General features: G+C 44.1%; 1 protein-coding gene and 1 pseudogene across 1 annotated transcript; one reads left to right on the forward strand and one right to left on the reverse strand.

The window, feature by feature from the left end:
* Positions 1 to 18,213: 18,213 nt before the first annotated feature.
* On the forward strand, positions 18,214 to 23,891 carry LOC145399545 (uncharacterized). The gene is made up of 4 exons (XM_080272144.1): positions 18,214 to 18,940; positions 20,831 to 21,228; positions 21,484 to 21,631; positions 23,782 to 23,891. Exons 1-4 carry the CDS (start codon positions 18,214 to 18,216, stop codon positions 23,889 to 23,891), a joined length of 1,383 nt encoding a protein of 460 aa, XP_080128270.1.
* An 11,755-nt stretch (positions 23,892 to 35,646) lies between these two features.
* Positions 35,647 to 35,763, reverse strand: LOC145399592 (5S ribosomal RNA; annotated as a pseudogene).
* Positions 35,764 to 55,000: the final 19,237 nt, after the last annotated feature.

Consider the following 55,000-nt stretch of genomic DNA (forward strand, 5'->3'; position numbering starts at 1 on the left):
TGGGAAGGAGAAGGCTGGGCTGTTAACAGGGAAGGGCAAGTTTATTAGGAGAGGGCCAAGGTTAGCGTAAGAGGACGGAAGGTTAGATACAAAGAAGGGCTGAGTCAGAGGCATCTAAGGGCTGAGTCAGGTGAGGGAGGAGGGCTGCCGTAAGGGTTAGATGAGACCTACTATAGCATGAAAGGGAAAAAGAGAGCAGAGTTAGTGCATGTGGAGGAGGGAACGGTGCGGTTATGATAACAAGAAGGAGAGAATGAGGTTAAAAGTAAGGGATGAGTTAGAAGGGTTATCAGCAAATGGAGGGAGGTGAGAAGGGGGTTAGAAGTAAGGAAGGAGTAGATGGCTAGGGGTAGGAGTAAGAGGGGAAGATGGTTAGGGTGAAAGAAGGGGCTTAGTAGAAAGGGCAGAAGAAATCTGGACACAGGGACGTGGCAGGAGCGTGCGATGTTAGGAACACAAGAAGCAGGAGGGTCAGAGCAGGTGAAAGGGTAAGTTAAGAGCATAGATTATGAGAAGGTTAGAAGTTGAGGGGAAGGGAATGTTGGAAGTAGACGAGAGAACGGAGGCGAAAACTAGAAAGGAGGAGAAGGTAAGAATAGAGGGGATGAGCTTTTGGGGAGACAGGGTCAGTTAAGAAGACAGGGAAACGTTTGTTACCAGCAGGAGAAGGGTGGATGTTAGATGTTGGCGTAAGAAGGATGTTAGAAGCAGGGTTTGGGAGAAGCTTATTTCACATACGAAGAGTGAAAGAAGGAAGAAGTGGCTTTCTAAATGTATATTTGGTTACAAGAAAAGAATGGCGTGTTTAAGTTATATTAGTGTACAGGGTACCAAAATTAGTAAGAGTATTATGGCAGAACATAATTTAAAAGTTCTTGGTTGTGCCAGTTAAAATAATATTCATGAAAGTGGTTCACCTACCGTACACACGCACATTTAGTATGTGAAGAACCATTCTCAAGTGTAGTGTTTGATCTATGGCATTTGATGGCACATAGAGAGAGAAAAAAAAATGTGTGCAGGTTTACTAAAACTCTCTCTCTCTCTCTCTCTCTCTCTATCATCATCATCATCATTATTATCACCATCCCTGTCATTATCATCAGCAGTAACATTGCTCTCTCTCTCTCTCTCTCTCTCTCTCTCTCTCTCTCTATCCTGACGTAATTGGCTAAAATTGGCGCTTTTCCATAGTTCTCGACTACAAGCTTTTATGAAAGGCTATCACTAGTATGTGTGGGTGTAGGTGACAAATGGTATGAAGCTTGTAAGTGTGGGTGTTTATGCCTGTGGGGTGGAGTGTAAGTGTGGGTGTTTATGCCTGTGGGGTGGAGTGTAAGTGTGGGTGTTTATGCCTGTGGGGTGGAGTGTAAGTGTGGGTGTTTATGCCTGTGGGGAGTGTAAGTGTCGGTGTTTATGTCTTTAGGGTGGAGTGTAAGTGTGGGTGTTTATGCCTGTGGGATGGAATGTAAGTGTGGGTGTTTATGCCTGTGGGATGGAATGTAAGTGTGGGTGTTTATGCCTGTGGGGTGGAGTGTAAGTGTGGGTGTTTATGCCTGTGGGGTGGAGTGTTAGTGTGGGTGTTTATGCCTGTGGGGTGGAGTGTAAGTGTGGGTGTTTATGCCTGTGGGGTGGAGTGTAAGTGTGGGTGTTTATGCCTGTGGGATGGAGTGTAAGTGTGGGTGTTTATGCCTGTGGGGTGGAGTGTTAGTGTGGGTGTTTATGCCTGTGGGATGGAGTGTAAGTGTGGGTGTTTATGCCTGTGGGGTGGAGTCAGGAGTCTGGGGCTTAAATGGTCGATGAATAAGAGTGTGGCATCACCTTTGCTTACCTTATCTTTTTATCACTGAGTTTTTTGCACTCTGAATCCTGTTCCATACTAGATGGGAGCAGAGGTCTGGATGATGTTGATGATGGCAGCAGAGATAGATAGACTAATAGATAAAGAGAGGGAGAGGGAGGAAGGATGGTGTTTTCGTGTGACAGTATGTGGTATCAGTAGGGAGAGAGAGAGAGAGAGAGAGAGAGAGAGAGAGAGAGAGAGAGAGAGAGAGAGAAGGGGGGTTTCGTGTGTCAATTTGTGGCCAGAGTACAGTGTATATGCTTAGAATACAACACAATCCCTGGCGGTGGTGTTGTGGGGAGTGGTGAGGTATGTGGTAATACTCACGTGTCATGCAGTACGCCATAGACCCACAGGAACAACCAGGAACACATGTCACCACCAGGGCCAGATCAGGGAACTCCAAGGAGAGGGCTGGGCACTTGCCTGGCTCCGTCTCTGTGATCTGGTCCCCGTTGGTCACACTGATCTTCATCTGTTCTCGCTCCAGCTGCAACAAGAATCAAATATCATGTATTAGTGGCATGTCGCACTTGACCCCTTTGGATATATCACATTTTCTTGCAACCTTCACCAGATATTATTTAGTATGGGAAAGCCTTTTCCACCTCGAGGGATTTGGTGCATCCTTCATTATACTCTTCAGTATAAGGTACATATATTGAGTTAAGTACAATGGTGTGAAGGCAGCAAGAAGAAAATGCAGGGCTACATCCTGGGACTGAAGGCATTAAACAACTGTGAGACATCACTGGATATTGTGGCAACATCTTATTATCTCACACTCCAATGTTTTCATGAGTAATGATCTGCTGAAATTTATGTCAGAATTATTACATTTGTATAAGTGTTAATTGTCACACACACACACACACACACACACACACACACACACACACACACACACACACACACACACACACTGTTCATGAATTTGATTCTTCTGTATTCTCCACTCTCTGGTTTCGGCCTTCTTGGCATTCTCTGACTAAATATATCTGCGTTGTTTACTTATCTCCTAATTCTAGTATGAAAAATTCGTTGACTATCTTACTTCTACTATGGAATATGGAACACATTCTATACATTTCTCCTTCCTCTGAAATCGTCATTCAAGGAGATTTCGATGTTCATCACCACCTTTGGCTCTCCTCTCCTTTCACTGATCCACCTGGTGAACAAGCCTACATCTTTTCTATTCATAATGACCTAGAGCAGCTTGTACAGCACCTTACCCGTATCCCTGACCGCCTTGGACAGAACGCCAAGATACTTGACCTCTTCCGTACACCTAATCTTTCTGCTTACACTCTTAATCACTCCTCTCCGTTGGTCTTCTCCAATCACAACCTTAATATCTTAACCTATCCTATCGCTCCAGTGTGGCCTGTGGACCCTCCAAAGAAATGTCGTTTGTGGCACTTTAGAGCTGAAGATTGGGAGGCCCTCAGGCAGTACTTCTTTGATTTTCCATGGAATGATTATTGCTTCCACGGCCGGAAGCCATTTGAGTGTGCCTTGCTCATATCGGATGTTATCTTCTCGGACATGGAAGCATACATTCTCTTCTCACATCCTTTGACTAATGCAAGAAAGCCTTGGTTTAATCATGCTTGTTCTAATGCTGTCCTCAACAAGAAGAGGGCCTATTAAACGTACCAGAGCCAACCCACCCCTGAATCACATCTTGTTTATATTTCTGTACGGAATCGTCCCAAGTCTGTTCTTCGCTCTGCTAAAAATAGTTTCATCCGTACTAAATGCTTTCAACTCTCTAACTCAAAATCTTCCCGCTCCTTCTGGCACCTTGCCAAAAACCTTTCTAACAACTTTACCTCATCATCCTTCCCTCCTCTTTTCTACCCTGATGGCTCTGCAGCTATTTCTTCTAATGATAAAGCAGATCTCTTCACACAGACTTTCTCCTCCAATTCCACCTTAGACGATTTCGGTGCTGTTCCTCCCTCATTTCCTCCCTCAGACTTCCTCATGGCTGACATTAAAATTTCTTCATCTGATGTATTTCTGCCATCACTGGCTTCAGTACTAACAAGGCATATGGGCCTGGTGGGGATCCTCGTGTTGTCCTCAAGAACTGTGCTTCAGTGCTTACACCCTGCCTAGGTAAAGTCTTTCGCCTTTGTCTGTCAACTTGTACTTTTCCTTCTTTGCTGGAAGTTTGCTCTCATTCACCGTGTCCCAAAGAAAGGTGACCAAACCCAGCCCTCTAACTATCGTCCAGTTGCTTTAACATCCTGTGTCTCAAAAGTTTTCGAGTAAATTCTTAACAGAAAAATTTTAAAGCATCTTTCCTATCACAACCTACTTTATGATCGTCACTATGGGTTCTGTCAGGGACGCTCCACTGACGATCTTCTCACCTACCTTTCAGACTCTTGGTCATTCTCCTTTCGGAACTTTGGCGAAATCTTTGCCATTGCACTTGACATCTCAAAGGCTTTCGATCGAGTCTGGCATAAATCTTAAATTTCCAAACTGTCCTCTTACGGTTTCTATCCTTCTATCTGTGCCTTCTTCTACAGTTTTCTTTCTGGTCGTTCTATAGCCGCTGGTGTACACGGCCATCGTTCTTCTCCTACATCTATCAAAAGTGGTGTTCCTCAGGGCTCTGTCCTATCACCAACTCTCTTCCTTCTATTCATCAATGACCTTCTACTGTAAGCTGTACATCTAACCCTATCCACTTGTACGCTGATGATTCCACCCTTCACCTTCCAATTCGGTTCCTGCAACGTCCATCTCAGCAGTTACTTCAACAAACAAGGGATGAGGCTATGGCACACCTAATGTCTGACTTGGTTCATATCTCTGACTGGGGTAAAAATAATCTTGTTGTTTTGAATGTACCAAAAACTTAGTTTTTACACCTATCAACCTGACACAGTCATCCACAGGAGTACCCACTAATGGTTAATAATATCCAGCTCAGTCCTGCATCATCCTTGAGCATGCTTGGGGTTTCATTCATTAGGGACTATTCTCAAAAAGATCATATTGCATCTCTTGTAAAATCTGCTTCCAAGAGATTGGATGTGCTAAGCCGACTCTGTACCATCTTTACCCCTGCACAGTTGTTGACTTTACACACGGGTTTTATTCACCCATGTTTAGAGTACAACTCTCATGTGTGGGGAGGCTCCCCACATGCAGCTCTTCTCAATAGGGTGGAGTCAAAGGCTTTTCATCTCATCAGCTCTCCTCCTCTTACTGGCTTTCTTTAACTTCTGTCTCTTCGCCTCACTGTTGCATCTTTATCTCTTTTCTATCTCTACTTCAATGGTCACTGCTCCTCTGAACTCTCTGCTTGCATCCCTCCACCTCTACGACGGGTGCGTAGCTCCAATCTAGCAACAAACTCTCATAGCTTTTCTGTCCAACTCTCTAATGCAAGAGTTAACTGTTACCCCCAGTCCTTGATTTATGCAACAGGTCAGCTCTGGAACTGTCTCCCTCTGTCTGTATTTCATACTTCCTATGATCTCTAGTCTTTCTAACGCAGTGTGTCCAGGCATCTTGAATTGAACGGATCTTGATTTTGGCTCCCTTTTGTATTGTTTTTGTTTTTTCTTGGAAGGAAAGGTTTGCGGGCTCCTCGCCTTTGGTTCTTTCTTGCATAAACACACACACACACACACACACACACACACACACACACACACACACACACACACACACACACACACACACACACACACACTAGAGTGCCTTCATTAGGAATGATGTGCTGGACTTTATGTCAGAATTATTACATCTAAACCAGTCTTAATTATTACACACACACACACACACACACACACACACAGACTCGAGTACCTTCAACAGTAATGATCTGCTGGACTTTACATCAGAACTATTACATTTAGACCAGTGTTAATTGTTACACACACACACACACACACACACACACACACACACACACACACACAGCCACCTGTGAACCCATAACACCCCAACTAACCTGAATTCTGATTCTGCGAGTCACCACCTGTGTAGTGTTGTCAGGCTTGGTAGGGTTCGTGGTGGTTGCAGGGTTGACGGTGGTTGCAGGGTTGACGGTGGTTGAAGGGTTGGTGCTGGTTGCAGGGTTGGTGGTAGTTGAAGGGTTGACGGTGGTTGCACGGTTGGTGGTGGTTGCAGGGATGGTGGTGGTTGTAGGGTTGGTGGAGGTTGCAGGGTTGGTGGTGGTTGCAGGGATGGTGGTGGTTGTAGGGTCGGTGGAGGTTGCAGGGTTAGTGGTGGTTGCAGGGATGATGGTAGTTGCGGGGATGGTGGTGGTTGCAGGGGTGGAGGGGACCGTGTTCATGGTGAGAGTCAGCGTTGAGTTTTCACCACTCTTATCATAACACCAGAACTCGGCTGTGTCCACCTCAGCAGACTCGTCAGCACTCAAGGCTACAGCAAGAAGAGCCTCGAGTGATCTATTTGATAAAGTTCTGACTTCGAACACTAGCCTGCAGGTGGCATTTGTTACTGACTGGTGAAGCTCAAACTCGGCTTCAAGCATCTCCTCCTTGTCTTTTTTCCTGAGTGCCAGTGGGTGAGTGTTGGGATGTGTTGGCACCATGACTTTGTGGCATTCTGAAAGGAAGATCAGGAAAAGTGATAATAACTTGTCAGGGGTAGTTTTCCTTGGCTAAAGAAAATATGTGGCGTTAGCCAAAATAACCGTTTAGATGCACCAGTAGCAGTGAAAGGCTGACTACGGACAGTTATTTTAGACATTGACTTTTACAGTGTCACTGAGATCAACAAAAATGGGTGATGTTATGCAGAATGAAATAGCTAAATCCACCCACCAAAGTGAAGATGTTTATAACGACTGATAATCCAATACATATCAATGTTAAAGGCGTCTCTTAATCTATCCCTTACCACATTTACACACCACTACCCTAACCCCTTCTCAACCTCCCTCTCACACGTCCCTTTCACCCCTTTCCCCTAAACCCCCTTTCGTACTCATCCCTCTCACCCCACCCTTTCAACCCAGGCCCAAGCCTTCCTGTCACCACCTGCCTTTCTCTCCCTCCCATCTCCATCCCTCCTCACCTCATCCTGTTTTCCCTTATTCCTCTCACTTTTCCCTCCCTCTCCATCTCCTTCTCACAGTTCATTCCAGAAGCCTCTGTGTACCCTCTTTTAAATCTCCTTCCTGTGTCTTCTCCCTTGCCTTCACTTTTCCTTCCCTTACCCTCCCTTCCACTGCCCCCCCCCCTCCCCGATTCCCATTCTCTCTTCCACTCCTCATTCCTTAATGCCCACTAACTCCTTCCTCCCTGTTATCCAGGGATGTAAGGACAACATTCCCTTCCCTTACCCTCCTCCTCCTCCCACCCTCACATCCTTCCCTTTCTTTCCACCTCCTCCCTCCTCACACCCTCCCTTCCCTCACCCTTCCTCTCCACCCTCCCATCCCTCAAACTCTTTTCACTCCACCCTTCCTACACCCTTTGTACACCCTTCCTCCACCCTGTCTCTCAGCCCCTATGCCTTTGTTTTGACTCACACGACTAATCTTTTTTTTAGGAGGGATGGCAGCTGTAGTGTTGTCTGGTTCAGAGCTGGGGTCTGCAGATGGCTTGGTGGAGGGGCTAGGCATTGGGACTGGGGAGGGACTGGCGGAAGGGCTAGGAAAGAGGTTAGGATTGGGCTTAGTAGAAGGGCTAGGCTTTGGGATTGGTGTAGGATTATGTGAGTGCTTTGGTAAGGAGTTTGGAGAGAGGTTAGAGACAGGATTGGGAGAGATGTTAGGAGAGTGATCAGAAGAGCTTGGAAAAGTGTTGTGAGTGCATCAGGAGAATGTTTAGGAGAAGGATTGAGAGGATGGGAGGAAAGATTAAGAAAAGGGTTAGAGGAAGCATGAGAAGAATGTTCAGCTGAGTCAGGAGAGAGGTTAGGGGAAGGGTTAAGAGAGGGGTCAGAAGGCGTAGCAATGTGGTAAGGGGAGGGGTCCGAGAGGTCATAAGGTATAGCAGTGTGATAAGGGGAGGGATCCGAGAGGTCAGAAGGTCCATTAGGTGTGCTGGGGCGGCCAGTGGTCTCAGAAACTTCATTAACATCTATACTTCATGGCAATGACAATAAGGCAGGGAGGTGTAGTTATAATAATAATAATAATGCAGTAACTTACGTATTGCTGCGATGCGGTGTAACTGCATGGTGTGGCACAGCAACATCAGGCACCACCACACCGCTACCAAACCACCATCACCAGACGTCATCACTGCAACATATGGATTCACCTCAGCAACAATGGCTCACTCACTCACTCATTCAACACATTCACTCAATAACTCATCACTCATTTACCGACTCACCACACTGACTGACTGACTCACAACTCATTCACTGACCCACCACTGTGACCGACTAACTCAGCACTCTTTCACTGCCTCGTGACATGCACTCGCCAACTTACCAGATTGACTGGGTAACTGACCACATTGACTGACCCTACACACTCACACACTGACTCACCCATCATTCACCACACTGATGCACCACACTCACTGACTGACCCACCACACTCACTCCCTGACTCACCCATCATTTACCACACTGATGTACCACACTTGCTGACTGACCCACCGCACTCACACACTGACTCACCCATCATTTACCACACTGATGTACCACACTCACTGACTGACCCACCACACACACACTGACTCACCTATCATTCACCACACTAATGTACCACACTCACTGACTGACCCACCACACTCACACACTGACTCACCCATCATTTACCACACTGATGTACCACACTCACTGACTGACCCACCACACACACACACTGACTCACCCATCATTCACCACACTGATGTACCACACTCACTCACTGACCCACCACACACACACACTGACTCACCCATCATTCACCACACTGATGTACCACACTCACTCACTGACCCACCACACTCACACTGACTCACCCATCATTCACCACACTGATGTACCACACTCACTGACTGACCCCAAACATCCTGTGTGTCACAACATTCAAAAACTCACCACACTACTTTACTGAGTCACCATGTCCATTCATTGACTTAGCATACTTACTGGCTCACCACTAAGTCACTGGCTGAACACGCTATTTTACTGAGTCTCCACACCCATTCAGTGGAGGCGTTGGGTTTTATCGCTACAGATTAAAGGCCCAAAATAGACCGACATCCTGCTTACCCAGATATCTGACTTATTGGCGGCTGGCTTGTGCTGTGGCCTAGCTAATGCACTGGCAGTACACTGAACTGGTAAACTAAACAAATGGTTAACCAATGTACTGGTAAACTCATGTACTAGTAAATTAATACTTTGGTGAACCACAACACCAGTGAAATGGTCATCTTGTGAACTGGACAACTAGTGAATGGTTTAACTTGGAACCTTAAGAATGAGTAAACTAATGACCTGGACAACAAATGAAATATTAAAGTGGGAGACTGGTAAAAGCATAAACTAATGAACTAGTGACATAGTAAACTAATGAACTCTTCTATCTACCTATTGCTAGACACCTTAATCCTGTAAGGGGTGGCCACAAACAAATCGTCTCCATGCCGCCCTGTCCCCTGCCATTTCACTGCCCTGCTCCCAGCTCACGGCCCCCTCTCTCATATACCTCTCCACTCCATCTCTCCATCTCATCCTTGGCCTCCCCCTCCCTCTCCCCCCTCAACCTCACTCACATACACACTCCTCGTCAGTCTCTCGTTCTCTATCCTCTCCACACGGCCAAAGCACCTCAGTGTGTTTCTCCTAAAGCTTCCTATCACATCCACATCCACACCACAAAGTTCCTCCACTTCCTCATTTGTCAGTCTGTCTCTCTATGTGACTCCACATGCTCCTTTCTAATAACTCATTTCCACAGTCCACTGCTCTCACGAACAAGAATGAACTCATACATTAGTAAAATAGTACACTAGTAAACTAGATAATTAATAAACTGGTAAACTACATAACTGATGAACTGGGGCAGAAGGAAAAGGTGTAACTAATTAACTGCTTTGTTAACGACGTAAGGAACACTGAAAATAATGAACTGGTCCACTAATGAAATGGTAAAGTAGGCAATGGATGTACTATACCCTTTTTATTCAAACGTGGCCTAAAACTGCCGTCCCTTCATCTTCATTATTGGTTATAGCAAGAGATTAACAGAACAATATGATGCTAGTCATGAAGAAGTGCTACGGAGAGGATGTAGAGCCATAATATTCTCTTCTTCTGCGTGGAATAAGCTGCAAAAAGAGGAGAATCTGTGCCAAGGTAAGATAAAGGGAGTATAGTGAAGCAGGAAAATAAAGTGTTAAATAAATAGAAGGACATGTTGTGGTAGGGTGTTAGGCAGGAGAGACGTTACTGGGTCAAGAGACAGTCTGAAAACGCAGGTTAATAAACTGGTATGTAGGATGATATCCAAGCAGGTTCACATACTCTGGGTAAGGCATACTCTTTGTTGTGTATCAAAACATGTATCGGATACGAGGGAAAAACTCACATTTTATAATCTCCCAACGATTATTTTTTGCTGAAAAAATAAAAAAAGTTTGTACCAAACATAAATTGCTGTTGGTCTGGTGGGAGATATTAAGAATATGGAAGATTTTATGAGAAAACTGAAAGGATGTCGTTGCCGTTGTTGTTCCTTTCTGTTGATCTATGTGGCCGAGCAGAACCATCGACCACAAGCAAGCAGCCGCCTTCCTGCGATAGACAGCGCCTCTCCAGGACAGAAACACGGTTCTTAACGCCAACGCTGATGCACTGGTCCACTCTTGCTCTCTGTGTTAAATCAACTTTATTTTTAACACCACAGTAAGGGCTAATTATTCCCATACATTCTGGGAAGGTGTTGGGAGCAGCACTCACCTAAGGCGTGAAATGTCCTGATCTACAAAAAGGTGTTGTCTAGATGACTGTATCACTGCGGTGATGGATGTCACACTCTGGTGTCTCTTCCTGCCTCTCCCTTCCCCCTCATGTTGTAACCCCCCACTCCCCACTCCCTCACCCTGCCCCATCCCTTCCTCCCTCACTAAGCCTCCTCCCTGCCCCCTCATCCTGCCGCATCCCTTCCTCCTTCACTAAGCCTCCTCCCTGCCCCCTCACCCTGCCGCATCCCTTCCTCCCTCACTAAGCCTCCTCCCTGCCCCCTCATCCTGCCGCATCCCTTCCTCCCTCACTAAGCCTCCTCCCTGCCTCCTCACCCTTCCCCATCCCTTCCTCCCTCACTAAGCCTCCTCCATGCCCCCTCACCCTGCCCCACCCCTTCCTCCCTCACTAAGCCTCCTCCCTGCCCCCTCACCCTGCCCCATCCCTTCCTCCCTCACTAAGCCTCCTCCCTGCCCCCTCATCCTGCCCCATCCCTTCCTCCCTCACTAAGCCTCCTCCCTGCCCCCTCACCCTGCCCCATCCCTTCCTCCCTCACTAAGCCTCCTCCCTCCCTCCCATACCCTACAGTACATCCTCCCTTCTTCCTCACCCTGATCCTATTCCTTCATAGTGTTGTCTGTCATCCACCCTCTTTCCAACCATCCTTCTCCTTTTCTCTACTGACTCCATTCCTTTTTCAGTCTGTTCTCTTCCTTCCACCCACACTCTCACATTGCCTTCTTCCATTTCACTTTCATCCAACCTTCCTCCGTCCCTTTGCTGCTCCCTCTCTCCCGTTCTTATCTTCCCCTTTCTTCCTCAGCCACTCACTGTTTCTTCCTCCTTCCCTTCTCTCTCCCCTGCCCCTTTCCTTCATTCTTGATTCCTTCCTTCTTTCCAGTCCCCTCCTCTGTCCTATATCCTCTCTCTCTCTCTCTCTCTCTCCCTAATCTCTACCCTTCTCCCCCCACTGCTGCTGCCCCTCCTCTCATCCCCCTCTCTCTTACCCACTGTGCACTCTCCTCCTCTGTTTCCTGTGTTTCGCCACAGATTACCATGATTTCATTTTATGTTTTTCTTGCACCCTCGCTTATGATGGCACGAGAGAGGGTAGTTTTGCGTAGTTTTGCTCGACGTGTGTGTGAGTGTGTGTGTGTGTATGTGTGTGTGTGTGTGTGTGTGTGTGTGTGTGTGTGTGTGTGTGTGTGTGTGTGTGTGTGTGTGTGTGTGTGTGTGTGTGTGTGTGTAATAGAGAGAGAGAGAGAGAGACAGAGACAGAGACAGAGACAGACAGACAGACAGACAGACAGACAGAGATTGCTTGATCTTGATGGAAGGGTTGAGGGTCATCCTAAGGGCTGCCATATTATTTTGCGAAACAACAGATGAATGTCATGGTCACAACACAACAGTTTTGATCTGATTTAAGCTAAAGTTAGAGGAAGGGTTGAGGGGGAGGTTCAGATGAAGCTATTCAGTTTTAAGAACAAGCATCAAAGGCTAAGGTCACAGGGCAAGGTGAGATGTTAGATCGTACAACTCAAACAGCTTTGATATCGATTTTGACCAAACTGGGTGGAAGTATTGAAATAATGAGATCTGATTTTGTGAAGACTAGGTCAATAGTGCAGGTGGCAGGGTAAGGTGAACTCCAGCCGTTTTGCTGCAGTTTGGACCAAGCCTGGTACACTGGTTGAGGCTCAGGCAACGACAAAGTCTTTCAGGACAGAACAATCGCTTGAACCTCTGGCTCACAGCACAAGGTCGCATCTTTGGCCTCACACTAACTTTACGCTGCAACACTCAGTAACTCATTTAATTTTTTACTCTAGTTCTAGTGGGACATGTGTTCATTTCTTTTTTCGGCGTTGCAAGGTATATGAGAGTAACTGGCATTTAATTTTCCTGTTAATCAGCTTCTCGTTTTTTGGAGAAATTTTGATATAATGTCTTTATTACGTTGATGATTTTGTTATTGTAATCCCGTTACTGTTAGTCCTACCACACTCGCACCCACTTATAAACTTCATTATGCACACAGTGTTCACCACTATGTATATTCAGTCCTTCTGTATAACCATACCATCATCGTATTGTTCTCTCTATTTCCGTACTCTGCATATTATGCATATCAGATTACTGTAGTTTTCACCCTAGCCATTAGCTGCACTACACATTTCTCTCCACAATATATCCCAATTCCACTGATCTTGGTATTTTTAATTTGTTCTCTTTCCATACCAAAATGTCACATGTATACTTACGCATGAGCAGCAAAGCTTTTACATCCAGCACACTGCTGTCTTTGTTTAGTATGAAGGTCTTCACACTATCCGGCAGTCTTTCCCTGGCCATAAGCAAGACAAACTTCTTCTTAATATAGATGAGGGTGCTGCTGTAATGGTTTAACGGTACTCTCGAGCAGACGGGAAATACTTAGGTTTAAGTCTATGACTACCTGTTTCAAGTAGTGTAAATGTCAACTTTTGCGTGTCCGAGATATTGAACAGTGTCATCCAAAACTGCTACAGTTAAATCATCCACTGCATTCACCTCATCATCACACAAAACTTATTCTCACTCTACATAACAACAACAGGGAATTTTACACCAACCATATCAGCTGCTGAGACTAACCTGGATAATTATTCTGGCTAACGCCGGAAGAGTGACAGTGGTTTAGAGGTAACTCACATCGCTACCGACCTGTGTGTGCACTGTTAACTTTATATGATGGAACCATGACAAACATAAATGTGTGAATGTTGGTAGTTTGTCCTTGCATGTGCAAGTATATGTTTGCAGACTTAGGATTATGTTAATAATATACTGTAGGCTGACCTATGAAACTCATAACAACTATGGTCTGGTGTTACTATAGACACCCTGTGGCGATGTGGCCTTGGCCAGCATGAGTAAGGGTGAATTACGGCTGCCTGCCTCCCTCCCTGATGATGTGGTAAAGATAAGTATGTCTGTGATATTACTGACTGTGACTGTGGTAATACTAAGTGGCATTGTTGTAAGAGTAACTGCAACTGTAATGACTGAACTGGGCTAGGTAGACTAAAATGTGGTGTCAAGTGTGGGTAAATCACTGTAGGATATACAGTACTCCTGACATGCAAGGTAAAACACAGTATACAGGATGCTGACAAGTGTGGTAGCACTTTAGCCAAGAGGTGAGCTGGCGACAACACTACAGTAGCCCATTGGCATACTCTGACTGGAGGCTCCTAACAAAAAAGTGAAGAGGTAAGTGCAAACAGGAGTGAGTTACGAGACTGGTGAGATAGTAGGAAAATAAGGAAACTGTGGTAAGACCGTTATACTGATTAGCAGCATTGTGGTAGAACTGTGGTATATGTATATTAGGCAATAGAAATGTAGCTGGTGTGTGGTATTTCTCCGTACTCAAGCGGGGTCTAACAATAAGTGATGTGCTTTAGCTGTGAATAATGACCAATAAATTTCTCTTTCTGACTTGGGAGATGGCGACAGGGATAAGGGGACGAAGGTGAGGATGAGGGAGAGGTGTAAAGGTAAGGATGAGGGAGGGGTAGAAGGGGCAGGAATAGGGAGAGAGTGAGGTTGAAGGTGAGGAAGAGGGAGGAGGTTGAATGTGATAAAAACAGGAGATGGAGAAAGAAGATATTGGTCAGGTACAGAAGAGAGAGCCGATAGAAGTGAGGGAGAGGGACGTGGTATTGTACAAGATAAAAGTTAATGGTGAGAAAGACGGATACAATTGTACACAGTAAAATTACGGCAAGTTAAATTTTACATGCTACTGTTCTTGATACAGAATACTGTACATAATCTTTCTATCTATCTATCTATTGCCAGACGCCTCAATCCCGTTTGGGGTGGCCACAAACAAATCGCCTCCAAGTCGCCCTGTCACCCGCCATTTCACTGCCCTGCTCCCAACTCACACCCCCCTCTCTCATATACCTCTCCACCCCATCCCTCCATCTCATCCTCGGCCTCCCCCTCCCTCTTCCCCCCTCCACCTCACTCACATACACTCTCTTCGTCAGTCTTTCACCCTCCATCCTCTCCACATGGCCAAACCACCTCGGTGTGTTCCTCATAACGCTTCCTATCACATCCACATCCACACCACAACGCTCCTTTATATCCTCATTCGTCAGCCTGTCTCTCTGCGTGACTCCACAGGCTCCTCTTAAATAACTCATTTCCACTGCTCTCACTCTTGACTTGTGTCCTTCCAACAATGTCCAAGCTTCACTTCCGTACGTTAGAGTTGGTATCACAATACTGTCATGTAGTAACCTTTTCACTTCCATGCTCACTTCCCTGTTTCTTATCACTGCTTTCAAAGAACCAGCAACCTTTCTTCCCTGCTGTACCCTTTCAAGCACTTCACCCTCCAAACCTCCATCCTTACTCATCACACTACCCAAGTACTTAAACGTACTCACATTTTCCAATTCCTCACCATCCAACCTCGCTGTACATTCACTAACTTCACCTCTCTCAAAGACCATCACTTTACTCTTCCCTACATTCACCTTTAGGTTCCGTTTCTTACACACTCTCTCAAACTCATCCACCAAGCCTTGCAGCTCCCCTTCGTCTTCACTCAACAACACAGTATCATCTGCAAACAACAGTACAGGGAGTTTCCAAACACTATCCTCTCTCACCAGGGCCACTCCAACATCCACTACCCTACTTGTACCTCTTTTATTACCCCATCCATGTACAGATTGAACAACCATTGAGACATGACACATCCCTGTACATAATAAGTATGTTTATTCTGAGAATAAAAAAGACTAATACATTAATCATGTTCCTTACGCACCCACTTCTGTCCGTCCTATATTTCAAAAATCGTAGCCGCCACTAAAATTGAGAAAAAATCTTTGGCGTTGGAGAAGTATCAGGGAAAAACTATTGTCAATAAAAAGGTAAATAGTTGTCATGTTTGGTAATGATGGTAGGAGACTATCACTATGAACATTTTGATATAGCATTGTACTGCGACTGATGTAGGTGTAATTGTCCTGTGGCAGTCATTGTACTTGTGCTCTGGCTACACCTGTATCTGCCTTGTGGCTCTACCTGTAGTAGTCTTGTGGAGGTTGCAGTTCGCTCTCTCTCTCTCTCTCTCTCTCTTAATAGGGTACGGTGGGGGGAGGTAGGTTAGCCCTGCCACTATGTGCACACTTGAAACTTCCAGCACACAATCTTACCTCTTTAGGTCGGACATTCAACTCCTTCGTGTTTTAATCGCTGACCGACTACTTCACAAATCACGCTTGAAGGAGTACTGGAGTGGTTCATCATCATTTCCACACAGTAAATCTCTTTTTGTGTCTTCCATTCCTCTTTCTTCCTCTCTTGTCATCCCTCAACTTCTATCTTTTCGTCATTCCCCACTCTGATCTACTATACTCCTTTCCCTTTCCATCACTCTCCTCATTCTGTCCGTATTCATGTTATTTGCCTTTCCTCTTTCCGTTACCTCTGTTCTCCTTGCTGTCCCAATCAATTTTTTTTTTCCTTCCTTCCTGCTGCATTTTATTTCTCCTTTCTCCTCTGTCCACTTCTTTTCTCCTTCTTCCTTGGTCTGTCTTTCTGATTCTTCTTCTCTCCATCTACTTTGTCCATCCTCTCCTATGCATCTCCTTTCCACTTCCTCTCTTTCCCATCTTTCTTTCTCCTCCATCTTTTCCTCGTAATCCTCTCCGTAGCTATTCCCCTCCATCGTTTCTCCATATGTTCTGTTGTCCTTTAACTATCACTTTTTCCCTTCTTCCCTCCCATCCTCATTTACCTCTCACTATCAGCTCTCCTTTCATTCTTCATCTCTTCGCTGATTCCTCTCATCTTAGTCCTCCCTGCACTCCTTCTCTTCATCTCTTCTCTCCTCCCTGCGCATTCCGCCTCCCCCCCATTCCTTTGCTTTTCTCCTTCCCTGCCTCTCGCCCCAAACCGCTATGCCACTTGCTGTGGTTTCTCAGTCATACGTGTGTCACTTTTACCCTCACTGTCACTCATATTATGTTGTTCTCCTGTAACTCGTTACCTGTGTCTGTCACTTCAGTTATCTTTACCCACATCCTCTCTCACATTCTCTCCATCCTCTCTACTTTTATCACAATATTTCTAATATCATACCCTGTGAGTTCATTGCTCTCTCTCTCTCTCTCTCTCTCTCTCTCTCTCTCTCTCTCTCTCTCTCTCTCTCTCTCTCTCTCTCTCTCTCTCTCTCTCTCTCGGTGCCTAACTTTGTGGGGTTTGCTTTAGTGGCTCATTGAGGTGTTATCCTGGCCATGTTGTTCATGTTAACCCTATCAGTGCGATGGTGTCACAAAATCTACCCATGGTATCCCCGTACAATTTCATACGGCTTTGAAATAACACTTCGAACTCAAGAGGTTCAATATAAGCTGCCTTAAAGCCTTGACTGCAAGTAGTTCTCTCTAGTTTGCATCAAATCTTATGGCGGTGACAAGAATAAACTAAAATGACGTCAGCCGGATACAAGGTGTGAATATCGTGCTTCAGTGTTGGCCTCATGCTGTATCATCATACTCTCTTACTTACTCTTTGTCTCCCTCTCTCCCATCTCTCTGCTTCTCTTCTTCTCTCACACCTTCCTATTCCTCTCCTTCCATCCCTTGCTTTGTCCGTTTCCTCCTCTTCTCCAACATTACTCATCTCCTCCCTCCCTCCCTCTTGTCACTTTTTGTCTTCTCTACATCCAGTAGCTTTTTTTCTTTCTCCAACACTTACTATTTCGATTTTTTTTCATTGATTTTGTATTAACTTTTCATTTCTGCTGTACTCTCCCCCACTGCGCCCCCTCCTTCATTTCTTCTCTTTCCATCCTCTATTTTTCCCTTTTCTTCACTTTCTTCTTTCATGTTCCTCCTCTTCCTCCCAGTTCCTTTTTCACTCTTCTGTTCATCATTCTTCTGCCTCCCTCTATTCCTACCCCCTGCCTCCCTCTATTCCTACCCCCTGCCTCCCTCTATTCCTACCCCCTGCCTCCCTCCATTCCTACCTTCTGCCTCCCTCCATTCATACCCTCTGTTGTCTTCCATTTCCACTCTCTGCCTCCCTTCATTCCTATCATTTTCCTCCCTTCATTCATTCCTACCCTCTGCCTTCCTGCAGTCCTACCTGTGGTATAAAACTGGGGTTTACTGGGAATGTTTCTTTTCACAAGGGTTGGACTCATTATAACTGTTTCTGAGTTCTTTGTTCGATTTGTTTGGGGTCTTATGCTTCGTGTTCCAAAGCTTATGTTTAAAGTCTTTTAGCATTTTAGGTTCAGATAGATCCTGGTTGTATCAGGGTAAACACCTACCTGTGTTCCTTGCTAAATAAAGCCTTATGAAAGAAGGTACTTTTTAAGTCGACCTTATGACAGTTTACTTAGCAAGAAAATTCTTTTATTCACTGCCGACACCGAGACCAAGTTACTGAAGATGGAGAAGTTGCTACGACCTGAACGTTTTAACGGAACTCCAGATACTACCCCTGCTCAGTGGAAACATTGGTTCTGTACCTTTACTGATTTTCTCGAGTCCGTGAGTGGTGACACTGCGCCAGACAAGCTCAAACTCCTCTTTAACTACATATCCCCTTCAGTCTATACTCATATTGTTGATTGCAAGACCTACACTGAAGCTTTTGAGGTACTGAAGGCTGTTTATGTGAAACCTACAAACGTCATCTTTGCTCTGCATCAGCTCTCTACACGGAAACAGCTACCCAGTGAATCCATTGACCAGTTTCTACAGTCGCTGAAGCTGCTATCCAAGGAATGTGAGTTTAAGGCTGTGACTGCTGATACTTATACCCAGAAAGCCATCCGTGATGCTTTTATCTCTGGTCTCACTTCACCTATGATTCGTCAGCGACTCTTGGAGAAAGAATCTCTAACTCTACATGAAGCTGTGCAGCTTGCTCTAAGTTTGGACTGGGCTCAGAGGAATGCCGAAGTATATGTTACTCCTCAACTCCATGAAAACTACTCAGCTACAATGGACGCCTCGACTTCTCTTAATGAAGTTAATTCGTCCTGTCCCAGCCTAGAAGCTGCTGCATATAAGGGGACAGCTGCTGCCTCCAAACCCTCATGTTTTTTCTGTGGTCGGTCCTGTCACCTTCGAGCTCGATGTCCTGCTCGGACCGTTGTAGGCTATAAATGTGGTAAGAGGGGTCATTTTGCCAGTGTGTGTAAATCTTGATGGGGCAGAGAGGACAGAGTGAAGCGTGAGTCTGTAGCTACCATTTTGGCTACTATACCTACTACTTCTACTCCACATAACGTATCTACTGCACCTACTCCACCCTGTAGCTCTGCAGCAACTATGGACCCGGTTATAGATGATGCTAGTTCCTCCAAACAACCATGTTATGCTAGTGAGTCCGTAGCTACCATTTTGGCTACTATACCTACTGTACTGCTTCTACTCCACCCGAAGGATCGACTGCACCTACTCCACCCTGTGCCTCTTCTGCTGCAACTACGGACCCGGTTAAAGAGGATGCCGCTTCCTTCAAGCAACCATGCTGTTCTACTGTTTCTGTAAGGGTTGATAATGTCAATATGTATGCTCTGATTGATAGTGGTAGTGATTCTAGTTTTATGCAAGCTGAGGTACCTGAACAACTGGGCCTGAATATTACCCCTTCTAGGGCAACCGTAAATATGGCATCTTCATCCCTATCCTCAGATACAGTGGGTCATTGTACTGTTAACCTTAATGTCCTTTGAAATGAGTATTCAAAATTTAAATTGTCTGTCCTTCCTCATCTGTGTGCTAATGTAATTCTAGGAAAAAACTTTATGAAGATGCATAAACCAGTTGAATTTGACCTTCATGGACCTAGACCTAAGATAACTGTTTATAGAGTTGCTTGTATGTCCTTGGATGCTCCTTCCCTGTTCCCTAACTTGACCTCTAATTGTAAGCCTGTCTCAACTCAATCTCGTAGGTTCTCAAAGTCTGATGAGGATTTCATTCGCAAGGAAGTTCAGTCCTTGCTTCGTGAAGGGATAACTGAGAAGAGCCAGTCTCCCTGGAAAGCTCAGGTTTAGTCCGTCTATTTTATGAAGAGCGTTTGGGCATTGTTCCTCTTGGGGAGTCTCCGTCCCACAATGTTGTCATACTTAGTACTGGGCAACTTAATCGGATTAGAAACAAGGCGCTAATGACAACTCTCCCAACACACCACTCTCTCCTCTCTCTCTCTCTCTCTCTCTCTCTCTCTCTCTCTCTCTCTCTGCATATAGAAATTGCATTGTTTATAGATTTATTTATATAAAAAGTATGTACACTTTTATGAATTTTTAGAATTTGAGGAAAAGCCTTCAGACTGACTGACTGTCTGTCTTGTTACGCTCTTATTCATTCCCTTTCTCCATGACCTTTCCCCCTACTCTCTGTTTCTGTCTGTCTGTCTGTCTGTCTGTCTCTCTAACATTATTTTTTATTAGGACTGTGATTTTCTCCTTAAAGTGTGATGTTTAATTGTGGTTTATAACAGCTTTTGATGGAACAATTATAGGTCCTCTGTTTGCCTTCTCTTCTAAAAAATACTTATTTATGTTGTAAATAAATTCTTTTTCTCTATTGTGGAGCACACAGGAGCGAGTAGCAGGAGTAAGAGCATCCATCTCAGGTGGCGGCCAGAGTGGAAATGACCTGGATTAACACGGTCACTCTACCCTTAAAAGAGTGGCAACGTTGGAAAGCAACGTTGCCAAGCGTTGTGGTATTTATAAAAAGTAATTGTTATTAAAAGAAAAAAAGAGGCATTCATAACACTATATAGCCTTATTAAAGAATTGAATATATATATACTGTAAATAAACTTCATTTAGAAGTAGTAAATATCTGACATGAGACAAAGAGGTGTACACGTTTGGCTGTAGGGCAGCCTAGGAAATTCCCAAGAGGGACAATGCCCAAACGCTCTTCATAAAATAGACGGACCATAGGGTTGATCGCCATAAGCGCTGCATGGTAGTTGACTATTCTAGGACTATAAATCGTTTTACACTCCTAAATGCTTTCCCAATTCCTCGCATTAAAGACCTGGTCCATAAAATGGCAAGGTATAGGGTGTTCAGCAAGCTTGATCTTAAAAGTGCTTATTACCAGGTTCCCCTCAGGGATAAGGAGAAAATGTACACTGCTTTTGAGGCTGATGGGCAATTATTTCAGTACACTAGGATCCCATTTGGTCTGACTAATGCGGTGACTGCTTTCCAGCGTGTGATTACTGATATGATTACTGATAATAACCTGGAAATCACTTATGCTTATTTTGATGATGTTAAAATCTGTGGATTTGGGCAAAAGGATCATGATCGTAATCTTGAGCGCTTCATGGAAGTTGCTACTAAGTATAATCTTACTTTGAATGAGGCCAAATGCCAGTACAACTTGACTCATATAAACTACCTAGGATACTGTATATCTAACGGAACTGTACGCCCTGACCCTGAACGTCTCTCTCCTCTGAGGAACTTGCCTGTTCCTTCAGATTCTGCCTCCCTCAAGCGTACTTTGGGTCTCTTCTCATATTATTCACTTTGGATTCCCAATTATTCTAGTCGTATTTTACCTCTCTTAAACTCAAAGTCTTTTCCCTCGGACTCCCATGGAACTCAGTGCTTCAACTCCTTGAAAGACAAGATTTGCAAAGCATCTCTGGATGCTTTTGATGAGACTTTGCCTTTACAGGTCGAGACTGATGCTTCTGCTACTTCTTTGGCTGCTACTCTTTCTCAGCAGGGTCGTCCGGTAGCATTCTTCTCGAGGACCTTGACTAGTTCTGAAAGGCTCCAGTCTGCCATGGAAAGAGAAGCTACTGCTATCACCGAAGCAGTACGTAAGTGGAAATTATTTTTCTAATTGGCAGGAGGTTCACTATTGTGACTGATCAGCAAGCAGTATCTTTCATGTTCAACTTTCGTCACTCGTCCAAAATTAAGAATGACAAGATCTTGCTGTGGCAACTGGAACTCTCTGAATACCTGTATGATATCAAATATCAACCCGGAGTTGAGAATATTCCATGTGATACTCTTTCCCGTGTTTGCAGTGCCACCTCTAATTCTCGCTTTGTTTCCCTAGAAGAGATCCACAGATCACTTTGTCATCCTGGTGTCACTAGACTATACCACTTTGTGAGGGCTAAAAATCTGGCTTACTCAGTAGAGAATGTGAGATGAGTGTTCACAGTGATCTATCTGTTCTGAACTGAAACTTAAGTTTTTCAGACCACCCTCAGCTCATCTCATTCATGCTATGCATCCCTTTGACCGTATCTGTCATGAATCAAATTCGCGACATTCCCCTTTTGTGAGAAGCCACGAACTATTAGTGGAAAACTCACTGTGTATCGCTCAGCTAACCGTTTCTCCCTCCATTTCGGGGTACACTTTTCAAAACATTCGTCACTGTTTTCAAAAGTGACCGATTTAATGCACGTCACTAAGTGCTGTACTGAGCAATACTATTGTTTTCTTTATTGTTCGCCCCTGCTTGCACTTGACCGTTAAAAATGCGGCCTACTGCTTCCCCTTTTGTTCCCACGACTTACTCAGTCGCGTGTTTGTTGTGACGGAGGAAGGTCCTGTGCTCCAGAAGTGTGAGAGGTCGCTAGCACCCAGACTCCACTGAGACAGTTAATCCAGTCCTCCCACCCCCAGGGTGATACATGGCATTCATCGACCGGTATTTCCTTTTTGTATAATCCTAGTTTTAAGAGTTTAGTTAAGGTGTTTTTTCCTAGGCGTAAGTATTTAGCTTCTGTGTGAGTGAGTGAGTGCGTCTCATTGATTTGATTTGAATTGTAACGTTAAATTTAACTTTTTGTAATCAATAAATTTAACAGTTCTTTTTCTTGAGCTTAATGTAAACTCTTTTTTCATTTCTCCAAATTAAGCTTATTTCCCACATAACTCCTAGCTTGCATACACGTTTTGCTATTCATAACTGGTACTTAGACCAGTCTTGTTGTATTAACTTAAAATCCGTTGTGCCATAGGAGTTAAGCATCAGCAAGGACCTGATTATTAGTATTAGTATTAGTTATTTATTGTCAGGGGTGAAGTAACTTTCTCCAGAGGATAACAGTACTAATTCAGCAATTGTGAGTAATTAGTCTCTGCTGTGTACTGTTGAGAAAGTTTATAAATTCTCGTTCTTAGAGAATCGTAGCAAGTCAGCGTAAAGTAATCGTTGCTTGATGTAGCAAGACAATTATTGTCTCTGCTCTTCAATATTATTGAATATTAATATCAAATTAAATAATACTTAAAATTTATTATAAAAACACCGTGATATTATAAAAACCCCGTGACAGTATCTCTATTGATGTTATAGGTCCTAAGCCTTCCTCTACTCGCAACAAATATCTTCTGGTTATGGTAGACGAATAGTCTAGATTTCCTTTTGCATTTCCTTGTCCAGGCATGTCTGCTCAGACTGTAATATCTTGTCTTCTGAAACTGTTTCCTCTGTTTGGTTGTCCTTCCTCTATCCACTCTGATAGGGGACAACAGTTTGTATCCAAGGAAGTTTCTAGTTTTCTCATGGAACAAGGAGTAGCTATGACTCATTCCACCCCCTATCATCATCAAGGTAATGGTCAGTGTGAGAGGGAGAATGGGACTATATGGAGAGCTGTGCATTTGGCTCTAAGACCCCACTGTCTTCCAGAGACTCACTGGGAACTAGTACTAGACAGTGTTCTTGATTCTATCAGGTCTCTTCTTTGCACTGCCACTAATCAAACCCCTCAGGAAATCCTGTAATGGTTACTCTCTACCATCCTGGCTTTCCTGGCTTTCCTTCCCTAGGCCTGTGCTCCTGCACAAGTTTGTCAGCCAGTCTAAGTCTGATCCTCTGGTGGAGCCTGTCCACGTTGTGAATGCCACCCCTCACTATGTCCGGGTCCGCTATCCTGACGGGAGGGAAACTACTGTCTCCACAAGGGACCTGGTACCTTCCCCTAAGGCTCTGGTGCCTTTGAAGACTCTCAACCCCCTGTGCCTGATCAGCCTTCAGAGAACCAACCTACTGCCCAGGGTTCGTCTGACTCTACGCCAAACCTCCAGACATCGCCGGAGAAGGATTATCTCTAAACCCAACAGGCTTCCCTGGTTCCCAACAAACAGCCTACTTCTAGCATGCCAGAACCTGTTCATCATTCTACCAGAAAATAGATAGGTTTACTTACTACTAATTAGATTTGTAGGCCAATTTTTGTATATATAATTGTGTAAATGGATTTAATTACTGAAATGAGTTGTACTAAGTATTTGTTTGGAACTTTATTAGATGGGGTGAATGTGGTATAAAACTGGGGTTTACTGGGAATGCTTCTTTTCAAAAGGGTTGGACTCATTATGACTTTCTAAGTTCTTTGTTCCATTTGTTCGGGGTCTTATGCTTCGTGTTACGAAGCTTATGTTTAAAGTCTTTTAGCCTTTTAGAGTCAGATAGATCCTGGTTGTATCTGGGTAAACACCTACCTGTGTTTCTTGCTAAGTAAAGCCTTATGAAAGAAAGTACTTTTTAAGTTGACCTTATGACACTACCCTCTGCCTTCCTCCATTCATACCTTCTGCCTCCCTCTTCTGTGCCTAACTCATATCTTCCTTTGTCGTTGTCTTCTTTCTTTCCCCTTCCTGATCCCATTCCCGTCCCTGTGCCTCCTGCCTTCTTTTATATCTCTGCCACCCCTCCCCCTCTCCCTCTACTGCCCCCATCATCATCATCATCATCATCATCACGCCACAACACCTCCATCACCAATAAGTACAGGTCTATGTAGACCAGTTTAATGGGACGCATTTACCAGATAACAATCTGGGTGATAATTTCTGTGGCAGAGGAGGGAGAGAGAGAGAGAGAGTGGTGGGGCTACAAGGAAAGTGGCAGAGCTGTGTGTGGCAACAACCGCACACCGCGGTGTGCCGTATCTCGCATCACGGTGCGTATGCGGAATACAACAAGGAAATACTGGTTGCAGTGCGGACGCAGTTCCATTCTATGCAGGTGTTGTATGGGTACTGGTGTATTTCCTCCTCTGCGATACATGTATGGATTTTGTAGAGTCAGTGTGAATGAAAAAGAATGTCACACACACAGAGAATGTGTGTGGAAGGAACACCAGATCCAACTCCCAGCACTGTGTAGGGTTGCCCATAATGTTCTATGTATCATGGCCACCAGCGCACCTAGTGAATGAAATTTTACTCTAGCTGAACATGTAGTGTCAGCCTAGAGGACGAGTTTCTGGCCATCGCGTGTTGATGATATTCAGCAATTCTAGGGTAAATGCTAAGAGTAAAGAGAAGTACAGTAATTCTAGGGTAAATGCTAAGAGTAAAGAGAAGTACAGTAATTCTAGGGTAAATGCTAAGGGTAAAGAGAAATACAGTAATTCTAGGGTGAATGCTAAGGGTAAAGAGAAGTACAGTAATTCTAGAGTAAATGCTAAGGGTAAAGAGAAAGTACAGTAATTCTAGGGTAAATGCTAAGAGTAATGAGAAGTACAGTAATTCTAGAGTAAATGCTAAGGGTAAAGAGAAGTACAGTAATTCTAGGGTGAATGCTAAGGGTAAAGAGAAGTACAGTAATTCTAGGGTAAATGCTAAGGGTAAAGAGAAGTACAGTAATTCTAGAGTAAATGCTAAGGGTAAAGAGAAGTACAGTAATTCTAGGGTAAATGCTAAGGGTAGAGAGTAGTACTGTAAGTCTAGGGTAAATGCTAAGGGTAGAGAGGAGTAAGAAAGCAAGCAACAGAAGCTATAATCAAAATAACTTCATGAAAACCTAAAAAATATTTCATAACCGTATGGTAATAAAATCATTCCAGTCCTTGTCTTGTTTAAGTTCCTCCTGTCTATATCATTTTCAACCTTATAAACATGCAAAATGGTGTTTTGTTTATGGCACTGCTTATATATGCTGTTGATTACTGAATGTCATGCAGTCTAGTATATATGTATATGACTTCAGCGCAAATTGTGGGATTCTATTCCGTGGGTGCAGCGCAGGTGTGGTTCTGTGTACTGTGGGTGCGGTAAGGGTGTGGTTCTATGTATTGCGGATGTGGTGCAGGTGTGGTTCTATGTGTAGCGGGTGCAGTGTAGGTGCGGTGTGGGTGTGGTACTACGTTTTGCGGGTGCATTGCAGGTGTGGATCCAAGACAATTAAAATTGTGCAGTTCAGGTGCAAATGTGGTTCTAACATTGCGGTTGCGGTCCAAGTGCGGATTCAAATACTGGAACCGCACTGAGCTCTGGAGAGTGGCGGGGCCACAGGGTAGGAGGAAGGGAGGGAGGGAGTGATGGTAGAAGAGGAGAAAGAAGTGAAGAAAATGGGAATTGGGAGAGGAGGAGGACATTAAGGTGTCTAGAAAGAAGGTTCAAAGTAATAAGATGGAGTAGTGACTGTCAAGAGGAGTAAACAATGAGTCGGTGAAAGCTGGATCAGTGTTATGAAAAAGCATGAGAGAGAGAGAGAGAGAGAGAGAGAGAGAGAGAGAGAAAGAGACAGAGAGAGAGAGAGAGACACACACACACACACACACACACACACACACACACACACACACACTCAATGACAGAGACTTACTGACTGACTGACTGACTGAGGAAAACATCTCGTAAATAAATGAATATAATAAGTGTGCATTCGAAAAAAAAATGATGTTGGTGAGGCATGGAAGGATGAGAGGGGAGAAATGAAGTACTGCGTGATGATGGTTGGGAGGAACAGTGAGAAGACAGAGCAGAGAGTGGAGAAGGAGAAGAGAAGGAGGACGGGAGAGATGACAGAATGGGATGGGGAGAATGAGAAGAGAGGGAGGAAGTGAGAGGAGCAGAGAGAGTGGAGAAGTGGAAGAGAGCGAGGAGGATACAGATAATATATAGATAAGTAGATAGAAGAATAAGAATGAAATGTATGATAAATAAACACACACACACACACACACACACACACACACACACACACACAATACTCGCAGAAAAAAAAAAAAATCTTATTTCCTCTTTCTCTCCTTATCAGCCGTGTCTGTTGTTTTTGTTGTTATGATTCGTCCAACTATCGAAATAAAATGGACACGGGCTCAGGGTGTAGAGGCCGCTAGAGTTATCTGAAGCGTTATAAGTGGAGCGTCCTCTGCATGACGGCAGATGGACGCAGACGGAGAAGGTGAAAGTAGATAAGCGGTGCTATGTCCAGCGAGGCGGAGGGTATGAGGAGACAGTAGAGAGAAGAGAAGGGACAGCGGAAAGTGCGACAATCTCAGCGGCGGTGTGAGTACATGACACTCGTCTTACGAGACTGTCACGTAGTGTGAGTAGTAGAGAAGCAGTGGAAGGGCAATCTAGGAGATAGTGCAAGAGAGGCCAGTCATCTTGCTGGTGACAGTGAAGGCACGGGTCGGGTTGTTGGCCAGCTGTTTGTGAGAAGCAGGGGTGTCCTAGACAGAGACGTCGGAAACTGACTATAGGGTCGTTAGGGGTGTGGAGGGGGAGGGCAACGAGCGGCTCGTAGTGAGTGGCTCGTGCATACCAAGAGGCTGAACATGAGCCAGCAGTGACTTGGTCTTCATGATCCTTGTGAGTGAACCTTATGATGGAGGTGTGGGCTTTTCTTTCGATTCCAGCAAGGCTGGGCTTTAATGGGAAATCAATGTCGGGTCGAGCAGTGGCACCTTGAGCTGTGGCATCTGCCAATTCATTACTATGGATACCCACATGGCCGGGTATCCAATGGAGAAGCATGACGGTGCCTCTGCGTGCAATGGCATCAGCCACAGCTAAGATGGAGGTCAGCAGGCCTACATTGTCTGTGAAGCATCGTGCATGAAGACCGTGCAGCGACGAGAGCGAGTCTATACGAATTTTAATGCGTTCGTGGTGGTGTTGGCTGGCCTCTCTAAGGGCGCCAAGGATAGCAACGAGCTCCGTCTCTTACACAGAGGACCCGGTAGGGAGCCTTCATGTCTCGGCACGGCCTTCACAGTAAAATGTAGCGCCCACTGATCCATCAGCAGTGACTGACCCATCAGTGTAGTATTCAACTGCCCCTGGGACAAGAAGGGTTGCCATCCTTCTGAGCACATCTTGCTGTAACACTGAGGGGAGGGATGCTCTAGGGGAGGGGCTGAAATGGGCAAGACTTCATATCACGGGAGGCAGCCATGGTGATGGAGGCGAGTAGTCAGGGTGAGGGAGGCCAGGGCCTCCCTGCAAGGCATAAGGTAGGTCAAAGTTATGTAGGACGGTCACAACAGAATGTGCCCAGTCCCTCCTAGCATGATGTTGAATCTAGGATGCATTGCAGCAGAGCAGAGACAGGCATTTGAGGCCTGAATCTGCAAAGCTGTGCAGCAACTGCTGTCGAACAACTCCAGATGCGATGTTTGAGAGAGGGAAAGCCACTCTCCAGCCTTAGATTCTCGGTGTGCATCCACATAGGAACACCTAACATCACACGAAGTGCAGAGTTCTGCAGGACTTCGTGGGGGCGGACCTGCTTCCCTGAAAGTCCCACAAGACACTTTTCACTATGGTCAACAAGTGACCGTATTGTGTGTGTATGTAAGATGTTCTGAGGGTACATGGTGAGGCACCGAGATTCCTGTGATAGAGGGCTTTTAGTGCAGTGATTCTAGGGGCGACCCTCTCTTGTAGGTATTTTACGTGCTTGGAGAAGGTTAGGAGACTGTCAAACCACTCTCCCAACTACTGATGACTGAGAACTAGGCTGAGCTCTTGCCCTCCGAGTGAAAGCAAATGTTCAGGGGGTTGCATCCCAAAGGGCATGCATTTCGTTTTGGTGAGGTTGATCTTGAGGCCCAGTTCACAGCATCTGTCATGTAGGCGGGTCAGAGCAGCTGGTGCCAGATCATAACAATCCCTACGAGAGAAGATAAGAACGAAATCATCGGCATAGCAGAGGAGTGTGATGCCTCTGCCAAAGTCAATCGACAGCAGCTGTTTGACAAGCAGGTTAAACAAGGGGGGACTTAGCATGCCTTCCTGTGGCATCCCGTTGACGTGGGGGTGGGCGGGAGACAGCTGCCCCAGAAAGTGCACATTGGCAGAGGAGCTGGCAAATTAGTTATCCAGCCAAGAGAAGTTCTGCCACAAACGCCGTTGGCTACAAACACCGCGAGTACAGCCTCAGGGACAGGTAGCTCAAAGGCCTTCTCTACATCCAGGAAGACTGCCATACCTAGGCCATTTCTCAGCTCACCAAGAAAAGAGGCAAGGCATTGAACGATGCTTCTGCCAGGAAGGTAAGTGAAGAGCTGCGGGTGCAGCAGGCCTAATTTCCAGGCAAGACGAGAGAGAGAACGTGTTCAGCTGTCTTCATGATACAGCTGAGAAAAGAGAGAGGCCTGATCACAGCTTGATCAAGTGGCTTAGGGATGGGATGGATTATTGCAGTCTTCCATGGTGTAGGGAGTCGTCCCTCCGCCCATGAGTGATTGACAAGTTCTAGAAAGGGAGACCTTTCCCTCTGTCTTGATCGTGCTAGGAGGGAGTGAGTGAGGCCATCTGCTCCTGGGGCCGTGCCCTTCCTGCCTTGGTGGGCCTCGTTCAATTCACCATCGGTAAAAAGGACATCAGCCTCATCAGGATGCATACAGGTGTCGTTGATAGAGGTGCTACATTGGCCCCGGAGATGATCCTGCAGATCTCTGACAGACTGTGGAGGATTTATTGGCGAGATCCTCAAGGCAAAATGAGCAGCGAGGCGATTGGCCTCTCCTGCAGGATCAGGATGAGAGGGGGGTGGAGGGGCCAGCTGCCTGAGATGCGCCTGATTCTCGTCCATGTCTCCTTCAGGGAGGAGTGTGAATCGAGAGTCTGACACCATCACATCCAGGCCTCGTCTTTAAGCCTCCGTGTTTCGCATGAAGCATGGCGTGCTACCGCAGCCAGGTATTTCCTTATGATGATGGAAGGGCATCTCCTATGAGTCTTGTGAGCTGCATTAAGTCAGTGATTCAGCTCACATACTCTCTCGTCATAGAACCAATGGTCTTTGGTGAGAGAAGTGGGAGGCCTGGAGAGGGGAATACTGCCTGCGGCAGTGTGTCTGAGGGTGAGGGCGACATAGTCGGCATGCTCGTCAAGGGATAGCAGGGAAGGGGCATCTCCTATAAGAGTCTCAACAGTCAGCTCATAGTCTCGCCAGTGAGCTCGGCGTGTGTTTCAGCGAGGAGGAGGCAGCGGTGGTGGTGGTAGGGGCACAGCCTGCAGGTGTTAGAGTGGCAAAGTGGTCACTTGTGAGGAACAGATGCAAGGACCATGTCGAGCTGCCAGCGAGAGTCAAGGAGACTATGGTGAGATCCAGTCTCTCATCTCGAACGTGGGTGGGTTCAGCTGGATTGTTAAGCAATGTAACGACCTGTATATCCTCAAGGAGCATGATGAGGTGCCGCCCTGCCTCATTTGAGGGGCTGGGCAAGGAGAGGATGGGATGGTGGCCATTTAGGTTGCTGTCCACATAGGTTAGTTCGGTAGAGGCAAGGGTCAAAATCTCACCTAAGTCAAGAGTGCCATCACGACTCCTGCAGATATTGAAGATGTTAAGTGAGGTGGTGGCAAGGCGCAGGACGACGCCCTGCACTTTAACACTCTCCTCACAGCATACAGGAGGATCATAGTCGGCAGACTGGATGTGGGTAAGACTGGAGGCTGAGGGTTGGGGAGAGGTGGGAAGAACTCCGCTGCTACCAAGGGTGGGGATTGAGGGAGTGTTGATGACTTCCCCTGAGTTCCCCAAAAAAACGTACCTGGGGAGGCGGGGCTGATCTCCTGTTGCTGGCAGCCCCAGGCTACCTGATAACAGTGGCTCTGATCCACTTGTGCAATTCTCGAGGGGCACTGCAGGTGTCATGCGTGATGCCTGCTTGTGCAATTTGGGTAGCAGGCCACGACCATCTCCCCCACCTTGAAATTGGTGAAGCAGACGTCAGTGTTGTGGCTCCTGCTGCACACACTGCATATGACTGGTCTTTTGCATGTGGCCTGGTGGTGGCCATAACGGTGGAACATGAAGGACCACAGGGGCTCCGGGGTGTATGGGCATAGATGGAAACTGCCCCAGTTCCCGAGGTCCAGCTCGGGGATCATAGGGCCGTGGAGGGTTACGACCACATGCCTCATTTCTTCCCTGGTCCTTGTCTAACAACAGACAGCTGACTCCACCTGAGGGTGTCGGAGGAGGAGCTCCAGGAACCAGCCACGTGGGAAGCTCATAACTACCGATTTGGTGGTCTGGATCCCCAGGGTAAATTCAATCAGTTTGTAAGGGGAGGTCATGTCCTGGGAGTAGGTGCGGAGGAGGTTGTATGAGTCCTGCTCGATGGCAGAATGATCGAACTGCCGCCCGGTGCCATGCGGTTGCTGCAACAGAGGCTTGGTAGTGCTGCCTCGATGGCAGCCACCGTTTCATACATGCAGTCTTGTCCCTGTTGAACTGGGATGTGGAAGGCTGGGAAGAACGAAGCAGGTAGAGGATGTCCCGTGATGCTGACTGACAGACGGGGGGGCCTGAGGAGTCAGCCTGGGAGTCCTGTTGCCTAGTGCTGTGGCAGGGGGGGGGGGTTTCCCTGCTTGGCCCATTTGGACCAGCCAGTGACAACTATGAAGCCCTCGTCATCAGCAGCAGCAGGGTTAGCAGCAGAGGAGGTGCTAGGAGTAGGTTCGGGGGGGAGGGGGCAGCAGTAGAGAAGGAGTGAGCTAGAAGAGGAGGAGTGAGCAGCAGAGGAAGGGCTAGGAGGTGCAGGCAAGGAGGAGGATGAGGAGGAAGAGGAGTCATCTCTACCCTCCATTTGCTCGTGAATACGAGCGGTCTTGGAGGGGTGGGAGGCATCAGCAATTGGGGAGGCAGAGGGGGGAGGAGGGACGGTAGGGGTCAGCAATATTGGGAGAATCACCAGAGGAGTCAGGCAGAAGGGTGCCTCCACTGTTTAAGTCCAGGTTGGCGGTTTTCAGTGGAAGGGAAAGGTGCCATAGTCGCAGCCACAGCTGCAGCCGCAGCAGCGGCGGGGCACTCAGGCTTGGTGGAGGGGCCACGGGGCAGGGAGTGGATGGTGGAGGCAACGGTGGGGGGGGTGCTGCTTCACGCAAGCTTTAGGCGCCAGAGAGGCGGCAGGCTGGGGCCGGCTCTGTGGGGCCCTGTGAGGGGGGGCTGGGTTTCAACCCAGGGGGTCTGGAGAACCGTGACGACTTAGCACTATGCATACTGCAGCCAGATCAGCAATAAAGAAAGAAAAGGGAAAGAGAAAATAAAGTAAGGAAAACAATAACAGAAGAAAATAAAGGAACAGCAATAAAGAAATAAAAGGGAAAGAGAAAATAAAGAAAATAAAGTAAGCAAAAGAATAAGGGAAGAGATCAAAGGAACAGAGTTAAAACAAAATCTTCCCGGCAGTTCCCTACAGTGATGGGGGCCTAAACTTCCCACCCTCTAAAGGGCATTGAAGGAGACCCAGTCACTACCCCATGAAGGACAGGACTTTCCTAACCTAACCCTAACAGCAAGCCATCCTTGCCACCTCCTGTAACCAGCCCTCTAAGGTCCTCCTTCATGGAAATACCCTAACGGTATCCCTTCGGGGTTCGGCGTCGGATAATGACAGGGACTAAAAGGCAGCCGGAGAGTGACGAAATGAAAAGAAAGTATGAAAGAAGGAAGTAGACTGACTGGATGATAAGGCTGAAAGCGATGTACAAACCCCCAAAATCTGGGAGAAATGGAACCCAAGATTCACTACTCGAGCGCAATAGGTGTGAGTGCCACAAGAGCCACGTGAGAAGTCCAGCCGTGCCTGTCACAATCTCTCCTATCTCCATTTCCTTGTTCACATTATTGTCTGCCCTCTGATCCTCTCTTTTTTTTTTTTTTTTTTTTTACCAATTCTGTCTCTCGTTCACAGTCTGCTTCGTCTCTAGCCCCCTCGAGTATTGTTTTCACTCTTTCTGTTTGTCTGCCTGTCCGTCTATCTGTCCGTCTGTCTGTCTGCCTGTCTGTTAACAACTTTACGAGAAAACAACAGGTGTGATTTTGACTAAAATTACAGGGATGATGAGCTATGACCTTCTGATCACCTGATTAAATTCTGGGCCAAATTGGATCATGGGCCAGGATGCAGGCCAAAAAAATGAAATAAAATCGTTTTTTCGCCATAACTCTTTTCAAATTTGTCATATGAACATGAAACCAAAACCAAAAGGTGCATCTTTCAAATCTGCATCCTATAACATGCCTCATTACTGTACATCAGGGGGTCACCTCCCAGTTAGTGGTAGGGGGGGGGAGTCAGTGTCAGGTGGGTCGGGATTAGTTTTTCAAATAGACATAAAATCATCAATTTTCACCCGATTTACTCCAAATTTGATTTGTGACATCTTTCACTAGATAGCCTGTTGTGTTTATACGTCAGCACTAAAATGACTACGGGGACGGATTTGCTGCGCCTTGACACCGCCTGTTGTTGTTGTTGTGTTGGTGGTGGTGGTGGTGATCGCAGTGTCAGTGATGGCGATGATGGTGGTAGTAATAGTAGTAGTTTGCATATTGCACGAGTTCAGTGGTTTAGCCATATTTATAGTGTTGTACAGAAAACATTCATTACAAGATTCACTACCACAAGCGATATATGGTATGAAAATCTTCATGATCATCATCGTAATAATAATAATAATAATAATAATATTCTATCTATCTATCTATTACCAGACGCCTCAATCCCGTTTGGGGTGGCCACAAACAAATCGCCTCCAAGTCGCCCTGTCCCCCGCCATTTCACTGCCCTGCCCCCAACTCACACACCCCTCTCTCATATACCTCTCCATCCCATCCCTCCATCTCATCCTCGGCCCCCCCCTCCCTCTTCCCCCCTCCACCTCACTCACATACACTCTCTTCGTCAGTCTTTCACCCTCCATCCTCTCCACATGGCCAAACCACCTCAGTGTGTTCCTCATAACGCTTCCTATCACATCCACATCCACACCACAATGCTCCTTTATATCCTCATTCGTCAGCCTGTCTCTCCATGTGACTCCACAGGCTCCTCTTAAATAACTCATTTCCACTGCTCTCACTCTTGACTTGAGTCCTTCCAGCAACGTCCAAGCTTCACTTCCATACGTTAGAGTTGGTATCACAATACTGTCATGTAGTAACTTTTTCACTTCCATGCTCACTTCCCTGTTTCTTATCACTGTTTTCAAAGAACCAGCAACCTTTCTTCCCTTTCAAGCACTTCATCCTCCAAACCTCCATCCTTACTCATCACACTACCCAAGTTCTTAAAGGTACTCACATTTTCCAATTCCTCACCATCCAACCTTGCTGTACATTCACTGACTTCAACTCTCTCAAAGACCATCACTTTACTCTTCCCTACATTCACCTTTAGATTCCGTTTCTTACACACTCTCCCAAACTCATCCACCAAGCCTTGCAGCTCCCCTTCGTCTTCACTCAACAACACAGGATCATCTCCAAACAAGTACAGGGAGTTTCCAAACACTATTCTCTCTCACCAGGGCCACTCCAACATCCACTACCCTACCTTGTACCTCATTTCTTACCCCATCCATGTACAGACTGAACAACCATGGAGACATGACACATCCCTGTTTCAACCCAACTTTCAATGAGAAAAATTCACTTAGTTCACCATCCACACGCACTGCAGCCTTCGCACCATCATACATACTCTTTACAGCATTCAACAACTTCCCATCTACTCCATATATTCTTAATACTTTCCACAATCCTTGTCTATCCACCCTATCATATGCTTTCTCCAAATCCATGAAAGCCGCATACAACTTCTTTCCCTTCTCTAGAAACTTTTCCACTAAAGATCTAAGAATGAATATATGATCTACACAACCTCTTCCCTTCCTAAAACCTCCCTGTTCTTCTCCAACTGATTTCTCTGTTCTTTCTCTAACTCTGTCAATAAGTATCCTACCGTACACTTTTCCTATTATACTAAGAAGACAAATGCCCCTATGATTACCACACACTTCTTTTTCCCCTTTTCCTTTGTACAAGGGAATAATTATACCTGACTTCCAATCCTCCGGGACTCTACCTTCCTCCCAGGCCAATCTGCACATCTTCCACATCCATTCTACTACTATCTCTCCCCTATGCTTCAGCATTTCACCACACACTCCATCAATTCCGGGGGATTTCCCCGATTTAACTTTCTTCATTGCTTCCACAACTTCTATCCTACTGATTTCTTCCTGTCTTCTCACCTCCCTCTTTCTCCCAGCCATTCCCCAGCCACTTATACTCGCATTACTTCCATCCTCTATGTTCAACAATTCCTTAAAGTGGTCTCTCCATCTGCTCACTTTTTCTCCCTTCTCCACTAGTAATCTACCATTTTTATCTTTCACTCCCCTGCTAACTTCGCTTCCACCCTGTCTTACTCTTTTCACCTCTTTCCAGAACATTTTCTTACAGTCCCTCCACTTTACACTCAAATTCCTTCCAAATTCCTCATCCACTCTCTTCTTACTCTCTCTTACTAATCATTTCACCTCTCTCTTTCTACATATAACTCTCTCTTCCGCCTCTCAACTGCTTCCACGCCCCTATTTCTCATCCATTCATTGTATGCTTTCTTCTTTTGTGCCACAGCCTGTCTCACCTCTTCAGTCCACCACGCTGTCCCTTGCACCTCCCACCGTCTTCTCTAATAATATTAATCATTCATTCATTCATTCATTGCCAGACGCCATGTATCCCAGACGGGGTGGCCAAGGGCTTAGAGTTAATTGTTTTACAGGGAGGGGCACTAATCCTCCACCAACCCCACTTGACGCGTAGGGATGCCAACAGCATCTGGTGTTCCCAGGAGGTCACCCATCCAAGTACTAACCAGACCCAACGTTGCTTAACTTCGCTGATCGGACGGGAAGCGGTGTAACAATAATAATAGTAATTCATCCATCCATCCATCATCCAGTCCTCCGTTGCCCCATGATGAGAGTAGGAGGCCGGGGCTAGGCAGTTGGTCCTTACATTTAAGATGAGAGTGACCAGCCTCACTCATCCCTGAGTGGCATTACGTGAGCAATAAACCCCAACCATCCCTTGGATAGAAACCTTCAACGGCTCAATCCGATAGGAGTGCAATAATTACCCACTAAACCACCAGGCGCCAAAATTTGGATGTATGGTTACCACGCAGCATCGTAAATGATTTCCTGGTGTATAGGATACCATTTGGCTTGTCAGTCAATGTAGAGTCACCCACAGGCAGAAGGATGAGGAAAGAATGAAGGAAAGTAAGACAGAAGTGGATGGAAGGAAAGAAGGATGGAGGAGAGGAAAGGGCAGACACCCGAGAGCAGCACTACATCGAGTAAGTGGATGATGAGGGTCCCCAGCTACCACAATAATAATAATAATAATAATAATAAAATTGTCAGTACGTTTAGTTACTTGGGTAGTGTGATGAGTAAGATGGAAGTTTAGAGGGTGAAGTGCTTGAAAGGGTAGAAAACGGAAGAAAGGTTGTTGGTTTCTTGAAAGCAATGATAGTATACAAGGACGTGAGCATGGAAGTGAAAAAGTTACTACATGACAGTATTGTGACACCAACTCTACCGTATGGAAGTGAAGCGTCGACCCTGGTGGAGGGACAGAAGTTAGGAGTGAGAGCAGGGGAAATGAGTTACAGTATTTGAGAGGAGCATGTGGAGTCACATGGGGAGACAGACTGACAAATGAGAAAGTGAAGGAGCGTTGTGGTGTGGATGTGGATGTGATAGGAAGCGTTAGGAGAAATACGCTGAGGTGGTTTAACCATATGTAGAGGATGGAGAGTGAGTGACTGACTAGGAGAGTGTGTGTGAGTGAGGTGGAGCGGGTAAGAGGGAGGGGGAGGCCAAGGATGAGATGAAGGGATGGAGTGCAGAGGTATATGACAGAGGAGGATGTGAGCTGGGAGCAGGACAGTGAAATGGAGGGGGGGGGGTACATAGCGACATGGAGGCGATTTCTTTGTGGCCACCCCTTACAGGATTTAGGCGTCTGACAATATATAGAGAGACAGATAAATTATTATTATTAGTAGTAGTAGTAGTAATAGTAGTCGTAGTAGTAGTAGTACTAGTAGTAGCAGTAGTAGAAGTAGTAGTAGTAGCAGCAATAGCAATAGTAATAGTAGTAGTAGTAGCAGCAATAGCAATAGTAATAGTAGTAGTAGTAGCAGTAGTAGTAGTAATGGCAGTAGTATTTAACTAGCAGATAACACTGTTGATGATGGCAGAGTGAAGCACAATAAACTTGGTGCAGTTGACGGGGTTGTGTCCTTCCCTGCCATGGCCTGGTTCTGTGTGTATTGTTGCCACTTTGCCAGGCTTTGACTCCATTTACTAGAGACGTTTGCAGCTAGATGGGTTACACACAGCCTGAATTAATCCATACACCACTACACGCCCTTATTACCTTCAATTTAATCCTTGGCACACGACAAAATTATACTAAACCATAGCAGTGACGGGCTTAGTGGACGCTGAGGCTTGGTCCGTTTTATTCTGGCCAGCTTCCCTTCATCATATATTTACATGTTCCTGTACTTATATTTATTTCATGTTTTATCTCTATTTCCTTCTCTATGAATATCAACCACACGCTCCACTCTTCCTGTAAGGAAATTTTTTTTGTCTCTCTGTCTGCTTGTCTGTCTGTCTGCCTGTCTGTCTGTCTGCCTGTCTGTCTGTCTGTCTGTCTCTGTCTGTCTGTCTGTCTGTCTCTGTCTGTCTGTCTGTCTGTCTGTCTGTCTCTCTCTCTCTCTCTCTCTCTCTCTCTCTCTCTCTCTCTCTCTCATATTTGGAGAGTGAGGACATCACGTCATTTCCAACTGCACAAACTTCAAATATTAATCCTAAGCAGAAAATAGTATTGTGTAGTCAGCAAGAATATAAAAGAATTTTCTTGGTTGTGCTAAAAGGTAAGGCTGAGTTTGTGTTCATAAAGATCTCTTAGGAAAAACATGTGCTGGTATCAGTGAAATATGTTCAATAGTTATTTATCATTGTCATGTTTTGGACTTTACCATTAATGTTGGTTTTGCTGTGTATGGTAACTGTAAAGGAAGGTGCAAATGTATACAGTGACGTGGAATACTAATGTGGTCCTAACAGAAGGTGGCTGAGTATACCATCATTGCAGCTGAATTGTTGTAAACTGATGTAGAATGACTTGAGTAGATGGTAATGAGAGGGATGAATCTCACTGTACATGGAGTAACAAAAATGATCCGGAATAAACACAATTGGTTCAATATGGCCCTGTCCTGCACTGAATGGCGGTAATGAATGGTCCGTATGTGACGTGGTTGCATTAACATTACCCTACCTGGACCGTAACTGACAACAGAGGAGCGTGTTTACTCTGCCTGTGTGTGTCAGCAGGACTGATATGACCTACATGACTGGATATAACAGCACATGACCTGACCTCAACTGACTACTGGTATCATATCTTACCATTTGATTTAGGCAGGATCATTTTAACCCTAATTAATTATATTCATGTGATGGTTTAGCCAACTGACAGTCATGGGATGACAGTTACGCTGACAAGACGCAGTGCTACGTCGGCAAATGTGTATGATTATTTCCATCCAATTCAGCCAGCCTGCTTCCCTCCTTTATTCCTCGCATCCCACCCGTGATGGACAGCCTCCCTTCCTCGCTGTATTTCCTCCCTCCTTATCTCTATTGCCTCCCTCTCTTCCTCTATTGTCTCCATTCTTCACTGTACTCGATCAATTCCTGCTTATGCACCATTTCTCCCTCCTTTTTTTCCTTACCTCTCTCCCTCACTCCCTCCCTCCTTCTTCTATTAAAATAAGAGATGAGCGACATGGAGGCAGCCAGTATATTCTAAAAAACTAAAATTTTCTTCTAAAATGGTTTTTAAGAAGTAGGAATGGCAAAAGTGTACAGATAAAAGATGAAAAAAGCACAGAAACAAGAGGGCATTCAGAAACGGAGATCTGTAGACCTATACCCATTACTACATTCCACACTTTAGCCACAGCCTTGTTACTGGTGGGATGTAGTAATGGGTATAGGTCTCCAAATCTCCTCCCATCCTGAATGCTCCCTTGTTTCTGTGCTTTTTTCATCTCTTGTCTTTGACTTTTGCCATTCCTACTTCTATACTATCATTTTAGAAGACAATTTATGTTTTCTAGTTAATGATCTTTTTGTGGATGTATAATTATTCATAAAACAAGTGTTAGAGGGTGTCTTCCCGTGAAAAGAGGTGTTTTGGTGTGTTATTTAACTTTAGGTGAGCTGTAGCTAACCAATATGCGCAAAATGGCGTACTTACAGGTGACCGCGATGCGATTTCGTGAACCGTGTAGCCTGAATACTTTTCAAAACGTGGAGAGAAACATCTGCACTTGACAAGCAACATATTTTTGTTTAATACACTTGCGTAGGCTTTTTTGTTTTTGGAGTTGACTGATGAAGCAAGAAAGATCAAAATCGATATTTTTGCGATTCGATTTTGCGACTCCTATGAAGGTTAGGAAGATTGCGAGTAGTTTTGGACTTGAATAGCGAAGGTCTTTTGGTTCATAAGTTTAGAACTAAGCTTTGCTACCGTTTTCCCGCGAATGCTTTTATACGCTGTAAGAGAGGAGGCCACGCTGAACCTGCGCCATTCCTACTTATGGAGTGCTACCGCACTCGTGGTATACCCTGCTCGCTAAACGTAAAAGGTATTGTGTAGGCAATACTGTTGTCATTTGTTGTTTGCAGTGTATAACCACATGTATTGTTTGAGGTGGGGTAAGTGGGTGCTGCAGTTAACCCATCCTCCCCGTCGACAAAGAATTATATTCGCACCAAATATACTCACATTGTCAGGGGAATGCGGCACCCAGATTACATACCTGGCACCTTCTCTCTCTCTCTCTCTCTCTCTCTCTCTCTCTCTCCTTAATATATATCATCATCATCATCAACCATTACATGTTCACAGCTGAACAAAGGCCTCCCCCAGCCTTCTCCACGAATTCCTTGACTGAGCCAATCTTTGCCACGTTTTTCCTGCAAATTTCTCTATCTCATCCCTCCATCTCCTGTCTGGCCTTTTCCTGCTACGCTTACAATCTCTTGGTGTCCAGTCCGTCAACTTCTTGCTCCATCGTAGAGGTGGAGGAATGCATGAAGACAGTTCAGAGGAGCAGTGACCATTGAAGTAGCGATAGAAAAGAGATAAAGATGCAACAGTGCGGCGAAGAGACAGAGGTTGAAGGGAGTCAGAAAGAGGAGGAGAGTTAATGAGACGAAAAGCCTTTGACTCCACCCTATTGAGAAGAGCTGTATGTGGGGAGCCTCCCCACACTTGAGAGTTGTACTCCACGCAGGGGTGAATAAAACCCCTGTATAGAGTCAACAATTGTGTAGGGGTAAAGAAGGAACGGAGTCGGCTTAGCACACCCAATCTCTTGGAAGCAGATTTTACAAGAGTTGTAATATGATCTTTCCAAGACAAGTCCCGAGTAAATGAAACCCCAAGCATGTTCAACGATGATGCAGGATTAAGCTGAATATTATTAAACATTAGTGGCTATACCTGTGGAAGATTTTGTCAGGTTGATAGGTGCAAAAACTGAGTCTTTGATGCATTAAAAACAACCATATTATTTTTACCCCAGTCAGAGATATGAGCCAAGTCAGACATTAGGTGTGCCATAGCCTCACCCTTTGTTTGTTGAAGTAACTGCTGAGATGGGCGTTGCGGGAATCGAATTGAAAGGTGAAGGGTGGAGTCATCAGAGAATGAGTGGATAGGGTTAGATGTACAGCTTAGAAGGTCATTGTTGAATAAAAGGAAGAGAGTTGGTGATAGGACAGAGCCCTGAGGAACACCACTGTTAATAGAGCTAGGAGAAGAATAATGACCGTCTACAACAGCAGCTATAGAACGACCAGAAAGGAAGCTAGAGAAGAAGGCACAGATAGAAGGATAGAAACCGTAAGAGGGCAATTTGGAAATTAAAGATTTATGCCAGACTCGATCGAAAGCCTTTGAGATGTCAAGTGCAATGGCAAAGCTTTCGCCAAAGTCCCGAAAGGAGGATGACCAGGAATCTGAAAAGTAGGTGAGAAGATCGCCTGTGGAGCATCCCTGACAGAACCCATACTGACGATCAAAAAGAAGTTTGTGATAGGAAAGATACTTTAAAATTTTTCTATTAAGAATAGACTCGAAAACTTTTGAGATACAGGACGTTAAAGCAATTGGACGATAGTTAGAGGTTAAGAATGGTCACCCTTCTTTGGAACTGGCTGAATGAGATCAAACTTCCAGCAAGAAGGAAAGGTACAAGTTGATAGACAAAGGCGAAAGAGTTTGCCTAGGCAGGGTGTAGGCACAGAAGCACAGTTCTTGAGAACAACAGGAGGGACTCCATTAGGCCCATATACCTTGTTAGTATTGAGGCCTGTGATGGCAGAAAATACATCAGCTGAAGAAATTTTAATGTCAGCCATTAGGAAGTCTGAGGGGGGAAGTGATGGAGGAACAGCACCGGAATCATCTAAGGTGGAATTGGAGGAGAAAATCTGAGCAAAGAGATCTGCTTTATCAGTAGAAGAAATAGCTACAGAGCTATCAGGGTAGAAAAGAGGAGGGAAGGATGATGAGGTAAAGTTGTTAGATAGGTTTTTGGCAAGGTACCAGAAGGAGCGGGAAGATTTCGAGTTAGAGAGTTGAAAGCATTTAGTACGCATGAAATTATTTTTAGCAGAGCGAAGAACAGACTTAGCACGATTCCGGGCAGAAACATATAAAACATGTGATTCAGGGGTGGGTTGGCTCCGGTACCTTTTATAGGCCCTCTCCTTGCTGCGGACAGCATTAGAACAAGCATGATTAAACCAAGGCTTTCGTGCATTAGTCAAAGGATATGAGAAAGGAATGAATGCTTCCATGCCCGAGAGAATAACCTCCGTAATGCGCAAGGCACACGCAGATGGCTCCCGGCCATGGAAGGAATAATAATTCCATGGAAAATCAAAGAAGTACTGCCTGAGGGCCTCCCAATCTGCAGCTCCAAAGTGACACAGACGACGTTTCTTTGGAGGGTCCGCAGGCTGTACTGGAGCGATAGGAAAGGTTAAGGTGATAAGGTTCTGATCGGAGGAGCCCTATGGAGAGAAATGATTAACGGTGTAAGCAGAAGGATTAGTTGTCAGGAAGAGGTCAAGTATCTTGGCGCTCTCTCCAGGGTGGTCAGGGATACGGGTAGGGTGCTGTACAAGCTGCTCTAGGTCATTAAGAATAGAAAAGGTGTAGGCTTGTTCACCAGGTGGATCAGTGAAAGGAGAGGAGAGCCAGAGGTGGTGGTGAACATTGAAATCTCCTAGAATGGAGATTTCAGAGAAAGGAGAAATGGATAGAATGTGTTCCATCGTAGAAGTAAGACAGTCAAAGAATTTTTGATAGTCAGTAGAATTAGAAGATAAGTAAACAGCGAAGATATATTTAGCCAGAGAATGACAGGAAAGCCGAAACCAGAGTGTAGAGAATTCAGAAGAATCGAGTTCAGAAACACGAGAGCAAGATAAGTTGTTGAGTTTATATTATACACAACAGCCACCTTTGGCTCTGAAATGAGTATAGAGATATAAATGAGTATAGAGTATGTATCAATGGTAGGCCACATTTTTTTGCCTTTTATTTACGTATGTTACTTTCAGTAGGTATACTAGGTAACAGTGTAAAAGAACATTTGTTACATTATACAGTAAATAGCTTTTTCCTGTACCTTCGGCTCTAAGCTTCATTAAAGTGACACCGACGTATATGATTTTTTTTTTCAATGTAAGTATATACTGACATTACTGGTACACAGCATAACCACTCAGACTGACTCATATTATCGAAAACAGTATACAGTATATAGCGTATTGCTGTATCACAGATTTTTGTTAATCTTTCCCTCGTCTACCGTTTCCTTATGCAAAGTAGCGGGAGCGGGAGCGCCGATACATTTCGTATCAAGTAGTGAAACCAGTAACGCCACTACTTTTTCAAGCTAGTAACGGGAATGGGAGCGCGGCTACTTTTTATTAGTAGCGTTCCCAGCATTGACGGTGGCGGGGTGTTTGAAGGCCTTGCTAAACACTCGCCTTCCTCCCCCCCCCCACACACACACACACGCACCACATACCAGCACGGAACCTTGCCAGACCCAGTCTTACCACGGACTAAAAGCATAACTCCCTCATTCTTTTTTTTTACTTCTCTCTCTCTCTCTCTCTCTCTCTCTCTCTCTCTCTCTCTCTCTCTCTCTCTCTCTCTCTCTCTCTCTCTCTCTCTCTCTCTCTCTCTCTCTCTCAAATTAACACTAAAATCATAACCCCCTAACTCACTCTCCTTCTTGACTGCCTATCCTGTCTGTCTGTCTGTCTCTCTGTCTCTGTCTCTGTCTCTGTCTGTCTGTCTGTCTGTCTGTCTCTCTCTCTCTCTCTCTCTCTCTCTCTCTCTCTCTCTAATTAACACTGACTGAAAGCATAATCCCCTAACACTTTCTCTCTCTCTCTCTCTCTCTCTCTCTCTCTCTCTCTCTCTCTCTCTCTCTCTCTCTCTCTCTCTCAAATTAACACTGACTAAAAGCATAACCCCCTAACACTCTCTCTGTCTCTGTCTCTGTCTGTCTGTCTGTCTGTCTGTCTGTCTCTCATTTCTATTCACCACCATCCCACTTCACTCCACTATATCCTTATTATTATGGCCGTGTAGCTTTCATCTACTTGGGATAAACTCTTGTCACCTTAACTTGGCTCACATTTTCGGCCTTTACCAGCGTATTTCACATTGCTCAGTGGCAGGAAAAGACAAGGCAACGGCTCTTCATGCTATCCACAGCACCTCTTCGTGACAGACATCATAATTCTTACTCAGCTATTAGAGCTCATAATTCATGAAGAAAAGATGGTAATTTCAGGGTAGAAGGAGAGTGACTTTCTTTATCAGATGGGGAAAATCCTCCTCCAGACCCAAGAGAATGAAACTATAGTCTGTCCACATCAACTGGTGCAGATGTTCATCTTTTTGCAACTTATTTCACTTAATTCATTGGCAAAAAAAAAAAAAAAAAAAAAAATACTGCTCTAAATCCTCTCTGTTGCATATATTCGTGCTAGCATCATATTGTTGTGTTAAAATATTATTAAATCCAAGCATTCAAGATGGTGAGATAACAATTTTTGCCTAAGTTGGTGTCTTAATTTTTCGTATCAATTCTCAGGCAATGCTAACTATACTCATTATACTCTACCTTGACCAAAAATCTCAATCTCTCAATCTTGAACGCTGAACTGCATCATGTAATTAACACTAAGGTATGGTGCTAGTCACGAAAAGTGGAATAGAAAGGAGGTAGAGCGGTAGCAGTCTTTTTCTGCATTGATCTACGTGAAAAAAAAAAAAAAAAAGTAGAACGACGAGAATATAAGCCAAGTTGAAGACTATACATTATTTTTTTTTTTTGACAATTATAACTTTCATCCTTGACATACAATTTTTTCTTCATCCTGGGATTAGTCGAGATACGAACCAGGATTAAATGGGGTTAGGATGACGATGATGGTGAACTTGATCTCTTCCTTTTTCAATCACTCCTCGAACATAAAAAAGTTAGCATAACTGACGATTTTTGTGGAGAGAGAGAGAGAGAGAGAGAGAGAGAGAGAGAGAGAGAGAGAGAGAATCCCTATTTAATCAACGTTAAAGATAATCTGACACTAGTTACGGTATAATGATGCCAAAAAGGTTCCTATTTGGTGAAGACCCAAGCCATTAACCTATTATTACACTGCCCCGCTATAGTCCGAATATTTCAACCTGGCAGAGCTCCCGAACCCCTTTCAGTTCAATTGATGGCCACTTGAGGGTGGATTTCAGCAAAGTTCTTTTACCTTAACTTGGCCCAGTTTTGTTGTCCTTTTTAAGCTTATCTCAAGTGGCGGTTTGGCAGAATAAGACGATACTTTTGCGCTACATCCTGCCTGTAGCACTTCTTCATGACTAGCATCATATTGTACCATTGTGTTCATCTGTTACAACTCAGAATTCAGAGAAATGGTAATTTTAGGCAAAGTTGAAATATAAATGATATAGTGAAAAAAGAGGCTCATTACTACCATATAAATAATGCTCATCGAATTTCTCGCAACTGTAACTTTGTATTCGGTTTTTAGAAGTTGTCCATTTCCGTCAGATGAAAACAAACCGACTTTAATACAGTCTATGCCACGACTGTCACTTTATATCTTCTGCCCCCAAACGAATACCCCTCAGAATGAAGGGGTAAAAATGATATATACCGGTAAACATGAAAAGGAACCAAAAAACAGGGTGTTCGGCGGGGTTTTTGAGAAAGGGAGGTTAGGCTATCATAAGACTAATTTTCAGTAATATATGAATACTAAATCAACATGAGTCCAAATTTCAGCCGTTTTGGAATTATAGTTACTGCTTATGGGTAAATTTTGAAGTAGACTATTTTCGCCCATAAGGTCTTCAGTAATTGTAGCTTCACAGCGGCGTGGTATTGGTCCCATGTTGATATATCAAGTTTAGCTTACATTTAGCCCGGCACTATAGAAGAAAGGTAACTTCAGCCTGCAGTCCACTGGGTTCACATTCAGACGAGCCTGGGGTTACCAGTACGACTACTACACTGCTCTTGCTGCTACTATGAAGGTGTTTAAAGCAATTATTTTTCGTGTTTTTTCTCTTTTTCTTTCTTGTCTTTTCAAGGTCACAATCTTCTCCGGGAACACGACATGCAGCAGCTGATCCTGCTGTATATCAGGGTCTCCAGTTACATCCGGGTTGAACAAGAATATTACGGAAACAAATATTGCTTCCGAGCCTAACCGGCCCGGGAATGAAATTTATTATTATTATCATTATTTTAAGTCGGGCATTGGATGCCCTAACCATAATACTCTTGGTTTTGTGTGTGTGTGTGTGTGTGTGTGTGTGTGTGTGTGTGTGTATGTGTGTGTGTGTGTGTGTGTGTGTGTGTGTGTGTGTGTGTGTGTGTGTGTGTGTTTCTCTCTCTCTCTCTCTCTCGCTGCCTTCATACCGCTAATGTATCAAGCTCAAAGGTGCATAGATAAGGCGTTTGAAAAGGTCCGATCAGTGGATGTGGGAGAGGAAAGGTGTCGGACGGGACAAGTGTGGGAGACGACAGGTGTGGTGTTATTGTCAGATGAGAGCACATGTAATACCGCTGTTTTTAAATTCATGGCATGTTAAGCAGATAGGTATATAGATAGAGAAACATACAGATAAAGACAGAGGTGGGAGGATTCATGAGATGGGAATTAGCCGAGGGTGTTGGACTGAGTAGGGAGGAAATTCAATTATACAACTGCAATAGCGGACTGGGCTGGTGGGGGGTGGGGTGCAAAAACCTGAGAAAGAGAGAAGGGGGGAGAGAGAGAATATGAAGAAAATAATTATGAGAATGTGAGACTGGTAAAAAACTAGAAGAATAAAGATAATAAAATGAGAAAACAAAATAGATATCAGGACTCCATATTATAATTACAAATCATAATAGATAGATAGACAGCTCTATGCGAGCCTGGGAATGGGAAATGAGCTTGCAAATTACACTGAGGAAAGCCGACGACAGTGGCCAGTATGGAGATGATGCAGTTAGTTGTCAGCAATCCACCCGTGAACAAAGCCCTAGTGACCATACACACACATACACACATACTCACACACAGGTTTCTTAAACTTTCCATCCACAAGGAACACACGTGATACGTCTCCTGTTTCACCAGAATTTAGGAAAGAGAGCTCTGAAGGAGACAGGCGATAGAAGAGACAGGTTGCAGGGAGAAGGGCTTGGCAACTTGAGAGAGACAGAGAGAGCGAGACAGAGAGATAGCTAGCGGGACTGGACTCTATACTTCGCTCTGTGTGAGAGACTTGTTAATATTTCCAAGACAAATAAAAATAGTCCCATACTATTCTTTACCTCTCCTGTCACTACATGACAAATGGGAAAGAAGATTATCTACTACAAGCTACTCCAGTATAATAACCGCTCGTCCACAAGTCTAATATATATATAACTCAACTACAAGTAACCACAAAGGAACCACAAAGTCTTTTATGACATTTGGTAGCAGCGAATCTACGGACATCGTCTCCGAATCAAAAGCAAATTTCTACAAAAGCAGGCGAGACTCTACAAGATTAGCTTCAGTTCTACAGTGAATTCCTACAAAATACAGCCTACAATGCAAATAGCCTACAAGTCTACAAAACAACTCTATAATCTTCACGTAACTTCAAGCAGCAGCAAGAAGAATATAAAACAAAGCAAGTAAAGAAGAGGAAAGACCAAAGCAACAAGCACACAAACCCCCACCACTCTCTCCCGCCTACCTCCATCGCTGACGCAGAGGTCAAGACGACGAAGCAAACACCAAGTCCATATTCACAACTCATCTTAATCACCCGTCTTCACTCAAGTTACTCATCGCTACTCATTCACTCACCACAGCTACCAGTGTGGGAAGCCGACGTCACCATGTGCTGAGATGACATCACAATGCGAGTCTACCATGCCAAGCAACGTGTGACTGACACCAGGCACTTCTCACCCACTACTCATTACTGATTATTCACATAGCTCCTACTCATACTCATTTATTTTCACAGTTAAGTTGGAAATTCGACGTTCTATGCTGAGGTTTGCCTGGGGACAGCTGTTAACCACCACAAGCACCAGGCCATGGAATTTCCTGAGTAATATCGTCCATCAACACACCACTAGAATTATCAAGAGATCTTCAATCAAACCTGTATTTTTCTTCCGAGATCGACTTTTGTATCGACACACCTCTACGATCTGTATCAAGTGGGTAAAATTATACTTACTCATTTCTTCTCAGTGCTAAAATTAGCTATATTCAACTTATTTACTCATCTATTTTGCTAGGACATAAATAAACAAGAGGCATATTTTATAACACCATATCTTAATGACAGGAATATTTTCTCCACCACCCACGTTAATACCAGATGACACACAATTTGCCACAACAACAGACTCACAATTAAGAGAGCCCCAAGGCAAAACACCAGATAACACACAAATTGCCACAACATCAGACTCACAATTAAGAGAGCCTCAAGGCAGCCCACCCCTTGTACAAACCTCACCACACACTAAAGATAAAGAAACAAATACGGCAGTTTCAGATGATGAGCGGGAAACCCCCTCTGACGTAGAGAGTGTGGACTTTGCCGCTGCCTTGCACACGTATGCTAATATACTTAACAGGGTTCACCGGTCCGGTCGTACATATTCCACCATTCCCTCACACAACGATAAACACGTCCAAGTTGAATTAACAGAGCAAACAATAAAAATGAATCAAGAAACAAATACCGCTGATCTAACAACCACACCTCACGTGTTTGTGTATCACGAGGATAAAACTGCCCCAAAATTCTCTGGCACAGACAAAGATCGCATTGATGTCATTTCATTAGTCAGTCAGTGCGAACAAATGTTCATCAAGCGCCACATACTAATGAACAAGAGAAAATTGCTATTTTTTCATCTTGCATAAGCCAGGAAAGATGTCCAGCGAGCAACTTGCTTCGCTCCGACAAGCTCCATCGTGCTAGGACATATGATGAATTTAAAACTGAATTTCTGAAAAAATTTTCTGGAGGTATGAAATTCTTGCCAGGTATAATTCCAGAATTACATAAAATTGTAGATCTTGTAAGGGAGCACACTACAAACCATGTGCTCAGTGAAATAACTGCTGATGTCTCCACAATAAAGAGAACATTATTAGCTACATTGGAAAATTCTAATTGGATAACAGATGATGGAAAGATGTCCCCAGACCTCGTCGTGGACATCATTGGTTATGTAGCTGTCTTGTGTAAATTACCTGATAGGACCCTTAAGATCGCCAAGACGATCGCGTACACCCCAGGAATGTGCTTGCTAGACTTAATGAACGAGGTAAAGATGCAGTGCAGTAAAGCAGGTATGGTCGACACACATGCACATTCTGGTAGAATCAGGGTACCTGAGACAGTATCAGCTGTGAAAACATCTACACCGACCCCAAACAGAGAACAAAATCGATCGCGACCAGAAATCAGGCAGGCCAAACAAGCAAACGTGCCAAGGCCTCGTTCCCAGACGCCTTCCTACAGGCAGTTTCATAAGTTTTCGCGCAGCCCGAGCAGGTCTCGTGCCATAAACAACACTTCTTATGGGAAATCACCTCGTAGGTCACAGTCAAGGGATAGGTCCATTCTATGTCATTATTGTGCAAAACCAGGACACACAAGGTATGAATGCTTTATCAAGGCAAAAGAGGACAAACAAAAGACACAAGGATTTGGTCCTTACTGTAGGCATCATAGATACCAAGGGCACTGGACCAGTGATTGCAAAACAGTAGAAAAAATTGTGTCTATGTTCAAATCGGGGGAAGACCAAGTCATGACAAAAAACGAACAAACGTAAAGAAGAACAAGGTTAAACTTCACATAGGAGGCATGTTGGGAAATGAGTGTATCTTGATACCAGCTGTATGTGAGGATCAAAACGTTTCCTTATTTTTAGATACAGGCTCTCCAGTGAACATAATAACACATGAAGAACTAAATAGAATTCTCAAAAATAAAAAGAAAGTAACTTTTCTGGATGAAGCTGATTTAGATTTATACACAGTAGATGGACAAGAGATTACAGTGAAGGGTATGATAAGATTAAATCTCAGTTTCACAGAAACTACAAGACCATTCTCTGCATTTTTCTATATCGTTGAAAACTTAGCAATTAAAGCTCATATGTTACTGGGCTTAAGATCCATGAGAGCTGAGAACATAACTATACTCCCACAAATGAATGGAATAGACTTTGATAATGAATTCATAGAGGAAATAACTTCAGAGCCCTCACCGATTGGTAGAAGAGAGCCAAAAAGAATTTGTAATATTAAAGGCTTAAACAAACATACACAAACAGATGAGTGTATAGATCCACTCCCACCACCAACCCCATCCTCCAGAATTAGTGACCCAGATAACAGTACTGATTTATCAATTTTTCCAGCCCATCTCACTAATGATTTAGTTATACCACCTAATTCATACATGAAGGTTACCATAAAAAGCAAATTACGGAATAGTACTGTTCTTGTCTTAGAAGAATTATGTAAAGTAAAGGGATTGTCAGTAGAAAACGCATTATGTCATACGAACGACGAAGGGCAAACTCAGATATTCATAATTAATCACATGAATGGGGAAGTTCAGTTGAAAAAGGGAACTTGCATAGTTAATATTGAAAAATGTCCCGCCCCTGTGAAGGAAATAGTTATAGCTGGAGCAACAAGTGAGATAAAATCTACGGATAGAGAAAGAATAAAAGAGAATTTAATTCACTCAGGTGAATTTGATGAAGAAAATGATTTGTTAACCCTGCTGGAAACACACAGGGACACCGTAGCATTGCCCGGAGAACAATTAGGGTGTACTAACTTGATTAATCACATGATTAATGTGCACCCAGAAACACCACCAATTTTCGTACCAGCTTACCGCATACCACACTCCCAACGTACACTTGCAAATCAGTATGTCAATGAAATGTTAAAACTTGGAATCATTGAGCCTTCAGTCTCCCCGTGGAATGCCCCCTTATTCTTCGTGCCCAAACGAAATGGAGAAATGCGTGCGGTAGTAGATTACCGTAAACTAAATAATCACACAATCCCAGACAGATTTCCCATGCCATTGCTAAGCGATGTTCTACAGAATATTGGTCCTGAGAATAATATATTCTCGACCATCGATCTCCTAAACGGCTACTATCAGATTCCAGTATCTAAGGAGTCACGTAAATACACTGCCTTTTCAACAAACAGAGGCCATTATCAATATACAAGAATGCCAATGGGACTGAGGACAGCCCCAGGCACATTCCAGCGTCTTATGAATTACGTATTGTCCGGAATTTTAGGACAAGGAATATTTGTTTATCTTGACGATATTATAATCGCAACGAAGAATATTAAGGATCATCTCAGGAAATTAGACATACAAAAGCTTAGTGATGCTGGATTAAAAATTAAACTTTCTAAATGCAAATTTTGCTTTAAGGAAATAAATTTCTTAGGCCACAAATTAAGTTCTGATGGTATTCACACCACTGATGACAAAATACAGGCAGTGAGAGATTTTCCTGAACCCACTACGACTGACGAAGTTAGACAATTTTTAGGTCTGGCTGGGTACTATAGGTCATTCGTACCACAGTTCTCTCATATAGCTTTTCCTCTATTCCAACTACTCAAAAAAGATGCTGTATTCCAATGGGAAGAAGAACAAAAAAGGACATTTAACAATCTAAAAATTAAACTAACAAATGCACCTTGTTTAGCATATCCGGATTACACAAAATCATTTCTTATTTGTACAGAGGCATCAGTTAAAGGATTAGGGGCTGTACTGATGCAGGAAGATAAAAGAGGAAAGAATCAACCAATTGCATTTGCCAGCAGACAAACAAGAGGTGCGGAGAAAAATTATAGCACTACAGACTTAGAGGCACTTGCAGTGGTTTTTGCATTACAAAAGTTTCGAGATTTGGTATATGGTTACGAAATCCACTTATTCACCGACCATAAACCACTGGTGGGTATGTTTAAAGAAAAACTCCTTTCTGGGAGGAGAGCAAGATGGAAATGTACAGTTGAAAACTACAATGTACAAATTCATTATATACAAGGTAAAATGAACATAGTAGCTGACGCATTATCTAGGAACCCAAACACAATTCAGGTTGCGGCGTTAGATCTCAAAGGAAATATCCAAACCACGAGGATATCGCAAAGGCACAAAGACTTGACCCAATATGGTCTAAAGTAATATACAAGTTAGAATGTGGAGATGACATACAATTACCCAAACTGCATGTCCCACTTGAACAATTCACAATGGTCAATAATACATTATACAAAATTAACTCTAAACAACCAAAACGCCAAAGAAATACTAACCAGTTGGTAGTACCTAATGACATGATACCCCAAGTATTACGATTGATACACGACAGCCCGCATGCAGGACATCCTGGAAAGGATAAGACATTCAACCAAGCCCAGCTATTGTATTACTGGCCTTCATTACGAAAAGATATAAACAATCATATAGACAGATGCGAATCATGTGCGAAACACAAAGGATACCCAATCACACCTGCACCAATGGGTAATTGCCCTGTACCACATCAACCATGGGACGTTGTCGCTGTTGATTTACTCAAGATGCCATTATCATACAATAATAACCTATACTTATTCGTAGCAACGGATCATTTTTCCCGTTATGTCATTTTAGCTCCAATTAAAGATAAGACAGCAGAGACAGTAGCAAAGGCAATAACAGATAATGTAATATGTCGCTTTACTACCCCAAAGGTATTAATAAGTGATAATGGAGGAGAATTTAATTCTGAGATCTTACAAGAAATATGTAAACTATACAACATCAAAAAGGTTAACGTTTTGGCCTATCACCCAGCATCGAATGGGTTGGTAGAGAGACAAAATAAAAAGGTATTATATGTGCTATGACACATTCTCAGTGAAAATTATGCAAGCTGGGATGATTGGATTCCCAGAGTAGAAGCCTCAATTAATGGGTCTATAAATAAATCCATCGGTGACACACCACATTTCATTATATATGGCACAGATAAAAAATTACCATATGAGCTCCTAGAAGGTGACAGCATGCCTATATACAATTACGATGATTACTCTAAACTCCGTTTACGTGAATTCCAGGACATTCACAAAAGAGTCAAAAAACAATTAACGATGTCCAAGGAAGAAATGACGGAGGCATTTAAGAAGAAGGCAAAAGATTCACCTATCAGCTTAGGAGACATTGTTTACGGTATCATTCATACGAGAGACAATAAATTATCCCCAAAATTTGAGGGCCCATACAGAGTAATTAACATAAAAGCAAACAAAGTTTTAATTAAGTCACTTTCAAGTGGCGAGGAGAAACAAGTTCATATTGACCATTTAAAACGAGTTTCAAGAGAATTATCACACAATTATTCTGCCTCGGATACAACCGAACAGGCGAACGTACCTCAAGAAACCAAGCAAGAACACAACAATGATTACAAAAAGAAATTAAGGTCATATACCAAACAATCGAACATAGGTGCAACTGTTCCAATCAAATCTACAGTACATCATTTACGAGAATTAAATATCGATTTAAACTCCTTCTATAAATGAAATAACAATCAACCGTAACGCACATCATCACTGTCATCGACCACAGCATTATAGGAAATCAATAGATTTTTTTTTTTTCGGTAGGTTACGATGAAGGGACTTATGCTATGGATTCTCCTCTACATAGCAAGAGGATATGCGCACTTAGACCCCAAACATATAGTACGACAAGGATGCCTCATAGCTCCAACGGCCACGACTACAATCGTTAAGGACGTCATGAGTACTGAAATAAGTCTAGATTACTTGTATGACTTACCCACTTATCTAGACAGACTTGCGACGCCGATGCGAACTCTGGACTTCATGATAGGAAATTATGTTTCACAAGCACATAACACCAAGGAAGTGAATGAAATGGTAAAGTTAGCGAAATGGAAACTAGAACAGGCGAAGTCAACTATGCTCGTCATCATCCAAGATCTCCCATCTTATGGAATGGAGGTACTGAGCGACAGGAACAACATCACACGTACTCGCCAAAAGCGCGGTTTGTTCGACCTGGGTGGCGCAGTTCTTGAGAACATCTTTGGATTGGCTACAGAGGATGACCTTAAAGAAATAAACAACAAATTTAATAAGATAGCTCAGGTACTAACATACCAAGATAAATTCATCACAGGACAGAACTCAGCAATGAAGACAATTGTGAAAAATCTGAAACAAGCAGAAAACATAGCTCTCGAGAGTGTAGATAAAATAAATGAATTGGAGGGAAACGTTACACTTTTCCAACACTTCTCCATCATCACAGAACATATTGACACGATTCTACTACAATTAGAGAACACTAGAGATCGTTTCAGGGCACTTATGCAAGGAATTTCGAATGCTGGTGATGGCAAGATCACAATTGACTTACTCCCAGTTCATGAGCTCCGTCAGATAGTTAGTCAAGGCATACATAAACATAAATTGAAGCCATTGTTCCGCAGTAGGGAATTTATGCAATATTACCCGTATTTAGAAGCAACACTAACACCAACATCAGTGGTAGTTCATGTACTATTCATCACTGAAGACCTGTTCACAGTATACCAAATACACCCCTTCCCCTATAAAAATAACAACACTTTGGTCATCATCAACATCAACACAGACACCGAACTCATCATGGTCTCCAAGAGACGGGACACTGTCACTTTCGCAAGTGAATCAACGATTGAACGAAAGTGCCGCACATCCTTACATGCTGTTCATCTTTGTCCTGCGTACATTTTCACGTTTCAGCCTACTGATACAGTCCCTTGTGAAATGGCTATCATCAGAAATGACAATATTCATCATCATTGCAACTTCACTTTTGCTCCAGATAAACTTGTACACCATCAACACATTGGACACTCACAGTTTTTTTATTTCCCTCATAACACATCAGTTTACATAGTCTGTCCAGATATACCACCATCTCATACATCAGCATCAGGATTATACATAGCACCAGACTACTGTGCGGTATTTACACCAGCCATGTCTAATTTATCCACCATCAATCACTATGCCATTCTCAATCATACACACAAACATTTCCACCCACTGCCTGATATGAACTTAAACATGAGCACAAGTATTAAGCTGACTTCACCTAAGTTTGAAACTATGCAGCTGATCAATGAAACAATGAAGCCCTGGGAAGATTTGAGTTTGAGTATGTTCAACCCATATTATGTGTATAGCCCAGCACCTACTGTCTTTATAATCGTCTGCATTGTAGTTGCAGTACTGCTGTTCGCAATGCACAGAATGCATGCAAGAATTGCTAATTTGGAGTCATTATTTAGTGGGGAGAGAGTTAACATCAAAGTTAACCCCCCTGAATGAAGTGT

Source organism: Coenobita brevimanus, chromosome 49, assembly GCF_032717465.1.
Source record: "Coenobita brevimanus isolate Jiangsu-jjx chromosome 49, ASM3271746v2, whole genome shotgun sequence".
Classification (NCBI taxonomy): domain Eukaryota; kingdom Metazoa; phylum Arthropoda; class Malacostraca; order Decapoda; family Coenobitidae; genus Coenobita; species Coenobita brevimanus.

Bases quoted from the DNA above. Each gene is read 5' to 3' on its own strand.
- LOC145399545 (XM_080272144.1), top strand. From the start codon at position 18,214: ATGGAGAAGTTGCTACGACCTGAACGTTTTAACGGAACTCCAGATACT. The intron at 21,229-21,483 runs GTACGCCCTGAC...TTGCCTTTACAG, and splicing joins ACTGTATATCTAACGGAACT to GTCGAGACTGATGCTTCTGC. The intron at 21,632-23,781 runs GTAAGTGGAAAT...GTGCCTTTGAAG, and splicing joins TGCTATCACCGAAGCAGTAC to ACTCTCAACCCCCTGTGCCT.